At 41.1% G+C, this 71,813-nt stretch overlaps 3 protein-coding genes across 7 annotated transcripts; 1 reads left to right on the top strand and 2 right to left on the bottom strand.

Moving 5' to 3' along the window:
• The first annotated feature begins 328 nt into the window (after positions 1-328).
• Positions 329-33,949, top strand: kdm3b (lysine (K)-specific demethylase 3B). Of its 5 annotated transcripts, none has more exons than XM_081382606.1 (25): positions 329-747; positions 2,088-2,261; positions 2,861-2,974; positions 3,094-3,199; positions 4,000-4,124; positions 4,255-4,323; positions 5,045-5,770; positions 8,079-9,306; positions 12,484-12,691; positions 12,779-12,993; positions 14,112-14,264; positions 14,371-14,475; positions 14,581-14,708; positions 14,807-15,071; positions 15,904-16,151; positions 16,248-16,523; positions 16,613-16,784; positions 17,822-17,912; positions 18,025-18,155; positions 18,245-18,364; positions 19,514-19,537; positions 30,131-30,285; positions 30,432-30,608; positions 32,943-33,077; positions 33,186-33,949. In XM_081382606.1, exons 1-25 carry the CDS (start codon positions 589-591, stop codon positions 33,264-33,266), a joined length of 5,385 nt encoding a protein of 1,794 aa, XP_081238732.1. In that variant the 5' UTR covers positions 329-588; the 3' UTR covers positions 33,267-33,949. The 5 variants fall into 5 exon arrangements, with proteins under 5 accessions (XP_081238732.1, XP_081238733.1, XP_081238734.1 ...); XM_081382607.1 differs by having other exon boundaries at positions 30,146-30,285; XM_081382608.1 differs by having other exon boundaries at positions 16,251-16,523; positions 30,146-30,285.
• An 8,875-nt stretch (positions 33,950-42,824) lies between these two features.
• LOC308700530 (ladderlectin-like) lies at positions 42,825-45,235 on the bottom strand. Its single transcript, XM_081382162.1, has 6 exons — positions 45,167-45,235; positions 44,975-45,047; positions 44,655-44,761; positions 43,821-43,943; positions 43,543-43,654; positions 42,825-43,377 (listed from the first exon to the last, which is right to left on the bottom strand). The coding sequence occupies exons 2-6, from the start codon at positions 45,027-45,029 to the stop codon at positions 43,310-43,312; spliced, it is 465 nt and encodes a 154-aa protein (XP_081238288.1). The 5' UTR covers positions 45,030-45,047; positions 45,167-45,235; the 3' UTR covers positions 42,825-43,309.
• A 20,732-nt stretch (positions 45,236-65,967) lies between these two features.
• LOC308700678 (ladderlectin-like) lies at positions 65,968-68,161 on the bottom strand. Its single transcript, XM_081382408.1, has 6 exons — positions 68,121-68,161; positions 67,930-68,002; positions 67,616-67,722; positions 66,641-66,763; positions 66,360-66,471; positions 65,968-66,181 (listed from the first exon to the last, which is right to left on the bottom strand). Exons 2-6 carry the CDS (start codon positions 67,982-67,984, stop codon positions 66,114-66,116), a joined length of 465 nt encoding a protein of 154 aa, XP_081238534.1. The 5' UTR covers positions 67,985-68,002; positions 68,121-68,161; the 3' UTR covers positions 65,968-66,113.
• Between the last annotated feature and the right edge of the window lie 3,652 nt (positions 68,162-71,813).

The following is a 71,813-nucleotide window of genomic DNA, read 5'->3' on the forward strand; positions in this document are numbered from 1 at the left end:
CTATCATTTGTAAAAGATTTGGTTAGGTTAGGTTTAACATGCCACTGGGAATAGCATTAGTCGTGAAATTTTTTTTTTTACAATTTAAAAAACAAAAAGAAAATGGGGAAAGTGTCAATAATTGTCAATAAGTTGGTCTATAAAGCGGACGCTTCATCTCGTTGCTGCGCGACTTCAAGTCCAAATAAGCGCAGCTGAATTCTCGCGATAATTTGGCGTGACCCTCCCATACAGACCTCCAGAGATGCGCGTTCACTGTGTATGGCGCGTACAGTGTCCAGCAGGGGGCGCTGCTCTATTTCTCGGGTAGCCCGTGAAGCGCAGTCCCGCAGCAGTACGAGGGGTGCGTTTGATCACTGCACAGCTAAATGGCGGATGAGGACAAGGGGCTGAAGCTCGAACAATAACACCTTCTTTCCCAGTAAAGCGCGTTATCAGTCGTCTCAGCTTGCCGATGCAAATCCCGCGCGCACAGGCTGCAGTCATTCATATGTGGCTTTAGTAACTGACGGGTTTAGTTGAGGCACGATAGATCGCGGATTTTAGCGGAGCTCCAGAGGAAGTCGCTCTCTTCATGGTGGTTGTGATATGGGGGATTCGCTCGGTTTGATCGGGAAGCGGCTGCTGCTGCTGCTCAATGACGGGAGCTCCGCGTCTGCCGCGGGCGTCGGGACGGATCCGTCGGCCTGGCTCCGCGGCACCGTAAGGGCGGTCAGTCTGATCGGGCTGGCGAGCCCGGGGGTGGAGGTGAGACCGACACAACAACAACAACACCACCCCGTCAAAACATTAAACAAAACCTGCCCATGCGAATCAACTCTGGTGCATTCGACAGTTAAACAGTGTAACACAATGTGACCTGACTCTAGGTTGCATCTAATTCTGAATTAAGGTAGAGTAGATATGCAGATAGACTTTAAGTGTGTGATGGAGTGCTAGTTAGCTAAGTAGCTAGCTGCATATAAGGGCTGGCTTAAATCCTAGTGAGCCGCCTGTGTTTTTGGGAGTCACTGATGCTGTCTGGTTAGGCAGCTTACTAGCTTACTAGGCCCATTGTGATTTAAAATGCATTCAGCACGATAAATGCATACGCCAAATCGATTAAACATACTCACTATGAATACAAAGGGAAGGGCCATTGTTTATGTCACTCTGCCTTTGTAGTAATAAGGAGAATGAGCTTTTATAAATGGGTTATTTCTGTTTAGAATAAATGGATAAATACTTGGGAAGTATAAGCTATTTATATTCGCACAGGCAAAAACTTTATTTAAAATAAGTTGAGTTTTTTTTTGTTAGTCATTAGTCCTGGATTAAATTTCATTAGATTCAGTTTAATGGTCAGTGTGTGGAGTACAAGTACAGAACCAATGAAAAACATGGTAGAGACACATGCAGGCTTTTTATTTCTTGTGCACTGGTATGATTTAATCCCTAATTTTTTTTGCCATCTGTTATTTACTGGAATCCGGAAGACTAGCTGATGTTACTCTTTTTGCCCTTGAAACGTCTGAATGCTGTTCTAAAATAACTGATTCTCTAGCTGATTTATAAAACGAAACTTGGTTAACATGTGATAAATTCAAGATGTGTCATTTTTATATTTATAACATGATACAGTTAAGCAACATTCAATACTGAATGATTCAGCGTTTTAAACGAATCGGTTGAGTCAACGATTCAATGACCCCTTCATAAACAACTTCCTTATTCTTAAATAAATTGGCCGTTTGAATGAATGACTCAATGGCTCACTCATTAAGACGGTCATACATTTTTGAAAGGAAACTACTTGGTGAGTCTTTTTCACTCACCATAGTTTAATAATAGCCATTTTAATCATATTAACAATGCTGAAATATGAGTTAAAATGAGCATTTTTCTTGTTTGGTGCTGATGAAGGGGTACTGAGCCTTGTGGTACATAGGACAAAACAGTTTGGGAGTTTGGTATGTAATTAACATAATATTCATTCCCAACAGATGGAAATTCAGGTTGAATTCACGTCAGTTCACGTTGAAACTTGTAGAGTGCAGCGTTTTACTTCTGTGTTCTGCAAAGATGCCAACCTCCCATCTTTATTGCAGGTGTTCGTGGAATTTGAGAAGAGCCCTTGGCGGCAGCGCTCATGGGTGCAGGTGTACGGGGACGAGGTGCGTGCGGTTCTCGTGGAGAGTGGCATCGTCTGGGTCAACTGCAGCGACCCTTCCCTCTCCCTTCCCTCGGTTCTAACAGCGGTTGCTTCTCAATGGCCAGCCTTGGTGAGTACAGATGCACACTGGGATTCTGCTCTAAAGCCGGCATGAAATTGAAGTTGCGCTAGTCTTTTCTTCCCTATTGTGACGTATATCCGAGTGAAACGGCTTCTCGAATAAGAACATATGAAGGACGAAACTTGATGTTGTCCATGGGGAATTGATTGGATGGTTGTGGTTTGCTATTGGTGGATCTGATGTGAGTGACAGGTTGTCCCGCCCTCGCGCCAGTAAACACGTCATCAGAGAAGAGAAGAGATGTCGCTGCAAGAGGGAGGGGAAGTTATTCTGATTAAAGATTACGAGGACGGATTAATTTAAATCGCATAATTATGTGCATTTATAATAAATACTGCAATATTCCGTTAAAGAACAAGAATTGTCAATTTTGATTTCACGTTGACCTTCACACAGGTCGAGAGCTGTCTCCATATATTCAGTCATCTTTGCTTTTTGTTGTAGTTATAATTTGATTAGAAAAAGCTTTTGGAAATTGTTTAGATTGGAACTCTTGTAAGAGTGAAGATATGTTTTTTTATTCACTCGTTTGTGCATCCCATACTGGTTTCCTGAACCCACTTGTTGTCTCTTGTCTCAATCTTCAGGTGTTCAAATCGCTGGTTGACCGTGTGGGTTTGGGATCCATGGCTCCTGTCGAGTTCTTTGGACCAAGAACTTTGTCGTTTCTCCCTAATGGGAATTCACTGCACCCGTTTGAGGTTGGTGACCATCATAAGATCAGCATTCTGATCACTTTAAATTTACTAATGCAGAACTTTTGCACTGTAAAAGTTGAAATAGAACTCAATCAAAGAGATTATTTTCTTCATTTCTTCAGACTGAAAAAGATTTTGGACACTCTCTGCTACAAGAGCAGCCAGCGCTTCATGCTGCCATCAGCAGTTGGCACAGTGACTCTGAGCTGCAGGAGATCCTGCGCAAAGGTCAGTTGCATTTACCTATAAATAAACTCTAACTCTATAAACGTGCATGAGTAAACTTACCTGTGCAAAGCCTGAAATGAAGTCAAGTCATGCAATATATAAAGGGTTAGTTCGCCCAAAAATTATAATTCTGTCATGTAATCACCCTCGTGTTGTTCCAAACTCATGAGGCGTCTGTTCATCTTCGAAACACAAGTGAAGATATTTGTAATGAAATCTCTGTCCCTCCTTTGAAAGTCTATTCACCCAAAACTCTGACGCTTCATAACATTCATAAAGAGATTTTTAAAATAAATCCATATGCATCCAGCAATTTAGTCCAAAGTCTTCTGAAGAGACTCGACTGACTCGAATTTCGGCTTTTATTCACATAAAAACATTGATCAGCGAACACAAACAGAAGTTCAACCGTACTTGGTTCTTGCTCATCCATCAACCATGCTTGAGCTTCCGCTTACCAAAATTAAATGCTGTAAATATTGTTTGCTGACCAATGTTTATGTGAATAAAAGCCTAAATTCAATCTGTTCATCCTATAAAGCGATTGAGTCTCTTTAAAAGACTTTGGACTAAACCGCTTGATGCATATGGATTTATTTCATGATCTCTTTCTGAACGTTTTGAAGCGTCAGAGTTTTGGGTGAATGGAATTTCAATGGAGGGACTAAAATCTCCATTTGTGTTTCAAAGAGGAACAAAACAACACGAGGGTCAGTTAAGGATCACAGCATTTTTATTTTAGGGTGATCTATCACTTTAAGCTGATAATATAAGCTTTATTTCTTTTCTGTCTTGTGCAGGATCTTACACTATTCAGGGTCGGAGAGTACAGGTGTACCAGCCGGAGTTTGGGGAGCCCTGGGCGCTGGGACTCGTATCTCAGCATGATCCTGTTTCACACATTATGGAGATTACCATGGACCAGGTAAGTCAGTGCGCTGTCTGTTTAGAAACTAATGGTGTTACCACTGACTGATTCATGGCGTACTGTAGATGCAGATGGAAGCTGATTTTAGTGTGTGGCTTAATGTGTCAATCATGGTTTATCATTGCAGGGTGAGGAGACACAAGTGGTCGATCCTCGGGTTATTCATGTGATGCTTGCTGTGGAACAATCAGATGAGGTATGTTAGAATTCTGTCACTGCTAGTGTCGATTAGAGTGTTACAAAGAAACCGGATTTGTTTTTAGTAATATATTTTTTACTTGCACCAGATAGAATTTATTACATTTTAAATTTGATTTACGAATAAATTATTTAAAAGATTAGCAATAATAGTTGGAAATTATACTTGTTTAGGAGTCTTTGAGAACAGAATTGCATTCAGTTTTTTTATGCATTTACACAATCATTTAAATTCAGAAAAGTTTGGGCTCAGTAAGATCAAAATTGATCAAAAGTGTCAGTAAAACATTTTATATATATATATATATATATATGATTATCTTTATTTCAAATAAATTATGTTTTGACCTATTCCTGAAACAAAATTTCCACAAAATATGAAGCAGCACAACTATTTTCAACATTAATGATTATAAAAAATGTTTCTTGAGAGCATCAAATCATCATATTAGAATGATTTCTGAAGGATCATGTGACACTGAAGAGTGAAGTAATGATGCTTGAAACATGGGAATAAATTACATTTTTAAATATATTAAAAATAAAGGTAGCCTTGGTGAACATGAATTTCTTTCAAAAACATTTAACAAAATCTTACTGACCTTAAACCTTTGAACAGTTATATATATTTAAATGGATATACTCACATATATATATTTATATGAACTTCGTAATTGATCTTGTGCCTGGGTCATTCTACCAAATCGTATCTCTTTTAGAGCCAAGATAGACGCAAGAAGGAGGGTGATGGTGGGAAAGGTGAGGGCAGTCGGCGGCGCCGGACAGCATCTGAAGGAGATGAAGACGTTACTCTCAAACGTTTCAAAGGAGCCGGGGAGGGTGCCTCTGACAGCCAGAATGGGAATGGCTCCAACAAGGACGCTGAGGCTATGGTAACACGTGTAGAGATGCCGGTAGAGGTAGTAGTGGAGAGAAAAGACGGAGGGGGTGGCGTAGGTGGGAGGGTGTCGAGCACCTGTAGTCCAGTAGCTTTCCCAAACCAAGACTCCTCTAACAACACCAATTCCTCTCAGCAGGATCACTCCCACATAAGGAGCACAAGTTTTGTCAAGGAGAATGGCAGTTTTGTCCCAAACCAAGAACGTATATCTTCAGTGTCAGCCGTGCTTCCTGCGTCCACTCCAACACCACCTCCATTGAAGCCTGCCCCATCGCCTTTTTCTAACACTTTTCCTTCTTTGGGGCAAATGCCCAGTTTGGTGCCCGGGGCCCCTGCCCCCAAGTCATCTCCCACACTCCCAGCATCCGAGAGGGAGGAGGGAGGTGTCCTTTCAGGGTATCCTAAAACAGCTGCCCTGGTGTCTCCAGGTCCTGTGACCATTTCGTCACCTTCCCAAGACAATGCTTCAAGTGTGGCTCTCTCTGTTCCTGGAGACGCAAACCTAAAGCCCAGTATGTGGGGATCAACCCCAGAAGCAAGCCAGGTAGGAAATGATCTTCGTTTTTTTCCTTCTGGATCTATTAATTAATTAGAAAATTCATTAAAAGTTAATATTATGAATTAATATACATTTGTAAGAAATACTTTTTATGGTGAAAAATATATTTAAAACATCTTCAGTTTGAAATCAACATATAATTTTAATTGATATAAAAATATAATATAATATAAAATATATATTTTTTGCCATATTTATTAGTGTTATTTCTATATTATTTTATAGTAGTTATAAATATTTTAAATTAGCTTTTGTTTTTTTATATTTTAATAAGTATATGCTTTTGTTATTTTTATTGGTTTTTGTTTAACTATTTTATTTTTGTTTTTCTGTTTAATTTCTTTCAGTTTTAGTAATTTTACTACTTCAACTTCAACTTATTTCAGTTAGTTGCCAAGACATCATTTATAACTTAAATATTTTTTTTTTCCTCATATTAAAGGGATAGTTTACCCAAAACTTAAAATTCAGTCATTAATTACTGACCCTCATTTCGTTCCAAACCCATAAGACTTTTATTCTTCTTTGGAACACAAAGAAGATCTTTTTAATGAAATGGAGGGACAGAAACCTCTTTTCATTAAAAATAACTTAAAGGGGTGGTTGATTGCTATTTCACTTTTTTCATTTTAAATACTGTGTAATGTTGCTGTTGGTGCATGAACAGTATCTGCAAAGTTGCTGCGCTGAAAGTTCAACGTAAGCAGAGATATTGTCTTTTAAAAATCAGGAAGTTTAATGCCTACAAAAACGACTCGAATGGGACTACAACGAGATACTTCCCGGGTTTTATACGTAACTAACCCATACATTTACATCAACCCTCCCTCCGGAACATGTTCTGCTGTCGAAGAGGAGGAGTTATAGTGGAGAGCTGTAGCTGTCAGGTCTTCTGTGTTCAGGCTTCCTACAGACGCTGTAGTTCGTCAACAATGGTTAAAATTTAAGTTTGATTATGTTCCTGACAATTACAATCGTAGTTTAGCTCTCTGTGCTGCGCATTTTACCGAAAACAGCTTCCAGAATCTACACGAGTTCAATGTCGGATTCAACAAGAAACTATTACTCCAACATGAAGCAGTTACAGCTTTAAAACCAGAGGCCACAACCTGCAAGTAAGATTTAATCATTTTAAATGTATTTGCCTGTATAATTTAAGACGTACGTTTTAGTTTTATCAAGGATGTAAAAAAAATGCCAGCGCTGGCTTTAGTATATGACAGATGCGTATAAACATTTTGGACCCGAATTTGTATATGTACAAATTTTGTAAACGTATTTTCCATGTATACTTTATGACGTAATTTTTTGATTTGATCAAGAACGCAAACCAATGCCAAAGCTGTTTGGTTATAGTAGCTAGTTAGTTCGATGTTATTTTGTGTGTATAAGAAACGTGTACAAACTTCAAAAAATTATCGCAACAGCGAACTTCAGCTGCTGTTATCACATGTACACCTAAAGAAAACGACAAACTGAGTAAACTACCGGTAAGTGTTGTGAATAGTTAAACGGTTGTTCATTCTATCAATAAAACAATATCTTTAAAAAACGGTATTACTCAGTCATGTATTCAGTTATATTAAATGTTTAATCAGGGGGAAAGCGTATCTCAAAAGCTAACAAACAGCAGTAGCATTTTCAAGTAACAGCGTATGGGAATTCTTTGAGAAAATAATAATAATTAAAAAAAATTACCATTCAGAAACGTTTAGTAAGAGCCGTGTTTGCGGAGGTTCTGCTTGACTCTCTTCATCACCGCTCTCTGGGTCTGATTCTGGCTCAAACTGATGAGGCAATATTGACACCATTACATTTGACCGGGTCCGGAGCACATGCAACTGTCGCCCGTAAAGGTAATGGGCGTGAAGATTCCGGACGCAGTTTAGCCAATTACAACACACCGGCCGAACTAACCAATCTGAGCTCATTGCCTCTTTCTGAGGGAGTGGTTTCATAGAATCAGGAAGTCAACCGGTCGTTCAAATGACAGAGGAGGAAGCGGCTTACAATAAAGGTGAAATTTATGAAAAATAAGGCGTTTTTTAACAAACGAAACACGAAGACATGTTATATTGCAGCCCATAAACATAATCAAGCTAAGAAAAAAGGCAGTAAACCACCCCTTTAATTTGTGTCCTGAAGATGAACGAAAGTCTTATGGGTTTGGAACGACGTGAGGGTCAGTTTTAGTTAATATCAACACTGGTGTTTTTAACAAGATTTGTCCTTTTCTCTCTGTGGACTCTTATTAGTCTTTGACCGTCACTTATTTGGCTTATTTATATTCCAGACACCCAAGACCCTTGCTCTAGCTGCTGCAGTATTTGGTAAACAGTCAAGTGAGTTTGGAGATGTTCCCACACAGACAAATGGTTCTTCCCAGGAGGACAAGCCTTTTGGCTTTCCCTTTGGAGCTGCGAGGGAACCGCAGAGGCAGAACGCTGATCCCTCACAGAACCTGTTCTTTCAATGCATGTCTCAGAACCAGAGTATCACACAAGGCCAGTCAAAGGCCTTCACATCCTTGTCCGAGTGCCTGAACAAGGAGCCGCCTAGCCTGTTCAAGCCTTCCGCTCCCTCCGAGGGTTTCAGGAAGGCAGTTGTGGCTTCTGCATCCGCTGGACTGTTTGGTTCAGCACCTGCTAGTGGCCTGGCACCACTGAAAGAGCAGCCAAAAGTGCCTGATATCAAGCCTGCAGGCAATGGGCTGATGAACAAGCCATTCGGAGCGGTTGTGGAGGCACACGGAAAACTCCCAGCCACTTTCCCCTCAGCCATTGGTCAAGCTGCGAGCTCTGCGGAGGTGCTGAAACCCTCTTTGGGATTAGGAACCAGTGGACTTGGAAGTGCCAGTGGTGGGATTAGAAATGTTAACAGCTCGAGCCCAGTCAGCGGTTTCGGTTTGCTTGCTGGCAACAAGGTTTCAGAAACTCACGAGAACCTGTTCCTACAGGCGTCGAAGGAGACGAATCCATTTCTCGCTTATGGTGGAGCTGTTTCGCACAGCCCTTTCAGTTCCTTGTCAACTCCAAAGTCGTCATCTGCCCTGTCCGCATCTGCTGTTTCACCTTCAGGCAGCACCAGTGCACTTAGTCAAGATCCTCCTGGTAATGAGGTCAAACCAAATCTGTTCACCATGGCAGAACCTCCTAAGGGAATCTTAACTCCCCAGTTCGCTGCTCCTGCTCTCATGACCACTCCGTCATTCACATCGGTAGCACAGGATGGACAACAAACGCCCAAAGCAAGCAAAGAGGGTTCAGATGTCAGTACGGGAACCCGACTCTCCACTGAAGGCCAAGGTGTCGCCATGCCCTTCGACCAAACCAAGTTTTCCTTGGAGGAACGCGGTCAGTCCACCAAAAGGGATTCAGAGTCCAGTAGCAACAGTGACCTGTCTGATTTGAGCGAGGCGGAGGACAACTCGAGCCAGAAACCTGGGGTTCCTGCAGCCAATGAGGATAAGAATAAGACCCTGCCTGCGCCTAAGAGCCGGCCGCGGAACAAACCCTTTAAAGGTAACATGCTTGACTACTGCATGCTGTGTGATTCATAAATTAGTTCACCCTAAAATTTTAATTCTGCCATCATTGACTCCCCCTCATGTTGTTCCAAACCTGTATGAGTTTCTCTAATCTGTGAAACATGAAGGAAGATACAATAAAAGTCAAGGGCTCCAGTGTTGTTTTGGACCTTAATGACTTTCATTGTATGGACAAAAACAGTTGAAACTTTTCAACTCACTTTTGATTCCTTATGCTTTTTTAAGCATTTTTATGCAATCCGTAGTAGTGGTCGATGTGTATATTGGTCGATATTTGACATTTACTAATTATCGGCATTGGCCAATAAGTCAGTTTCAGTTTGGCTGAGATATGTCAGAAGCAAGATGTTTATTTTGACAGCTCTGAGAACTGATATCAGTGTGTGAGCGTGGGAGCTCCTGTGCGTCTATATTTTTGCATAGAGTGGTGCAGTGATGACATATTTTTGTTGGCTAACCCGTAAGTTAGCATCACCCTGGTTCCTAGGCTTTTGTATTATTGCAGAAAATAAGCTCTGTGACTGACAAAAGTTTATGATTCTTTCTTACACAATTTGTTCATTATGATAATCTTCACAAATTAACACAAATGTTATGAATTATACAGCCTAAAAACTATCGGCAGAAGTAAAAAGCTAAAACTACTCCACCATTGCATGACTTCAACATCGCCATCACCAAGCTTCTGACAACTCTTTATTAAAGAACATTTTCCCAAAGATTGAGTTAGAATAGTTTGATTTAGGGATGTCAATTTTCACAAATTCCCATGATCGATCGTCGTTTAAATTAACGATCAATTAATCGATTAATCGTTAGCCTTAATACTGCGATATGCGTCTACTGCAGTGGCTATGGCCAACAGCATGACAGGGTCTGCAAATGCTAATGTTCCTCACCAAATCAATTAGAATGGTTTTAAATATAAATAAAGGGCTAGGATTGTAAAATGTTTCGATGTGATTGATAATTAAATTCATTATTTAATAATCAAATATAACTACTAACACAACGCGTCACCAACGCCGCCTCATATGCGCTAGAATGTGTGACTGTTGTGGACGCGCTCTTCCTGGAACAACTGCACGCGCTGAATGAATCTGCTATCGTTAAACTGGAGCACTTTGCTAGCACGTTATTTATCTAAAAGAAACGCATCCTATATGAGATTAATCAGATATATTTAAAATAAACATAATATTACAAATTATATCTGCACAAAATGACGCAAATTCATGCACAAGTGAACTTGAACTAAGTTACGTGCCATTCATTCAGAACTACTCATGTTGTGGACGCGCTCTTCCTGGAGCAACTCGACACGGCAACTAAACCCAAATAATTCACAATGTTTTATTACAATATTGTTCTCTTTATAATGTTATGTAATATTACAGTCCCAATAGTCATTATTAGTCGTGCACTGCCGTTTGAGCTGCGCGCGCTGAAGCTGACGCTTTACTACAGAGTTCTTAACCAAATCCATCCAATATGAGATAAATCAGATATAGATAGGCATACACAAAATAAACAGTATTACAACTTACATTTGAACAAAACAAAAGGCTGCGAATGCACACGCAAACTTACATGATGAATTGATGATGGAGGTGTAAAATGGTCCCAAACATAACTCCGGCGCGCTCGCTTTTACATGTTTCGCGGTTGAGCAGCGCGCCGCGCACGCGCATGAAGACCTGCTTAATCGATGATCGATAAGTTCTATCGATTAAATGTATTATCGACAATTAATCGATCGTCGATTAATCGTTGACATCCCTAGTTTGATTATAAGCACATTGAGGCTGTGAAAGCGGACTAGTGCGTAGATGAGTTTACCTGTTCGGCTGATGATGTTTAATGTCACCATAAACTTCTGTAGTCCCGTTTAGCCAATTGTTAGCAGTTTTCAAGTCAAATAAAAGTAAAAAAAAAAAAAAAAATCACAAGCGGCTATTACTGATGCATTTTATGTTGCAGTATGAAACGAGAAAATAACGTCAACTCAACCATCTTTTTTTATCTGGTGAAAGAAATGTATAAATATAGAAAGCCAAAATATTAAATCTCATGATTATATTTTACTGTGTTATTCACTGTTTTGTAGAGTTTTGTAAACCATTTGAATTTGAGTGACAGGCACGCAAACTTGGGAAAAATAATATTAATGGCCAGACTCAGGCACTCATTCTATGCAATTGTGTTAGGAAAAAATCGAGATGCATTTCTAGTTTCAGCATTATTTGTTGTTCAAATATTCCTCTGAAAAAGAAAGAAGTATGCGAAGTGACCCACATTTAGTTTTGGACCTCTGAAAATGTGTACAATTTACTCCTTGAGTTGCATTAAAATCTCCGTATCTCTGGGATTGAGCCATACCAGGCCTTTAAAATTAAGATACCTAAATAAATGTTTGTTAAAAACCAAAATATAAAAGAATATTAAGATATCTTTAATACTTCTTGAGTTACAGGCATGCAAACTTGAGTCAAAAAAGTGCTTTTCCCATTTTTGAACTGTCACTGTAGGCATATAATGCAACAAAGATTGCTAAAGTAAACAGATTTAACTAATAAACCTACCAATCTCTGTGTAAAAAAACAAAATAATGATGCTGCCATCTTTCTAAAGTCATTTTTTACCCCCTGTAATTTGGCACAAAATCTCATGTGAAAATGGTCTTTTTGATCCCCCTCTACAAAATAGTGGATTACTCAGTAAATATACATCATATTTAATATTTTGGCTTGCATCACTATTTTTGTTTGTCTATCTTTCTTTGATTTAAATTTGAGCCTGGGAAGTTTCCGAAATGTAGTTGATTTGACATGGATTGACCCTTGAGCTTGTTTTCACCATGGACCTTATTTCAGGCATTTAACCAAAAACCCATTGACTTCATTATGATAGAACCGTGATATAAACTTGACTGGGTTTTGGCCTACAAAAATGTCATCCCTGCAGAACTATTCATTAGTTTACTGTCTTTGTTTAACAGTTCTGTCCATCGGCCAGCTTGCTTTCTAAGATATCAGCCTCATCGCCATCAAAAAATCCACACCGGTCGGCCGCCAATCAGTAGTTAATTTTGATAGATCAGTCAGCATTCACGGTCACCTGATTTTGAGTCCATGTGTGAACATTTATCTAGTGGGACAGTCCGTGTTGAAGGACCAGAGTAAGGTTCGGCGCTTGAAGCAGTCCGGAGAGTCCTTCCTGCAAGACGGCTCTTGCATTAACGTGGCTCCCCACCTGCACAAATGCCGCGAGTGCCGTCTGGAGCGCTACCGGAAATCCCGCGAGCAGGACTCGGATGATGATGACCCAAACGTGGCCTGCCGATTCTTCCACTTTCGCAGGTGAATAAGATTCAGACAACTTTTGGTATGACTTGCTTAACTCTTGTCTAAGGTATGACTCTGACATCTTGACTTGTGTTGTAACAGGCTGGCTTTCACTAAGAAGGGAATCCTTCGTGTGGAAGGTTTCCTGAGCCCACAGCAGAGTGACAGCATGGCAATGGGGCTGTGGCTGCCCTCCCTCGCGGTACATGAAGGACTTGACCTGGACACGTCCAAATATATTTTAGCAAACGTGGGTGACCAGTTTTGCCAATTGGTCATGTCAGAGAAAGAGGCTATGATGATGGTAGAGCCCCATCGTAAGTAACTGTGTAACTTATAATCTGAATAAATCATAACAAAGTATGACATAAAACCAAACACTATTTCCACATATCTTAAAGGGATTGTTCACCCAAAAATTAAAAAGTTCTGTCATCATTTACTCACCCTCATGTCGTTGCAAACCTGAATGAGTTTCTTTTTTCTGTTAAGCATAAAAGAAGATATTTTGAAAAATGTTGGTTTCTGGTCCCCATTGACTGATTTTTTTTTTTCCTACTATGGAAGTCAATGGGGACCAGAAACTGTTTGATTAGCAACATTCTTCAAAATGTCTCATTTCGTGTTCAACAGAAGAAAGAAACTCATACAGGTTTGGCACAACATGAAGGTGAGTAAATGATGACAAAATTTTCATTATTGGGTGAACTATCCCTTTAACTTCCCTTTAACTAACTCTTCAAATCAGATAAAAAAAAAAAAGTAATATATTTTAGTATAAAAGAAAATAAATTTCAAAACTCCAGTTAGAGTGGAATTTTCTTCGTTTCACACCTTTTTTTTAACCAACGAATGTTCATGAAACTTTAAGATTTTATTAATTTACATGACTTTTCTAGGTCTAGAAATTACACATTTAAAAGTTTGGAAAAAGTGTGGACACGTGAATGAATTGCTTGTTATCTGAGCAATTTAAAAAAATGATGTATCTTCCAACATTGTTGTGATTTTTCAGTCTTCATTCATGGAATATAAGCAGAACAAATTATTCATAAAAAATCTCTTATTACACAATCTACTCAAGTTTTATGAACAAGGCCCAATGTAAAGGGGTTTAGACACTTTTCCATGTGTTGTTTTATCAGCAATAAACTTAATATAATAATAATATTTTTTGTTTATGCAGCACCTTTTAGGACCTCAATCTCACTTATTTTAGTGTGAGCACTTAAGGACTTAATAGTTGAGACTGTTATTAAAATAAAAGCTAGCAATGCAATGCAAAAAAAGTTATTTTAACTAAAATAAAAAGTATAACATTTGTCTTGTTCTAAATGTTAACTAAAATATTAACAAAACTAAAATAAAAAAACAACAAAAACGAAAAGCTATTAAAGACTTGCATTAAATCTGATAATCCTCTGTGATTTTGCAGAAAAAGTGGCATGGAAGCGAGCTGTGAGGGGAGTGAGAGAAATGTGCGATGTGTGTGAAACGACACTGTTCAACATCCACTGGGTGTGTCGCAAATGCGGCTTCGGTGTTTGTCTTGACTGCTACCGGCTACGCAAGAACAGGCCACCTGAAGGTAGACATGCAACAAGAATGACTAGCCAAATGCTCATTTTGTTTGATATCTTGTGTCATGCACATCTATTACAGCATGTCTCTGACTCCTCCTTCCACTCTTTCAGTAGACGACAGTCCTGATGAAGAGGTGTTCTCATGGCTGAAGTGTGCTAAAGGCCAGCCACACGAACCACAGAACCTCATGCCCACTCAAATTATACCTGGCACAGGTTAGTGCATTTTTTCCTATTAAATAGATGTAGATTTAAAATGAAGTGAAATCACGGTAACTTGAGCCATGGGCACATTTATACTTTCTCCTTGTACCCCTTTAGCCTTGTACAGCATAGGTGACATGGTACACTCAGCCAGAGGTAAATGGGGGATCAAAGCGAACTGTCCCTGCATTAGTCGACATAATAAACCCTTGGTGCGGCCCAGTGCTCCAAATGGCCTTTCACAGGCAAGTTTTCTTTTTGATACCTTTAGAAAGAAAAACCATGATATGTTTGTGCAATATTTAGTCTCAATATCTCATCTTTTATCTCTTAATTGGTGCAGTCGAGTACAGCTCACACTTCGGGGAATGGAGCCAGCACCACTTCAGCCACAACCCGTCCCAATGGGGAATCTGCAGCAGGTGTAGTGGTCAAAACAGAACCCGTTGAAGAGGCGGGCAGTGCTGACACAACATCAAGCACGAGTGGGACAAACAGCAGCGCGTCTAGCCCTCCTGCTGCCCCGACACCAGCCGCTAAAGATAGCAAGGCCAGTTCCTCAGCCCTGCACTGGCTGGCTGACCTGGCCACGCAAAAGGAGCCTAAAGGTGAGACAATGTGGAGGTACTTTATAACAGTGGTTCTCAACTGCGGGTAGCACTTTATTTTACAGTCCTACTCACCATGTACATACTATGTACTTATTACAGTAATTATATGTATAATAATATGAAAAAAGATGAAATTAGTACTTATTTAATGCATAACAAAAGATGGAAATGAAAATGTATGAATAATAAAAGAATGCAAAAATGAGGTGAAAAGTCAATGAATACAGAAGGAATTTCAAGCAAGTCATTTTAGTTTTAGTAAATTCATTTTACATTTATTTTAGTTAAAAGCTAAAGTAAGTTTTTAGCTTTCTTTTAAAAATATTTTGTGAGCTAGTTCCCCTTATGTTATTTTTGTAGTCTAATAGTTTTGTTACCATTGTGCAAAACACAAATAAAACTGTTAAATGTTGGTTGTGCGCTGGTTATCAGACACTTCAACATATATAAAAATTATCCATATTGGTAAATCATATGGGTAGATCTGTACTGCCTATTTTGTTTCAAGTAACAGTAAAATACTATAAAGTGTTATTTTTATTTTTTTTAAGTTGATAAGTCTATTCATCTTTCTATCCAAAACTATGCATGATTATATTCTTATCTACATTTTATTCGACTTTAGTACTGTTTTTTCCCCCTTGCTGTCCCCAACTTTTTAAGAATAAATTTGTGACTAAATTTCCACATTATAACATTTGATGGATTGGTTACATACTTTATAAAAGGAATGAATCTCTTGAATTTGCAGCTTCTTGGTGAATCTTTGCAAGGACTCTGTGCAGATACCATTTGCTCAGGCTCTCCCTCTTGCTTTATCATTTTTCAGAGTCTCTGCGTTCCATGATGGGTCGTGACCCTCGCACTCCGTTTGGCCTGGACTCTTTCAGTACCATTCCCAAACCCTCGGGGTCCAACCCCAAGCTCTTCAATAGTCTGCTGCTGGGTGCTGGCCCGTCCCAACCCAAAGCAGAGGGTACTAGCCTCCGAGATCTGCTGAACTATGGCCCTGGAAAGCTCCCGCAAGGTCCCACAGAGGGAGGAGTCCCCTTCCCTTCAGTGTTCTCCACTGCTGGTGTAAGTAACAGTGCTTTAACTTGCATTTATCTTGCATTATTTTTTGAGACTTTTGAGATTTTTATTAACATAGTTTTGTTTTTTTTCCCTCCTTAGCAGGCTGATAAAATGAAGGGAGGTCTTCCTAATTTCCTGGATCATATCATTGCATCAGTAGTAGAGACAAAGAAGGCAGAGGGTCGGCGTGTGTCGGGGTCAGCAGAAGGCAGCGAGTCTGGGACTGTTCCTCGCAGAGAGGGGATGATGGGCCTCAGCGTACTCGACCCCCACACCTCCCACTCCTGGCTGTGTGATGGCCGTTTACTCTGCCTACAGGACCCCAGCAACAGCAACAACTGGAAGATCTTCAGAGAGTGCTGGAAACAAGGACAGGTGAGCAGTGACAGTCAAATGGAAGAACTTTTGTTTCATCAGTTGTGTTCCACTGATGCTAATAACACTTTTTTTATTTTTTTTTTAAGCCTGTGCTGGTCTCGGGCATACACAGGAAGCTGAAGGGTAACTTATGGAAGCCTGAGGCTTTCAGCCAGGAGTTTGGAGACCAGGATGTAGACCTGGTCAACTGTAGGAACTGCGCCATCATATCTGATGTCAAAGTCCGAGACTTTTGGGATGGCTTCCAGGTTATTTCCAGTGAGTACAGACGCTTTAACATCTTTAGACTTGAAAATTCTGAGCAAGATTGGACTGTATGCTCAAATTTGGCTTGTTTTTTTAAATTATTAACAACAGTTTAATTTATTGTTGAATAATTGTTAACATCCCTAACTATGATCCCTAACATCCTTAACTACACTGAACAAAATTATAAACGTAACACTTTTGTTTTTGCCCCCATTTTTCATGAGCTGAACTCAAAGATCTAAGACTTTTTCTATGTTCACAAAAGGCCTATTTCTCTCAAATACTGTTCACAAATTTGTCTTAATCTGTGTTAGTGAGCCATTCTCCTTTGCCGAGATCATCCATCCACCTCACAGGTGTGGCATATCAAGATGCTGATTAGACAGCACGATTATTGCACAGGTGTGCCTTAGGCTGGCCACAATAAAAGGCCGCTCTAAAATGTGCAGTTTTATCACACAGCACAATGCCACAGATGTCGCAAGTTTTGAGGGAGCGTGCAATTGGCATGCTGACTGCAGGAATGTCCACCAGAGCTGTTGCCCGTGAATTGAATGTCAATTTCTCCAAAGGCGCTCGTTGTCCTCATCGGGGTCTCGACCTGACTGCAGGTCGTCGTAACCGACTTGAGTGGGCAAATGCTCACATTTGATGTATGGACCCCCCAATACAGTAAAACTGGTCATTTTTAGATTTTTTTTGTTACCTTTTATCTTACCTTTTATTGTGGCCAGCCTAAGGCACACCTGTGCAATAATCATGCTGTCTAATCAGCATCTTGATATGCCACACCTGTGAGGTGGATGGATGATCTCTGCAAAGGAGAACTGCTCACTAACACATATTTAGACAGATTTGTGAACAATATTTGAGAGAAATAGGCCTTTTGTGTACATAGAAAAAGTCTTAAATCTTTGAGTTCAGCTCATGAAAAATGGGGCAAAAACAAAAGTGTTCCGTTTATAATTTTGTTCAGTGTATTTTGTGGTCACCAGTTAACCATAAATCCACTTTAACCTGGAGGTCTATTATATTCTCTTTTCTAGAACGGTTACAAGGTGGAGATGGCCAACCTATGGTACTAAAACTCAAAGACTGGCCTCCTGGAGAAGATTTCAGAGACATGATGCCCACTCGGTAGGTTTTCTGATGTCATATGTTCTTTGTATCTTCATCTGTGATATATCTAACTAAGAGCAGCCAGTGTGTTTAGCAGTTTTTATGATTTGGCTTATTTATGTTCTTGCAGGTTTGATGATCTCATGGACAACCTTCCTCTGCCAGAGTACACAAAGAGAGACGGCCGTCTCAACCTGGCTTCTCGTCTTCCAAACTTCTTCGTTCGGCCAGATCTGGGCCCTAAAATGTACAATGCCTATGGTAAGGGATCTTCATTAAAAACACTCAAGTACTCAAGAGGATTACATTGGCATTTTGTTAACCTCTTTCCTTCGCCGTGTCTCTCTCAGGTCTGATCTCCACAGAAGACAGGAAGGTTGGCACCACTAACCTGCATCTGGACGTATCCGATGCAGTCAACGTAATGGTGTATGTGGGTGTCCCAGAAGGAGAAAGTGAACAAGAAAAGGGTAAGCATTAAGCTTTTATAACATTTCTATTGCTAATTGTTTCTTTTCACTTATATTGCTAAATAATATTGTAATATTTTAGTTTGTATCTCCCAGATTTGTTGTCTGTTCCTGTACTGTATAAGGATGGGTATTTTGAGTAATTTTGTAATCTATTATTCTTGCCAAAAAACGAAAACCCCTTGTAATTAGCTCAAGGTAAAAAAAAAAAAAATTAAATCAAGTTTTTTATTTATATTTGGTCTTATTTGCAAATGTTATCACCAATAATGGTTTCAAACTTTCAGTGAAATACCAAAAATTTAAAATCCACACCGTGTTCACAAGCTGTTTAATTTCCCTGAAAACACGTCCTGTCCTAAAAGGGTTAGTTTAACTAAAAATGAAAATTGTCATTTGTTTACCACCCTCATGTTGTGCTGAACCCGTTTGACGAAATACGAAAGGAGAGGCAGAATTTGATGTCACTTTCATTGCGACTTTTTCCTCATAAAGTGAATGTTGAATTGGTCATTCCGTCTAACAAATTGTTTTGTGTTCTGTGGAATAAGGAAAGGTTTGGAATGATTATAATAATTACATTTTTAGGTGAACTGTCCATTTAGGCATAAGCTTAGAGAATCTACCCATAGATTAAATATTTAGATAGGAAAAATGGCAATTGAATAGAACAAAATAGACAGTGCCTTGCAAAAGTATTCAGACCCTAACTTTTTGTTACAATATTTTAAATTGGTGAATAATAGTCCCAAGCCTCCCTCAAGAGGTAGTTTCTTAGAGGCCACCATGGCAGACCTTATTAAGAGTAGAAGCTGTATTTAATTTGAAGAACAGTTGAAGGTTGTTTAAAATGTTCGGTGACAACATGCGTCTATGTTTGCAAAAAGGCGTACAGTATCGTTCATGAACAGTACGACATATTGAATGTCTTTCCCTCATAGCTGCATTTTTGTTGGTGTCATTAAATATAGCATCTGCTCTGACCAAGGTCTCTCATGGTAAAATCTGTGCAGATTATGAGCTATTGTAGCACTTTATCATCCTGATCCAAACCACTCACAGGCCAGTGGGCCGGATGCAGGCCTTTAGGACGGCCTGTGCTCTTAGGGTCTTACTACTTTTGACTGTGGCACCATTTCTCATTTACAGAAGCAGACCTCGCTGGATTTAAAGGTCTGTGCATTTTTTTCATTTGTCTCAATTTAGGCATGCCCCTCCCACTTTTCTCGCTCTCTCTTGTTCTACACTCCCATTGCTTTAACCCATCTCTTACTACTCTTTACATTAAATATGGGAATAAGTATGGACAATGCACCTCTCAGTGCACCATTTTGTACTCCATTCAGAATTTCCCAGGACACCAAAACATAGTGACCGTAGTGTTTTTTTTGTTGTTGTTACATTTCACTGTGTTTACGCCCCTTCAGACCACTTGATTGAGCAGCTTTATTTTTTAAAGGGGTCATATAATAAAGAAAACCACAATTTCCTTGGTTCTTTTCAAGTAGGAGTTTTATGTATAATGACGTATTACTTTCAGAAATCTAAATGTTTTTTAAAGGAATAGTTGACCCAAAAATTTAAACTCACTACATTTAAAACCCATGTGCTTCTAGTTCAGTTGTGCAACACAAAAGGAGATTTTTTTTTTCAAAGATTCTTCATCCCACTCTACAACAGTTGTTCACAGTAATATGTAATAGTATAGACCAGTGTTTCCCAACCCTGTTCATGGAGGCACACCAATGCTGCGTCCCAATTAGCCCTGATGCATCTTTAACGGACCGCTCTGCCGCTTAGTCCCGTGCATCCTGTCACCGTTTAAACTGCCCTGTCAATCACTGTCACAGTTAAAATCCTCCACATTTAATTTAATTTTATTTCCCTGTATTTGAGAGAAATACAGCACTTTGATCTGCCAATCGTGGGTCTTTCATGCGGGAGACTCTCCTCTGTTTGCATAATAATGCATTTAAAAGTGAAGGAAAGCTCATTTCTTCTTAACTCACAGCTGTGCTAAAGTCACACTCGCTGCTACTGCACCGTGCGAGCCAGTCTTGAGTTGCGGGCTTGCGGCAGCATGTTCTCTTGTTGTTTCCACCAGCGCAGGGCATCCCATAGTTTCTTTTAATTAATGAATGTCTAAATATATAAAAAGAAGCCTATAACGGGCGCGATGCTCGGCCTGCGTGTGAGCTTTGACGCTAAAAATGCAGGGCTCTAATCCAGATATATTTGAAATACTCATTTCAACATTACGATTTGGGACACACTAATTCTAATTTCAAATACTATTTAGGACAGAGAGCATGTCAATTGGGATGCAACAAAACTACACATTTTCAAACTCTTCCTAATCAAACACACCTGATTCAAATCATCAGCTCATTAGTAGGGAGACATACAAAATGTGCACTGTTGGTATGCCTCCAGGAACAGGCTTTGAAAACGCTAGACATAGTTAAAGACCCAGACACACCAAATGACATCAATGAACATCAAAGGACTGTGACGTCACCTGCGTCTGGGCCAAAAAGTTGAAAACTCTGCAAAGACTACAGCCAATGGCCAACTTGCTAATGTTCTGTGCCTCGGTGAGAGGAAATAACTCTTCATACCAGCAGGTTGCAGGAGTCTGTATTCATTATTCAAAAGAAGAACCAATAATCGGACCGTAAACAAAGCAGCGCTTGCTTACCACTTTCACACCAATCTCGCCCCCTGCAGATGGATTCATTGAAAATCTCAGATGAGATGAGCACTCAGAGCACTGTTTGTGCCCTCTTGACTTTGTTATTCACTTTCGCTTTTCTTGTGCACTGGTTCGCTGAGCTGACCAGCCAATCAGAGTGAACTCTCTCACTAATGACTCTGATTGAACATGCTCAATTGGCTGAAAAGCTGCGGGGTTCGACTAGTGCCAACAGTGCAGAACACACGACAGAAACTAGACCGATAGACACTCACCATGGCCCAACATTGGTCGTCCGTCGGTTTAGTGTGTCACAGGCTTGTGCACTATATTCCAGGTCTTCTGAAGTTGTATGACAGCTCACTGGAGAGGGGTCTGTTCTTAAAGGACAAATCAAGTGAAAAATGAACCTGGGGTTAATTAACACATGGTTACCGAGTCGATCGTTCCCTGCAATGCGTTTTCATGAAAATCGAATGTAAAGAGTTTTATTTATAAAAACAGATTAGCTCATAACACTAGTATATGGGGCAGAGAGTAAGTAAAAGTAAATCGCTAGTTAATACCACTAACAAGGCTCAAAATAGCCTCACACTAACACGGTAACATAATGAGGGTCCTTACATACAAACCGAAGCATTGAGAACTTTGTAAGTGTACAGACAGTTTAATAAGAAGATACTTTATAAAGACAGTACATTACGCATTTACAGGCAGGAGCCATTTTGGAAAACAGTCTCGACTAGTCGAGCCACGAACGCCGTGCGATGTGAGCTGGTCGATAGGAATTACGTTTGTGAAATCTAATGTAGCACGGCGTTCGTGGCTCGACTAGTCGAGACTGTTTTCCAAGATGGCTCCTGCCTGTAAATGCGTAATGTACTGTCTTTATAAAGTATCTTCTTATTAAACTGTCTGTACACTTACAAAGTTCTCAATGCTTCGTTTTGCATGTAGGGACCCTCATTATGCTCCCGTGTTAGTGTGAGGCTATTTTGAGCCTTGTTAGTGGTATTAACTTGCGATTTACTTTTACTTACTCTCTGCCCCATATACTATTGTTATGAGCTAATGTTATGATTTTCATGAAAACGCATCGCAGGGAACGATCGACTCGGTAACCATGTGTTAATTAACCCCAGGTTCATTTTTCACTGGATTTGTCCTTTAAGACGGATTCTGTTAACCGCTGCAACTAGATCAAATGGATCGCTCTTGAGTCGGTTGTCGTCAATGAACTGGTTAATCGGGTTCATACATTTCCAATATCAGACTGACTTGTTTAAAATTGCAGTGTTTCGCGATGACTGAAGGCCCTTGCACACTGAGTGCGAAATTCGCGTCCGAAATTTTCGCACGTTAAAAAATAAATACAACCTCACGTTATGTCAATCACACTTGCACACTGCCTCTGAAACTTTCGTCCGTAAAAAAAAAAAATCGGATCGGGTTCGATTTTCTGCGTTTTTCGCATCCGTAACAAGCTTTTGAATGGTGTTTTTACAGTTTAGAGCCACAGAATGACAGATCGAAAAAACGCATGCGAAAATTTTGGATTCAGTGTGCAAGGACCTTAATATTATGACCCCTTTAATATCTTATTGTTATCTGCTATAGGAAAAAAGCTTTTTTTTTTTCCTTTTTTTTTTTCTCCAGTGGTGGTTGTTAATCCTGTCATTTTTTTTTCTTTCTTTCTTTTAAAAGTTTTAAAAGATATTTGAATTGGAATTTGTTTTTATTCCAGGAATCTGGTCAGATTTTTTCTTTTCTTCTGTAGAATATATTGGGATACTGCAACAGTACATTGTGATTTAGTGCCCCCGCCCCCCTCCACATACAGCCTCTTTGCTCCGTTTGATTGCTTGATCAGTAGGGCTGTCAATAGATTAACATATTTCATCTCAATTAATCTCAACTTTCTTGTAGTTTACAAGTTATCACATTCAGTTCCTTTTTAAGACAAAAAGTCAAAACATGTCGTTATTGTGTTTGGTAGTTCTGCCACACAATGAGGAATGGTAACAATTTTCCCACTCTGTGTGTGTGGTATTATTCTTTTCTAACATGCTCTGAATCCCTGCTCCATTATGTTTGCATAAGTGTTTTGCGTGAGTGAGTAACTGATGGTGATGGAAGTGATTATTGCAATCCCACTGTTGTAATAAGTCCCTAATACCTGACAGTTATCAATGAGGCGGCTTTCACACTGGGCATGTTCGCTGCGGTCCGAGTCAGAGCGTGATTGTTCCGGTCCTGCAACGTTTGTCTGGTTTCACACTCAACTTGATTCTATCGAACCCTGTTGTGTTAACATGCACTGAATGTCTTCACAAACGTGCACGGTGCATGACAGAAAACAGGACGTGGGTCAATAAATTGTGTTTTTTATTAATTTGGTGCTATTATGCGCAGCAGATTGAACGACACTTCACTGCAAACAGACTCTTTTAAAGGGTAACTAAACCCTAAACCAACTTTTTTTAGTTAATGCTCTGTAAGAATGGGGCTTTATTAGTGCTGTTCATTGATTCGAGTAACTTTTTTGACATTTGGGTATAAAGTGTTTTCATGGTGTAAAAACGTCTGAGTGCTGCCCTCTTAAGGTTGAACGGTGGCTACTGCAGTTGAATTTTCCTATTGGATGTTGCGGTGGCAAGTGACGTAAGCGGTGGCAGGTGACGTAAGCAGGTTCCAGCTCACCACGCCCTTGGTACGAGCTCACCACGCCCTTGGTACAAGCTAGCATAGATTTATCTGTATTGTACAGTGGGCAGGAGGGTACGTAGGTGTGTAGTGTTGCTGGTTGCAACAGCACTGCTGGACTGCATAGCTTTCCAGCAGACTTGGAAATTAGGCGCCAGTGTTTGCATGCACTTGGCCTGGAAGACCGTGAGTGTGAAACCTGCATTTTACGCGGGATTGCTTCTCCAACGCAATAGAGGTGGAAATGGGCTTCTCCACACAGCTCGCGCTGAAAAGCGACGCGGTGCCAAACACTGCTCCTCCTGCATGGACTCCACCACCGCAGCGGCGTCTTGATGTGAGTGATCTTATATATAATCACAATTTATGGTTAGGCTAAAGTTAATCCTCTGGGGTTGACAAACGCGTTGGCGCATTTTTCTGGATTTTTTCACATTCAAATTTTTTGCCTATAGAGAGCATGCGCTATTGACATAAACTCGATAAAACTCATCAGATGCATGTACTTTACGTCGTCTTGTGACCCTGTGAGCAAACTCTCCATTTTAGAGAGTCTGACAGCAGGTCTCAGGTGCACGCCCCCCCGCTCACGGTTCGTCCCCTCTATCTCCGCTGGGGTCTGCCCACTTTTCTAGCATTTTTCAAATATTGCCAGTGGGTGGAGTCAGGCTCTGACCAGGGGTTTAGTTACCCTTTAAGGAGACAGTGGATTGCAAGCCATTCATTAATTAATTGCGCTCACTCTGCACAATGACACTGCACTCTCACTCATGCTTGTATCCAAGGGAAATCATCACTACTGTCATCCCTCACATGTTTTGTTGAACTGAAATGCATGTGTGCAGGTTACTTTAATTCCTGAACAAGTGCGCACCCGAGTTGCTTTCACATTCACGTAAATGGCACCACAGTTCGAGTGCAACTAAACTCAGACCACCGCCTTCAGGTAGCCTCGGGTTTGGACCCCGGGTCCGCACGACAGCTTTCACGTTACCAATTTTTCATGCGAACCGTGCTCCGTTTTCAACTAAACTGCCAGTGTGAAGCACCCTTGTGTTGGTACCTGCGACAGTCTTAAACAGCAAGAAAAGAGTAGGGATGTCCCGATCAAGTTTTTTGGGCCCCCTGATCAGATTCGAGTCATTGCATTTTGAGTATCTGCTGATATGAAGTCCTGATCCGATACTTGCACAAACACTTCAAGTACATTTAAAGGTATAGCGGAGGATCTTTCCGAATTTTAGATAAGAACCGCCCTCTCCACTTTTTGAAAAAATGCACATGCGCAACACTCTACCTGCTCCCGAGAGGGAACGCCTATTAACGTGTGCGAGGTTCTCCTCGTGCACGCTCTGTTTACAAGTTGCTGTCGGCATCGCTCATACAAGATTACTTTCCAAAAGAAGATTTGCACTTTTTCTCCAAATAGCATGCCAAACTTTACCTGTCGAGTAGAAACTTCGCGACTGAGGCATCAGTGGGAAGCCCAACCTGTGTTATCAGCGCACGCCATCGTGTGAAACAATCTCCCAAAAACACTCTGATCTTGTTTCTCTCTTCTGAGGCCTTTCTCTTCTTCTCATACAGTTCGTACAAACTTTTTCTCTTGCGACCCTCAGACATTTTCAAAGGACCCGGTGAAACGGCGAGCTTCAATGAATGGCTTAGCTCTAGCTCACCACACATAAACACCTGAAAGTGCGCATGCGCAGAAAGCGAAAACTAAGGGACGAGCCAGGGACGAGCACGTACGACGGCCTTACGTAAACATATCACCAGAATGATTGACACTTAGGTGGACCAATAGTTTACACTACCCACCCGGAAAAAGAAAATCCTCCGCTATACCTTTAAGTACATTTAAATCAATCCAATGTAGATAAACAATTACTAACTACAGTAATTATATTTATAGGCCTGTGTGTGTGTGTCTCTTTCTAGTTTTGGTGATGTCTTTGTTGGGCAGGGAGAGAGAGCATGTTGTCGAAAATAGCAAGTACGCTGTCAGATAAAGTGATGGTGTTAACAGCATAACAAAGAATAAATCGTATGTGTTAACATTAATTTTGACAGCCCTATTGTTAGTATTAAATATTGACTTGCCCGACTAATGCTTAGAGACCCTTTGCAGTATGGCATTAAATGATGGACAAAACAGCGCAAGCGCATGAACAGGGCACAAGTGAACTACAGCAGTGTGAGCACAGTGACAAAGCTTGCACGTAAAATGTAAACCTGCAGAAAGCCCAAACAAAGCCCCAAAAAAGATTGTGCACAGATCAACACAGTGTGAGGAGAAATAACAAAACCGTGAGTCCTGACAGGTCTTTTTTCTTTCTTGTTTTCTCATGATCTCAACTTTTTCTCATTACAGTGAGGAAAATAAGTATTTGAACACCCTGCTATTTTGTTCTCCCACTTAGAAATCATGGAGGGGTCTGAAATTGTCATCGTAGGTGCATGTCCACTGTGAGAGACATAATCAAAAAAAAAAAAATCCAGAAATCACAATGTATGATTTTTTTAACTATTTATTTGTATGATACAGCTGCAAATAAGTATTTGAACACCTGAGAAAATCAATGTTAATATTTGGTACAGTAGCCTTTGTTTGCAATTACAGAGGTCAAACGTTTCCTGTAGTTTTTCACCAGGTTTGCACACACTGCAGGAGGGATTTTGGCCCACTCCTCCACACAGATCTTCTTTAGATCAGTCAGGTTTCTGGGCTTTCGCTGAGAAACACGGAGTTTGAGCTCCCTCCAAAGATTCTCTATTGGGTTTAGGTCTGGAGACTGGCTAGGCCAGGCCAGAACCTTGATATGCTTCTTATAGAGCCACTCCTTGGTTATCCTGGCTGTGTGCTTCGGGTCATTGTCATGTTGGAAGACCCAGCCTCTACCCATCTTCAATGCTCTAACTGAGGGAAGGAGGTTGTTCCCCAAAATCTCGCAATACATGGCCCTGGTCATCCTCTCCTTAAAGGGGAAATGAAGCAGTCAATCAAGTTTACATGATTTACAAGATGGATTTCCACTTTAATCAACAATTATATAAGAAACATGACAAATGTAAACATATAAAAGAAAAAAAAGAAAAAACGTTATATCTTTTGCTGCCAGGGCGCCGCCATTGTGTGCAGTATTCTAAAGTGTGACGTCACGGGGTTGGTTGGCTTTAATAAACCTGGCTGAATGTATTAATATCACGACGTCAAACTGTCTACACCACGGAGTTTTGACCGCGAACAACTAACGTTAGGTAGGCCTACAGTCATTATTAGCTAACAGCTGTAAGCATGAACTAGCTAACACTAAGTGTTTAGCTAACTTTAGTGGAGTTTATTAGTACCAGACAAAAAGACGACGTCTAACGTTAACGTTATGTTAACAAACTGCACATGGAAACATTGTTCGCGATGTCTGCCATCATATTCATGTCTCTTGTCAACAACACCATGTAAGTTAGCATGTATTAATATATGCATTTGAGCCGATACGGCGTGGGAACCGAGCAGTGGTAAGTTACGTTGTTATGTCGAAGAGCCGGTGGTGGTTTTGGGCAAAGAGCGGGTTGGTAAGTTGCAACGCGTGTGGCTGTTGTAATGCGATGCCCACCGTGTCAGAGTCCATCTGCTGTATATAACATATAACGTTAGACTTCATTAGTTGTTCGCGGTCAAAACTCTGTGGTGTAGACAGTTTGACGTCGTGATATTAATACATTCAGCCAGGTTTATTAAAGCCAACCAACCCCGTGACGCCACACTTTAGAATACTGCACACAATGGTGGCGCCCTGGCAGCAAAAGATATAACGGTTTTTCTTTTATTTCTTTTATATGTTTACATTTGTCATGTTTCTTATATAATTGTTGATTATAGTGGAAATCCATCTTGTAAATCATGTAAACTTGATTGACTGCTTCATTTCCCCTTTAATACAGTGCAGTCGCCCTGTCCCATGTGCAGAAAATACCCCCCAAAGCATGATGCTACCACCTCCATGCTTCACAGTAGGGATGGTGTTCTTGGGATGGTACTCATCATCATTCTTCTTCCTCCAAACACGTTTAGTGGAATTATGACCAAAAAGTTCTATTTTGGTCTCATCTGACCACATGACTTTCTCCCATGACTCCTCTGGATCATCCAAATGGTCATTGGCAAACTTAAGACGGGCCTTGACATGTGCTGGTTTAAGCAGGGGAACCTTCCGTGCCATGCATGATTTCAAACCATGACGTCTTAGTGTATTACCAACAGTAACCTTGGAAACGGTGGTCCCAGCTCTTTTCAGGTCATTGACCAGCTCCTCCCATGTAGTTCTGGGCTGATTTCTCACCTTTCTTAGGATCATTGAGACCCCACGAGGTGAGATCTTGCATGGAGCCCCAGTCCGAGGGAGATTGACAGTCATGTTAAGCTTCTTCCATTTTCTAATGATTGCTCCAACAGTGGACCTTTTTTCACCAAGCTGCTTGGCAATTTCCCCGTAGCCCTTTCCAGCCTTTTGGAGGTGTACAATTTTGTCTATTGTGTCTTTGGACAGCTCTTTGGTCTTGTCCATGTTTGTAGTTGGTTTCTTACTGATTGTATGGGGTGGACAGGTGTCTTTATGCAGCTAACGACCTCAAACAGGTGCATCTAATTTAGGATAATAAATGGAGTGGAGGTGGACATTTTAAAGGCAGACTAACAGGTCTTTGAGGGTCAGAATTCTAGCTGATAGACAGGTGTTCAAATACTTATTTGCAGCTGTATCATACAAATTAATAGTTAAAAAATCATATATTGTGATTTCTGGATTTTTTTTTTTTAGATTATGTCTCTCACAGTGGACATGCACCTACGATGACAATTTCAGACCCCTCCATGATTTCCAAGTGGGAGAACTTGCAAAATAGCAGGGTGTTCAAATACTTATTTTCCTCACTGTATATACACATAAAAAGCAGTTTTCTCGCTATGCAATTTTAACTTAAGTTGGTTTGATATTGGACATTCGTTAAACATTCAATATTTTCTTCAGCATTAAACAATGTGTAAACACAAAAAATAGTGACGGTTCATTTTGTATTTCATTCAGATCATGAGCAGTCAGCTGTCATCTGAGCCCAAGCACCAATGGCCCATAACCAAGTAAACACTAATAAATAAATCATTTAATATATTTGTAGAAATTATAATCTACTGTACTGGAGTGCAGAAATGCTACACAGAACAAATGGTCATATTTAAGATGGCATGTTTGAAAAAAACAAATAAATGGAAAATTTTTGTGATGCTGGTGTCAGGTTAAATGAAAATGTGCTGTCTGTATGTTTCTTTTTTCATTAATACCACAGCAGTATATAACTGTCTTTATAGAAATCTTGAAATATTTATTTTCTACAAAAGGCAAATCAAATTGAATCTTAATTTTAAATGGACAGCAATATATTTGTCATGTCTGGCAATTTGAAAAAATGTTTTATTGGGGTCTATAAAAGTTCAAACCCCCCTGTAGTCAATAATTTTATTCCTTATCTCATCTTTGATCACCAAAATGACATTTAAATGTATTTTCCTGGAAAACAATTCTTCATGCCTCATTTAGTTTACGCAGTTCTATGTCTCTGTCTTTGGTTCACTGCAGTTTTAAGGAGAAAGTACTCAGCAATGGTGTTGACTAATGAATTTGCACATGGTTTGTCTTAAAGCATATTAAAAACACCACATATAAACATCATTTAAAAGCTTGATTTTCACCACAGGGGGACTTCAAATTAACATTTAACGATCTATAAGCCTTTCACATTTCTACACTAGTTCATTTGTATTACTGTGGTGTACGGACAGTATAGTTGTATATAATTAGATTAATGCATTTCTATTCAAAGAGATGGAAACTGATAGAAAAACATTAGGCTTAAAAGATTCCTTATCCTGTGGTACATTAATACCCCAACTTTCATTTGAAATAGCTGACTGTTTATAATGTGCTCTTAGCCTCCCCGAGCATCATGCATCAGCTTGTTTGCCTTTATGGAAACCCGCTGCTCCGATGCACAACGAATCTTACAGCTACTAAGACATGTGAACTCAGAAAGCAAACGTATCCCTTTAACATAATACAAGCAGCAGAGTTGAGCAAACTCTAGATTTTTGGATTCGCGATTTCTGCAGGTGTACATTTTACGTGTGAGCTTTGTCACTGTGCTCACGATTCTTTGTTTATGGGCATGCGCTCTTTTGTCCATTTAAAGCCATAGTGTAGACACAAACGAGGCTCTTACAATCAATATGAATAGTACACCTGTAGTTCGCTGTCTTATTGAAAAGATAAAGACTTTAACACAAGTTATGATTGTGTGTTTGTTTACTGATCAAGCTGTTATTACTGCAGAGGTGATGCTGACCATTGAAGAGGGTGATGTGGATGAGATGACTAAGAAAAGAGTCTACGAGATCAAGGAGAAACCTGGAGCTCTCTGGCACATCTACGCCGCTAAAGACGCAGAAAAGATCCGCGAGCTCCTGCGAAAGGTGAAAGAATGATGTTGTTTGTTTGATGTTATTGCTTTAAGTTTTAGTTTACCCAAAAAAGAAGATTGCCCAAACAATGTTCTCTACTTTCTATGTTTTTCATACGGTATGAATGACTGAAGTTAATTTCACCCATTTTATTGCAGGTTGGAGAAGAACAAGGACAAGAGAACCCACCAGACCACGATCCTATCCATGACCAGAGCTGGTACCTGGACCAGACGCTGCGCCGCAGGCTGTTCGAGGAGTATGGAGTCCAGGGCTGGTCCATTGTGCAGTTTTTGGGAGATGCCGTGTTCATCCCAGCTGGTGCGCCACATCAGGTTAGTTACTGAGATCATGTCCACCAGAGTTAAGTTCAAAATCATGCACTTGAAACTAGGGGTGTGCGATATTGACACAATTATATCTCGGTAGTATCAGGGATTTTGTCGATATCGATAATTAGACAATTTGCTGTGTGTGTTTTTGCGCTGGTACGTTAACTGACTCCTGAAGATTTTCATAATCTTTATCAGAAATAAACGTTTTCATTAAGGGCTTATTTGTCACCATTTTTTTTCTAACCTTTATGCATTATGCATAATTAAAATAATAAGAAACATACTACTTCCATGTTGCTTCTGTCACGTGACCTACCAGCGTCAGTTACGTCGCTTCACCGTCAGTGTCCATCAAATGCGCACTTCAGAATCTCGCTGGAAGTAGTAGATCATCCAGGTACTTTTCACCTACTGTTCTCTTTTGGCATACTGTTTTTCGCATACTATATAGTAAGGAAGTATTTGATTTCAGATGCAACGGCAGTCTATATGAATGGATCATTGAATCATTGGTTCGTTCAAAAATGCTGATACTTTCAGGAAAGAAACACCACTGTGATGCACTGAGACGGCTGTGTTGTGATTGGTTTGGAGCTATTTTCATTGGCAAATAGGGTTGGGCGGTATTACGGTAATATCGGATACCGCGGGATCTTAAAATAGCACCGGTATCAGTTTCAATACCGTCATTACCGGCACTTATATAGCCTATAATATATATCTTAATTTTTTCTTAATTTTAATAAATTTTTCATCAACCAAATTGCCTGGATTTAATATAATCATGACATGATGGGCGCTGGCATGCCACGGTCACTTGCATTGAAATCTCATAAATTAACCGAAACTCAAACTGGCGATCGTCAATTTCTTTAAACAAAACAATTCAAAACGAAAAGAAATATAGGGTAGGCTACTCTCTGATTAATCCATGATGTGCATTTTTCTCTATAGCGTTCACAGAGATGCCGATCGTCAATTTCTTTAAACGAAACAATTCAAAACGAAAAGAAAAAAGCCACTCTGATTATTTAATCCATGATGTGCATTTCTCTCTAGGCGCGTTCATACAGAGATGCGATCATCAATTTCAGTAAACGAAACCATACAAAACGAAAAGAAAAGAAATAGACTAGCCTACTCTCTGCAATCCATGATGTGCATTTCTCTCTATCGTTCACTATGGAGATGGCGATCGTCAATTTCTTTAAATGAAACAATTCAAAACGAAAATAAATCTGATTGATTAATGATGTGCATTTCTCTCTATAGGCGCGTTCACTACAGAGATGGTGATCGTCAACTTCCATCTTTGCAGAAAAGTTTTATTAATAAAAATCAATGGACGCGTCACCGGATTACAAAGGCACTTCTTGCTTGTTGCACGCACACAGATATTATGTTGAATAATGGTGGGCTCGGGCTCATAATAACAGTTAATGCCGTCGGCCGGACTCAGACACAACGTGCACGGCTTGATTTTATTTTTTTTTATTTTTTTTTATTTGGCATTCAGTTTCTGAATGGTGTAGGCACAAGCCAACAGTTTGGTGATGCCGTCTGAGCCCATTATGTCATAATTTTTAATTAGTCACGGTAATACCGTATACCCCGGTACAATAGGGAGGAGGTTTGACGGTATCAAAATTCCAATACCGCCCAAGCCTATTGGCAAAACAGAGCAAAAAGACTATATTTTACATGTGACAATAACAATTTTAACTTACAGATTTTCTAAAACGGTTCAATAAACAAGATCACATTTACAATCATGCTGACATTCAGCACGCGATATTGCTGTACAATATCATATAGAAATACAAGACAAACTCGTATGGAATTGTGTGGTCATTCTAGCTGAATTCTACTAGGCGACTTCATAAAGGGAAAGCGAAATCATTCAAGGCCTGTTGTTGTTTGTTTTTAACAAAGTGAATGAATTATGTCTGCTTCCACATGATTAAAACAACAATTCTAAATCGGATAGATCTGGTCCTTGATTATGATTGGTTGAGCCGTGTTCGAAGCAGTTGTAAACAGCTTTATAAACACAGACCTGTGACCGCATTACAACAGTATTACTGAGTCAATGCATCGGTGTTGTATTTGTCAAACCTAGCCAGGTATGTGGAATAACCGAAAACAGTTACTCCATACCTGTCCTGTGCTTCGTGTCGTGCCTAAAAAACTCCCCTTAGCGGTTCTAAATTCACTGTGAACCACTGCTTCACAGGGCTTATTGCTTTATTACGATAATATCGTAGACGATGCATATGACTCACCCCTACTTGACACATAAATACTCATTTAATCTCCTCATCTTGGTTTTGCCAGGTGCACAATCTGTACAGCTGTATCAAGGTTGCAGAGGACTTTGTTTCTCCTGAACACGTGAAGCACTGTTTTAGACTGACGCAAGAGTTCCGGCATCTTTCCAACACTCACACGAACCACGAGGACAAGCTACAGGTATTTCTATACCTGTCCTTCCAAACCTGACGTGACTTTCTTCTGTGGAGCACAAAATCAATTTTTCAGCGTTTATGCCTGATCATGCTGTGTTTGTGTTGTTCACAGGTGAAGAACATCATCTACCATGCTGTGAAGGATGCTGTGGGAACACTAAAAGCCCATGAGCCCAAGATAGGCCGCTCTTAGTTGGAGAGATTTGGGTTTGGATGAGGCCAGTGCGCTCGCAAAACAAGCTGTTTATAATGGAACGTCTCTCAGCGTTTTGGTAGGATGAAGATGCTGCTTCATCAGTGTTACAAAAGCATTGTTTAGTTTTACAATCCTTTTCTCTGTATTTAAAAAGTCTGTTTTTTGCTCCGCGTTTAAAGTTTGTTGGACTGTTCAGAGAGCTAGTGATTATAAGCTGACGAATCTTTTAAAAGGCCTTCAACAAGGTTTTTCTATGACTTCTGTGAAAAGTGAGCACTGGGTTTCCTTCTTAGAGAACATTCTGTGCTCTTCAATGAAGGAGAGCTTTTAGTTAAGATGGGGGTCAACAGAAATTAAAATGATTAAAAGATTCCCACCACCTTGTCCAGGAGAGGTGGAGATGAACATGGAAGGGAACTAGACCAAAGTTTTTTAGTTTTGAGTTTTTTTTTTTGTTTTTGTTTTTTGTTGATGAAAACATGTCCTTTTGCTTTTTTGTAATATGCCATTTAGGTAATATTTCACTGACAACAGGAGTTAGACTGGCGTTGAGGAACAGTCATTCAAGAATCAACAATTCCAGTTCTGCAGAACTACTGCTCATTAATATGTACCAATATATATATTGATCTTAGCAGTGTGTATGATTTTTTTTTTCACAATAAAGATTTACAAGAAAGGATTTGGCCCTGTTGTTTGGAAATGACACAACAAATTTCTTAGCTATCTATTTGTTAAATGCTTACTATTTTATTTTATAAGACATTTTGTGGTTCATGGATGGCACTGCAATAAACTAAAGCTTTTGAAATATTGTTGGTTTACCTTGAGATTTTCTTGATGCACGAGGGAAACTTTAGCTGTAATCAGTGTTTAACAAATATCTTTTGACTTGTGCTTCAGTAAAGTTTTGTAGGAAGAATCTGAAAATTGTGCATTTAAATCATAAACACAACTAGAAGTGTACAACATTGCCAGAAGTGTGTGTGACTGACAAGCTGGACAACTGAGTCACTGAAATTACTGAACATTTTGTTGACCAAACGACCAAAGGAGACAGTCATTTTTCTCTTTTAATATATAGCATAGTATTAATTTAAAGATGCACTTAAAGACTAATTCTATTAATTCTGTTACGCACTTTTATTGCAAAATGTAGAGGACATTTTATGCGCTTTATCATATAGAGCGATACCGGGTATGCTAATACAATGCTAAATCATAAATCAGATATATGTAGAATAACATTATGATGTCCAGCAATTGATTTAAATAGTACATTGGGTTTAATTTGTTGTTTAATGAGCTCCAAAATAGTTTGTTATAGTTTATCAGACACAAAAACGAAGCGTTTTTGCTCACCCTCAAAATGTGACATGTTATGTTGGAATTCTGTGCACTCCCCTTATGGTCCGGGTCAAATTGACCCGCATTGGATTCAATACAATTCCTCAAAAATCACACTATGAAAAACAACAAAGATTCAGGTTCAAACTGTAAACTTTTAATATCAGCATTTGTCAAATATTCCAAAAAATATATATCTGAAGATATGATTTAATGAAAATGTTTTTTAACCATTTTTTAAAACTATTTAAAATTTGAATATACGTTATATTTATATATATTTGCATATACATTTTTTCAACTTTTTTTTTTTTTTTTTTGCTTAGAACATCATAACTGAACAATTAATCAATTAATCTGAGCTCATTTTTCCTGCTTATGTCGAAGTCTCAAGATATTTCAGATATCTTGAATATATAAATGAGAGCTTATTTTACTATTTGTGTCTGTCAAATATTTTCATTTGTAATTTGCAATTAATTCTGAACACCATGATTTAGCTTTTTCAAGTGTGTTTGGTTTGGGTTAGAGCACTTTTAGATACACTTACACTTTAGAACTGGAGTTAATGCCCTGACATACATAAAATAAATGTTTTTATTTTGTGTCTGTACAGTTCCTTTTGAATAGCAGCCTATGATGGACATCACAGACGTAATAGTAATTTTGTTTGTATTTGTCAAAAAAAAAAACACACCAGTATGTTGAAACTTTGCATGCATGTTCATGATGATAAATGAGAAAAAGTCACAAAATATCAAGAAAAAAATAAAAGGTTTAATGTTATTTCAGGTAGCTTGAAAAAATAAATGATAGATAATTTTTACCATCTGTGGCTGACAAAATGTTTTTCTGCATTGAAATAAGTGTGGAAAACTAAATTTTTTAGCTTCATAAGGTAGTAAAAAAAATAAAATAACAAATTATAACCAAGAAATGTTATTATTTTGGGTCCGTACAGTTGCCTTAGAGCGTTAAAATATGCGGGTCAAATTGACCCGCGAACATCACGAAAGGAACAGTAATTTTGTTTGTATATGTCAAAAATCACCAGCATGTTGAAACTTTGCATGCATGTTCATGATGATAAATGAGAAAAAGTCACAAAATATCAAGAAAAAAAACATAGGTTAACCAGTATTTCCAACAACTAGAAAATCTAAACAGGTCAAATTGACCCGCAACATAACACAAGGGTTACATGCAATATAAAAATATCTGTGGGGTATTTTGAGCTAAAACTTACACACTCTGGGGACATCAAAGACATATTTTACATCTTGTGAAAAGGGCATTATACCACCCCTTTAAGACAGAAATGTCTTATTATTGCTGTTAACACAACTCTTGCAAATAAATACACATTTTATTTTTATATATAAAGTTGTTTTTCAAATGTGCATTATATATATGTGTGTGTGTGTGAGTGAAGGCCTATTTCTCTCTGCTCTCAACTTTAAAACTTGCAACAACATGAAAAAAAATTGTGAAATATCTGAGTTAAAGGGATACTTCACCTCTGGGAAGATGAATGTGTATTTAAAATAGGTCATTTAAGTAGAACATTTACATTTATTTATTTAGCTGACGCTTTTATCCAAAGCGACTTACAATTGCTATATATGTCAGAGGTCGCACGCCTCTGGAGCAACTAGGGGTTAAGTGTCTTGCTCAGGGACACATTGGTGTCTCACAGTGGATTCGAACCCGGGTCTCTCACACCAAAGGCACGTGTCTTATCCATTGCGCCACCACCACCCCCAAGTAGAAGAAATGTGAAGAAATTTTTGAATTTGGAGCTTTCTAGACTGAGAAAAGCCAGAAAATGTATTTTTGGCTTATGTGGATGAAAGACAACAACTCCCAGAATGCACTTGCTTCGCTGCCTTAGGAGGCCACGCCTACCGGTAAGAGTGCGCAGTTGAAAACAACAAGGCTAGCCTAGTACGTGATGAGTTTGCCAGGGATTTAGAGATGCCCAAAATGTCCGGGATTCGGCTTTTGCGTTCTACAGTCACCATTCATTCATCATGTTTACTGTGGCGAGCAGGACGAGGCTGACGGCCGCGGGAGAACGGCGCGAGGCCTGTGGCGTCATTACTGAGACGCGCCGGGTCTTGCATCTCTCACAGAGGAGCGGGAATTTTCTTAGCAATGGTAAAACGCACATCAACCGATCACTTGTTTAGCGTTCATGTAAACACTACATTCAGATTCACCAATCGGAATGAATTCAGTTAGATTGAAACAAAAGGTGTGCATGTAAACAATGAATGGCGACCGCAGAACGCAAAAGCTGAATCCTGTACATTTTAACCGATCTCGCCCGCCAGACAAGTCTGGGAAAAGGAGGATGGTGACCCCTACTTACTCAGCTTTCTCCTACTATTCAGCTTTCTCCACTTAACAAGAGCCTGCTAGCTTAGCTTCCAAAGAAAGACGGCTGACACTGTGTACATTCTGTGAGTGAGATCCCACCCTCTATGGGCGGGCTGAAAACATGCGGAACAACGCCATCTACTGGCTGTAGTCTTTAGCCTCTGGCCAGAAATTCCTCCAATGACGCAAAATGACGATTTTTGCGTCATCGGAGGATTTTTTCAAGACAAAAAAATACATAAATCTCATGTCTCAGGGGGATATGAGGGTGGAAAGCACGGTAATGCGAAAATACTACAGGTTTTCTACTAATACAAAGCTTAATGCTAAATCCTGAAGTATCCCTTTAAGTGCTCATGTTATTAACCCACGCTTTAACTTTCAGGGTTGTGACAAAGAGATACTGTGACGCTTGGTTTTGGGTTCCCTTTCGAGAGCGGTAACTTCTACATTGCGTCAGCTGATGCTGCGGGAACTCCTCCCTTCTCGACTTTTGTTGAAATCTTATAGGCTAACGGCAGTTGGGCATTATAATATGACGCGGGCATATGTGTCAGAATCTCTTTCTTCACGCTGTCATTGTTGAAATTGCACCTGAGGACTAATGACCTTTTCTTCCTCTTATCCAATGGCTAACCTTTGCAGGATTTGTGCGGGCCCCATCGACCCGCCCCACACCTACAAGTTCTACGCCGCCTGCCTGTGCCCGGCCCACGCCAACGCGGCATTCTTGGGCCCTGTCCCAAATGGCACACTTCATATGCACTTTCGGTCTTGTGGACTTACAATGGCTGCCGTGTGTGCATGTCTGTTAAGTCCGTGAGACCGTAGGGTGTCCCATTTGTCTTTTTAGGCCTCAGAAGGGTGTCCACGAGCGCCCCCTGCCGAGCCTGCACTGAAGCGGACTCCGCAGCAGACTTCTTCCCGACAGTCAAAGCGGCATTACGTCACGAAAGTGCGGACTCGCAGGAAGACCAAGAGTACTTAGGGTGCCAATTGGGACAGGGCCTTGGACTCCACGTGCGTGCACTGCGCCAACCTGCCGGTGCGCACTTGAGAACCAGGAAGAGTTTTTGCTCATACTATTACGGGGTCGAGGCCCACTGCCACCAGGGAGCTGCTAGGGGGCCCTCCCCCACCCAGAAACGACGGTGACGACGAGGCCTGGGGTCATAGTCCCTCCGGCCTCTTTGGTGACGCCGTGGAGTCAGTTACAGAGCGTTTCTCTGAGGTGCAGAAGCTTGAAGACTATGAGTCATGAATGTTGCCCAGTCGTTCGTTCCAGCCCAGCCCGGTCGTTCTCCGCATCATCCAAAAGGAGGGGAGAGTTCTTTGGAGGCGCTACCCCCAAACGCTGTGTTCTGCATCAAGTGCCCTATGTTCCTACAGGCGACATTTGCAATGTTTGTGTGAATGGATATGTGACATACCCGGGTATGTTTAAGGGTAAGTAAGCGAATAACTTTTGGTTCCAAAACGGAGGTTTGGAATTACAGTGTTTGTGTGATAGAAATCATTAAAGATACCATTAATATAAATCATATATAGCTGAATAGGAGTTTATGAGTTATGACTAGGCTGCTATATGAATAAACAGACACACATTAGGCATAATTGTCAGATATTATTTCATTAGTAAATGGTCAGTTATGCGTTTAACCTTCAGCAAAAAAGTAATTTGTACCTAATAAAATGTTTATTTGCTGCACCGAAGGTCTTGGATTTTGCAGGCTATATGAACCAACCATAATCTACTTGTTATTGTGTAAGCCTACACCAGAAAGTAGTTATGTTCAATTCAACAAATAGTCCATGTAATATGTGCAATGTGAAATGTTCACTTTTTCATAAAAGCATTAAACTTGGTACACTTGTACAGTTTGGTGCCCTGAACATTTTCAGAAATGAAGCCATCGCAAAAACGCCTCGTTGCGGCTCTCCGTTGCGGAGATCATATCTGCTGAACCAAACATGATAACATGTAAAATGTGATGTCTACCAATTTGTTCTGATGGTCAAGGTTTACAACAAAATCATATACAACATCATAAACTGTTCAGGAGAATAGTTAATGGTTAATTCAGTGGCGTGAGAAGGCAATCACAGTATCTGAGCACCTAGGCTAGACTTTAAAATATCATATTTGTTGCATGCATATTGTGTAGAGTTTAAAAGGCTTAATACATTTGTTCATTAACCCTGACAATACAGTGACTGTAAAGAGTAGAATATTCAATATGACCTAGCAACATAGCTTAAAAAGAATGTGTCAAACACAAATATTTACTTTAAAAAAAACTATTTTGTTGTTGTTTTGGTTGAACCTATTCTTTACCGTCTCCTTCACAGTCTCCTCCACATTGACACAGCAGTGGATGCTTAAGGACGTTTTTTTTTTTTTTTTTTTGCATTTGCATTTGCAATGCCCTCGGCAGCCTTTCTTGCAGCCACAACTTCAGAGTTCAAGGATGGACTGGCTTGTCTGTGAAAGAGTTGACCATAATGGTCTCCAATCGCTTGGGTCCATCCAACCCCGGTCTGTTGGAGATGGCATATTTTGTGCCACCTCAAGTGCTTGTCCCCAACAGTGTCCTCCTTGGTACACTGCTCTTTTGAGGTGCTGCACCAGTGCGTCCTTAATTCCTCTTCCTTTCTTTATGAACAACTCAAGATGAGCTTGATCAATGTTGAGTTGGCTGCTGGTGTGATCGTAGAAGAGAAGCTCCACACTGTTGCCATGTCATCTGGATTCCAGGTATCCCATGCTGTTTTCCTGCCCCTGGTTGCAAATGCAGATACTGTGTCACAGCCAGTGAAGGTATCAAACACAGGAAGGGCCTTTGACTTGTCAGGACCCAGAGACTTGGCAATCTCATGGGCAGGTATGAATCTAAAGTTCTTGCCAGTCCAAAATGCCACGCGCAACTCCTCATCGTCCAGCTCTGACACATTTGCAATGGCTAGGAGGCCCAACATCTGTGTCCACAGTGCGCAGGGTAATCTTTTGAAATCCTTTTTTGGCAGCATCCGCCACATGGAGTAGCATCAACCGCAAGTTGAACCAACTTTGAACCAGCACCAGTTCCGAACCAGTTCTTTTTTGGTGGAAAAGGGGTAATCGATATTATGTATGAAGTTCTTGCTGGAAAAGTCATTGAAAGTTTTAGCTACGCCTTGTTTCAGCATGTTGATGACCGCTGACCCATCTAGTATTTGGACCTCACTGTCTGGGGCACTGTTTCGTGAGGCACCAGGGCTCCAGACGTCGACTAAAACGGTCGCATTTGCAACCAAAAATATTAATTTGCGAGTGATATTTTTGCTGAGATCTCCACTGGCAACAAGATAAATTTACATGTTATGATTAAAAATTCCGTGCCTTTTATACCTGCATGTTTTGTGATGAGTAGATCATCAAATCTTTTGTTGTGTTGACGATAATAAAATGTGACAGCACGCAGAAAAGTTACAGTGGAAAAAGACCTCACTCAGTTCGAGCGCCAAAATATGCACAGGGACAGCGAGGATCAGCTTTCCGCGTCAGAAACGCATGTCAAAGGCTTTTTCAAAGCCCTCATCTCTATCAACAACGCTGACGGCTGTGCCAGCATGAGAAAGATAGAAAACAACGGAGACGTGTCAATGAATGAACATGCAAGTACTGTAAAAGTGCAGGAAGGCAGTGTCTATTTCGTGTACACAACGTGGATAAACTACAACAGGTAAATATGTCAGCTGTGTGGACGTGAAATAAGTAAGGGTTAATGCCCGACGATGTGTCCTTGTCAGGTATTAATGGACGACGGCGAGGCGTGAACGCGCCTCGGACGGTTGCCTCCGCCGAAGTCCATTAATACCTGACAATGGACACCTCGAAGGGCATTAACCCGCTTATGCCATGGTCACTTGCCAAATAACACATTTTTCAAACATTAGTTTATATTTTAATTAGTTTTACAATCGAAATCTAAAGTTTTTACAAACAATAACTTGGTTTCCCTGGTTACGCCTGAGGGTTTATTTACTAGGTGTCCTCTATCACTTTTTAATGGACACCCTGCAGCCAATCAGAATCGAGTATTCACCCAGACCATGGTATAATTGTTAACAATTCTCGTTTTTAAGTGATACTGATTTGGATTCTTATTCTCAATCTTTTAATCTTTGCTGTTTTCTGTTATTGCCTGAACTTCACGTTATTTGTAGCGCATCTTCTCATTTTGTTTTAGTCTCCTACAACAGGTTTACATGAATCAAAGGTCAAAAAACACTTTAATTTTCTCATAATATTCATTGCACATCCCCACATTTTTCAATGATTCCCAAATGACTCATCAGATTAATCAGTCTCTCTTAAATCCCTCGTTTCCATGAGCTTACTCTGCTCTGATCGGCCAGATGGCTCAGTCTGTGGTGATTGGTCTACTGCGTACAGAGTGTGTCGGAAGCTAAATGCCCATTGCCATAGCTGAATTATAGCTCCGTCCGGAGGCTTCCTAAAGCTCAGCGGTTGTACACACTGTAAAGACCATAGAGATGACGTCCATTTTACCATATCAGTCCGAGCGCAAGTCCGATGATGATACATTGGAGGAACGAGTTATTCAACCCGAACCTCCATTGCAAGGACAACGTGAGCAGGACGTTTCTCAGTGATACGCTGCTCAGTTATGGAACATTATGAGATGTTGCAGCTGTAATTCCTCACCATCAAAATGAACAAGTGTATGTCCATCAACAAACCCATGTTTATATTTCTAATTTATTGCAGTGCATATGCAGGAACTGTATCAATAACGGTGCCCAGCACTAATGTGAATCTTGCTCCATCTTTACTCAAAGGAGTAAGAACGACAGACAATCTGCATTAATAGACACAGTTTTAAGTAATTGTGATACCTAATCACGACTGATTAGCAGAAGCATTTCAGTAGGACAGTAATAACGTGAGTTAGCCGGTTAGCCAGAAACTTACACAATATAAATCACAAAACTACGTATTTTGAACATCTGGTAGAAAATATATACATCAATAATTATAGGTTGTGATTCTGAAGAGCAAGCTGGTCCAAATAAACTTGGTACTGACCCATATTTCAAGAGCAAGCGTTTTGCAAATCCCGTGTTGAAATCAGTAAAGTGAAGTTTGAGGGCTGGTCAAGTTGTTCGTGGGCGGACAACATACAACATAGGCGGGAATTATGCAAATGTTTTTTCTAGTGACATACTGTAGAACCGTAAAGCAGTAGGATTCGAAATACAAACAACTTTAGTCGGTTCAGAGTCGATTCTTTCTTTTGGGAGACAATAACTTTATTTATCGTGCACTTCCGACTTTACAACTTTGCAGAATGTTTGCATGAAAGGGAATATTTAAAAAGCCAATGGCCCCTTAATTGATTTTTTTTTGTCTGGAGCCCTAGGCACTGCTTATACTGTTTTCTAGGCAACTTAACAGATCAGCCTTGTTTCCAGAGCGTAGTCCACCATGAGAGAGTGATGGAAGGTAGGCCTGATTTTCGTGTTTGACGAAGTTTTCTAGGTTCCCATCACGGGTCTGACAGGTGATGTAGAGTGTGGAAAACAGTCATTTTTCAGTGAGTTTTGTCTTGGACTGTCCTCTTATTGGAGCTGTTTTAATAAGAGAGCTTGTTCCTTTTCAAAGGGGTGGTGATGGGTTTCGTGCCCTGCATCTCTGTAACAGAGTTTGTACTGCTCTTGGCCCATCCTCTCTGCAACCCGAACAGCTTGATCTGCTAATTCTCTTGAGTCCAGCTTCAGAAGGTTGTTGCTGTCCTCTGGGAAGGGGTTTCCATTTCCTCAATCACATCAACCAATTTTTGGCCTATTCATGATGTCTTTTTTCATAGACAGTGTACCAAGATTCATGCTTTTATGACAAGGTTTTGGACTTGAGCCAGAATACCATGTGAATATCATGGTGAAGTCCAGCATCATAATGCATTTTTTAAAAGACCAAAAACAAAGAGCCCTGGATGAAATCCAAATTTGCTTACAAACCAATGAAGGAAACAAATGTCTTCTAGTGGGTCAATGAAGCTGCTGTGCGCGCTTAAACCCCTTCCCTGATATCATTAAACACAAGTCTACCAACCATATCCTCAAACCTTGCGATGCAATATAGATTTGATTGCCCACAATGCACATGCTTTAATTCAATGCTTTTATTAATTTGAGGAGTGTTTCAGAGAAAATATTGAGATTGAATTTCAGAACAACATTTGTGATAAGATCAGAAAGAGTGAGTGTAGTACAAGCAAAGTAAATGCAGAGCAGGATGACCAATTATGATCTCACGCGTCCAAAACACAAATATAGTTCATTGAGGTTGAACAGGGTGCATCGTTCCAGCAACGGTTAGCTGTAGGGTGGAATAATGAAATCAGTTACTCTTGATCATTATAGGGGTAATCAGTGGTGTTCAATTTAAGGCAATTGGTGAAATCCAAATGGGTCATTTAATGTTACCGTATGATATGAAATTATAGGATTGCAAATTAGTAAAAAAACAAAAAAGCGCACTCACAGGTCCAGTTGATCTCCAAACAGTTCTCAGGAACACCAGCATTGTTAGGTTCTCCAGAGCACCAGTGGGTATAGTTATACACAGTTCCATCACTCCAAAACCACTCTCCGTCCTAAGAGAAGAGAATGAATACAAAAAGTGCACTACTGTAGTCAGACTTAAGCCAATTAAGTTCAGCTTTGAAGTCCAACCATCTTCATTAGAAACTTTGCCTTTGATTAAAACAGAAATTTCAGTTTAGACAAATAGGTTTATTTAGGGCACACAATTTAACTTACTTGTTCACCATCATGAGCACCAACCCAACTTCTTGTGGAAGACGGCAACAGACTCAGCAGGAAATCATTCTCTGGTTGATCATGCACAGATGCGAGATTCGCACCAAGAGTTTGACAGTTTCTCTAAAGAGACAGATTTGTCATTACAAAATCTAATCTTTTTAGCAGAAAGCATAAATGGACTTTAAACATTTTAGTCACTTGCAAACAAAGAAACATTCCCACTTATATTAAGAGTATTTAATCTGTACTAATATTTAAATTAAATAAGCTTACTGAATCAAATGATTTTTACATTGTACTACTAATTTGTTTAAATGAAAGCAATTAATACAGCTGTAATTAGATCCAGGATAACTTTGTTGACCCAGTGTTAACCCACCCTTAAACCTAACCATACCATCAAACCGGTCCATAACCTTATCCAAATCCCACCTCAATAGCAGCAAAAGTGTTTTAGATTAACACAAATACACTGTACCAAACTATTTAGATATAGTTAAAGACACCTAATAAAAAGTGTTGTCCAAATACCTTTGTTGTACAATCAACCCGGTCACACTAAATGAGTCTCTATAGCCTAGCACGCATTGTTTATCGTGCAACTTATACGCCAAAATGAGTTTACGTGCATATGATACGCATGGGTAGGTTTAGTAGCCTAGTGTAGGGTACGTGCATGGGTAGGATTAGTCGTGTTGGGAGCTTGTGTATTACACGCAGTAAAGTGCATATCAAATCATATGCATGTAAATACTCATTTTTGCGTATAAATTGCACGATAAACAATGCGTGCAATAGAAACGCATGTTCATGAGATCAGGCTGACATTACCTCTGCTGTGGTCCATTGAACCGATTGAGAGAAGTACTTGTAGCACTGGAGTCCAAAATCTTTCCATCCACCTGGACATCTTCCTAAATCAAAAGTGTATCCAGTACCTAAAGTTTAAGATTTTGTAATATTTATAGCAAAAAAAAAATTTATTTTATGTAGCTTATTTCAAGTTTGTGTGATTATATGCCAACAAATGTGTACTTTGACACTGAAAATCCTTCATTAATCATACTAATATCAGTAAATTGAATCTTGTTCGTTCCCAAAACGGATTTAAACTAGCAAGGGTTTTTACAATTAAATGTTTTGGTTACCACCTGCATTCCCCATGGAGATCACAAAAAGCAGCAGAAGACTTCTCAGCATTGCCATGATGAACCTGAAATGAACCTAAAAATGAATAAGCAGGTAAAGTTATGTCTGCACTCAAAGCTACACACTGTGGAATCTCAGTGTATTTTAAAGACAAAGCAAATGTTTTTCAGTAGGCTTTTGTTCCAAAAACTCACCTTGCTTTTCAGACTGTTGTTTTCAGAATCTAAGAGAAAGTGTTTGTTAAGTTCCAGAAAGAGTCCTGCTTTTATAGCCTACATTACTAATTGGGCCTCATTTATCAATCTAAAGTAGATCCGAGCGCAGAAATCATCTTACTACAGGGTTCAGGTGTGATTCATGAAACATTCCAACACAGCCAATCCCATCGTACGAACGATCGGACGTTGATAAATGTGGCGGCTGAAAACAATCGTCATTTGAATATCATGGCCCTAAAAATTCACGGTTTAGAAACCGTAACTTCCTCATTATCTTCACCTGGGATGTTCCCATGACAACGCAGCAGACAGTGTTGCCAGATTAGAAATGTCGAAGTATGGTACCAAAACCTCAAAATTATCGTTTTTGTGTAGCCTACACGAACCAAATGCATAAAATATAGCTATTTCCCAACAATTTTATTTTTCAAATAATTATGACCACCGCTAGCGTAGCTAGCGAAAGCGGTCATATAGGGATTGTCAAAGTTTTTTTTTTTTTTTTTTTTTTGTCACCTTACTGAATTTTTCGTCAACGATACCAGGGACACCGAAGCACCGGGGAACATGAAATTTGGTGGGCATGTAGCCCCACTAGACTTCTACGGAAAAATTTCGTTTGGTCCCCGGGGGCCACTCCCCCCCCCGCGCTGGCCCCCCCCAAAACCAAAAAAATGCAGTTTTTCCTAAATAACTACCTGAACCGTGGCACTGAGGATGAAGAAATTTTTATGGTATGTTGGTCTACTAGACTTTTACGGAAAAATTTCGTTTGGTCCCCGGGGGCCACTCCCCCCCCCCCGCGCTGGGGCCCCCGTAAATTTTTCGTCAACGATACCAGGGACACCGAAGCACCGGGGAACATGAAATTTGGTGGGCATGTAGCCCCACTACACTTCTACGGAAAAAATTCGTTTGGTCCCCGGGGGCCACTCCCCCCCCGCGCTGGGCCCCCCCAAACTCAAAAAATGCAGTTTTTCCTAAATAACTACCTGAACCGTGGCACCGAGGATGAAGAAATTTTTATGGTATGTTGCTCCTAAGGGCCCACATCAACCTAGCCCATAATCACTCATTTGTGATTTGCGTGATTTCCCCTCCCATAAAAAATTAAAATGCAATATTATTCTGCTTTAATAGCCCCTATCTTCAGTGGAGATGTTCAGAACTGCACCATATTTCATGTGTATGATTAACTTGACATCCTCTGGGGGTATCCTCTGCTAAGTTTCATAGAATTTCATCCATGGGGGGGTATAAAATAAATTCATTTATGTGCACATTTAGTGACTGTACACTCATCGGCCTGTAGATGGTGCTGTTGAGCGAAGGGTTGCTGGTTTAGGATGATACTGTCACACACACACATGCAGGAATACAAACAAACGCAAGCATGCACACACACTGACATCCACACAGACACACACCCATACACACACATACAAATCCACATGCACAGACACACACACACAAACACACACGCGCACACATGTACGCACACATACATACACGCACAGACACACACACAGACACACACATACACAACACACACACACACACACACACACACACACACACACACACACACACACACACACACACACAGACAGACATGCACATGCTACTACTTTTTTTAGGTATATACATAAACACGCAATACAGCCAAATTACTCCACGTCATTTATTTTTGTGGAAAGCCAGTGCAGGCCTGAGCAGCGGTCATATTTTGTATGCCGAACTGAACGGTCTTCTTCGGCAAAACTGTAGTAGTGTTTGGTCGTGCAGTCCAACGTGCGGTCGACACCGTGTGGTGCCTGTGTGTGTGTGTGTGTGTGTGTGTGTATACATGCTTGCGTGCAGGCAGGCGAGCCTGCGAAATGATTCGGGGTCAGAGAGAGAAGCGTTAGGATGTGTGTTTGGAGGACGAACGACTGAAAACTCTGAAATTATCGTACATTATGGGATTTTTTTCATTATTGATCGTACAGAGGTCAAAATGATCGTACAAATACGATAATTATCGTACATCTGGCAACACTGGTGTCCATCAGCTGTTCTTAAAGGGGTGGTTGATTAGGATTTCAATTTTTTAACTTTAGTTAATGTGTAATGTTGCTGTTTGAGCATAAACAACATCTGCAAAGTTACAACGCTCAAAGTTCAAAGCAAAGGGAGATATTTTCTTTTAAAGAAATTGCTTTTTAAGGATTCCTCCAGGGTTAGTGACATCACAAACCCTAAAATGTACATAAACCCTGCCCCTGGGAATGCGATTTATAGATTATCATGACAGAATATGCTAATGACTAGAAGATAACTACACATAAGCTACATAAATTCATCAACTAACCATTCAGAAATGTCCTGTTGCATTCTACATGATGTTACTTCTTCTTGAGACTCTCCATCATTGTCTCACACCGGTTTGAACATAAAAGGCTAAAAGTTTTCGAAATTTTCAGTGCATGTCTGTGGCCCCGATCACACCTGACGCGTTTTTTGCTGTGAGAGGCGCCTTTTTTCAATTGGTTTCCTATGGCAGCCTTTTATGTTTTCGAACCTGCAAAGCACGCTAGGTGTGATCAGGGCCTGTGTGAGGTAAAAGGACACTTTGAAGCTTTGCCAGGAGCAGCAGCTCATTTGCATTTAAAGGGACAGACATATTTTACATCTTGTGAAAAGGGCATTATACCACCCTTTTAAGACAGAAATGTCTTATTGCTGTTAACACAACTGTTGCAAATATATATACATTTTATTTTTATATATAAAAAAGTTTTTCAAATATACATTATATATATGTGTGTGTGTGTGTGTGTGTGTGTGAGTGAAGGCCTATTTCTATCTGCTCTCAACTTTAAAGGGTTAGTTCACCCAAAAACAAACAGTTCTCACACATGCGTCCTGGCGCTCCCGTGAACTCTCGTCAGAGGCCCACATTGAAGAACACTAATAGTTGGATAAAGTCGTTATTTTTGTTGTTTTTCTGCACAAAAAGTATTGTCGTCGCGTGATAAATGTAATGTAGAGCCACTGTAGTCACTTGGACTATTTTAACGATGTTTTTAATAACTTTTCTGGGCCGAGGAGTTTCGGTCCCTCTGAAAGCCTAGGGAGGAGTGATGCAGCCGTCAGATTTCATCAAAAATATCTTAATTTGTGTTCCGAAGATGAACGAAAGACTTACATGGTTGGAACAACATGAGGGTGAGTAATTACTGACAGCATTTTCATTTTTGGGTGAACTAACCCTTTAAAACTTGCAACAACATGAAGAAAATATGTGAAATATCTGGCACATGTACATGATGGAGTTAAGTGCTCATGTTATTAACCCACGCTTTAACTTTCAGGGTTGTGACAAAGAGATACTGTGACGCTTGGTTTTGGGTTCCCTTTCGAGAGTGGTAACTTCTACATTGCGTCAGCTGATGCTGCGGGAACTCCTCCCTTCTCCACTTTTGTTGATATCTTATAGGCTAACGGCAGCTTGGAACAGCTGGCCAATTGTTGTGAAGTATGCAAATACTGACAGGCTTGCGGGCATTATAAAATGCATGGTGTGACAATTGCGTCAGAATCTCTTTCTTCACGCTCTCATTGTTGAAATTGCACCTGAGGACTAGTTACCTTTTCTTCTTCGCATCCAATGGCTAACCTTTGCAGAATTTGTGCGGGCCCCATCGACCCGCCCCACACCTACGAGAACTACGCCACCTGCCTGGGCCTGGCCCCGGCCAACGTGGCCTTCTTGGACTCCACGTGCGTGCACTGCGTCAACCTGCTGGTGCGCACTTGACAACCAGGAAGGTTTTTGCTGATACTATTACGGGGTCGTGGCCCACTGCCACCAGGGAGCCGCTAGTGGGCCCTCCCCCACCCAGAAACGACGGTGACGACGAGGCCTGGGGTCATATTCCTGTGCCGTCGCCACGTTCCACCGGTCCTTTTCGCAGACGTGAAATGCTTCAGACGAGTCAAAATACCAAAATGAATCATATTCCTCGGTATGTCCAGTCGGGCCGCTGCCAGGCTTCTTCGAGGAGGAGGACTCCGTTCTTCCACGACTTCCACGACCATGAGCACGTGGTTAAGTTGTGGCCTGTACCCCAATCGGCACGTGTCCACGCTGCCACCCAGGCCATCTTCTCCCACGTGGACGAGGCGGAAGCCCAAGGCTCTGTGCACATGCCCCCCTTCGAGGAGCCCGTCGCCGTGCATCTGTGTCCGTCCTTTCATCTCTGGGCGCGGATCTCAGCTTGCAGTCCAAGCCGTGCAATTTCAGGGCTCATCTGGCTGAAAAAAAGAAAGGCTCCAATCACTCCCTCCGGCCTCTTTGGTGATGTCGTGGAGTCTCTGTTTCTCTGAGGCGCAGAAGCTTGAAGACTATGAGTCACGAATGTTGCCCAGTCGTTCGTTCCAACCCAGCCCGGTCGTTCTCCGGATCATCCAAATGGAGGGGAGAGTTCTTTGGAGGCCCTACCCCAAACGCTGTGTTCTGCATCAAGTCCCCTATGTTCCTACAGGCGACATTTGCAATGTTTGTGTGAATGGATATGTGACATATCCGGGTGTGTTTAAGGGTAAGTAAGCGAATAACCTCAACTTTTGGTTCCAAAACGGAGGTTTGGAATTACAGTGTTTGTGGGATAGAGATCATTAAAGATACCATTAATATAAATCATATATAGCTGGATAGGAGTTTATGAGTTATGACTAGGCTGCTATATGAATAAACACAGACACACATTAGGCATAATTGTCAGATATTAATTCATTAGTAAATGGTCAGTTATGCGTTTAACCGTCAGCAAAAAAGTAATTTGTACCTAATAAAATGTTTATTTAAAAAAAAAATATTATTAATACAGGGGTCCAAGCTGCACCGAAGGTCTTGGATTTTGCAGGCTATATGAACCAACCATAATCTACTTGTTATTGTGTAAGCCTACACCAGAAAGTAGTTATGTTCATTTCAACAAATAGTCCATGTAATATGTGCAAAATTTGAGGTGAAATGTTCACTTTTTCATGAAAGCTTTGAACTTGGTACACTTGTACAGTTTGGTGCCCTGAACATTTTCAGAAATGGAGCCATCGCAAAAACGCCTCGTTGCGGCTCTCCGTTGCGGAGATCATATCTGCTGAACCAAACATGATAACATGTAAAATGTGATGTCTACCAATTTGTTCTGATGGTCAAGGATTACAACGAAACCATATACAACATCATAAACTATTCAGGAGAATAGTTAATGGTTAATTCAGTGACGCGAGAAGCCAATCACAGTATCTGAGAACCTAGGCTAGACTTTAAAATATCATGTTTGTTGCATGCATGTTGTGTAGAGTTTAAAATCTTAATACATTTGTTCATTAACCCTGACAATACAGTGACTGTAAAGAGTAGAATATTCAATATGACCTAGCAACATAGCTTAAAAAGAATGTGTCAAACACAAATATTTACTTTAGAAAAAACTATTTTGTTGTTGTTTTGGTTGAACCTATTCTTTACTGTCTCCTTCACAGTCTCCTCCACATTGACACAGCTGTGGATGCTTAAGGACGCTTTTTTTTTGCATTTGCATTTGCATTTGCAATGCCCTCGGCAGCCTTTCTTGCAGCCACAACTTCAGAATTCAAGGATGGACTGGCTTGTCTGTGAAAGAGTTGACCATAATGGTCTCCAATCGCTTGGGTCCATCCAACCCCGGTCTGTTGGAGATGGCATATTTTGTGCCACCTCAAGTGCTTGTCCCCAACAGTGTCCTCCTTTGTACACTGCTCTTTTGAGGTGCTGCACCAGTGCGTCCTTAGTTCCTCTTCCTTTCTTCAGGGTTCCCACGGGTCATGGAATTTCTGGAATGTCATGGAATTTTTAAAGGTCTATTCCAGACATTGAAAGTCAGGGAATTTTATATAGTTTTTGTCCAAATCGTGGAAAATCAGGGAATTTAGTTTGTTGCTTTAAATTTTAGTTTCCATTTATCAAAATGTAATTTTTCTAAACCGAATTTTTTTATCGCGCTGTTTCACACATCTTTCTACGGAGCCCCTGAGGGGACCTTTGCAAAAAAATAATAATACGGACTTTTCGCGTGCACACGCGTTACAATTTCCGGTTTGGTTATAGTGTCATTACTACAAATGTGGGAAAAGGGATGAGATGAGAGTGTGCTTGGAGCATGCCTCCAGAGATTTGTCTTCTTATAGGGAGGTTGTTTGTGGACTGTGCTTTACTGTAAGAAAAAAAGCATGAATATCACATAAATGAATATCAGGTCCCACATCATTGATTACATAATCCAAGAGTAGCCTATTTCTTTTCGTTTTGAATTGTTTCGTTTAAAGACATTCCAAGCTATCTTCAGATGTATTTCTCATGTATGTGAGGCATACACAGAGTTTCGGTTAATTTATGATGAGATGTGCTCCAATTCACGTGCAATGCAAGTGACCGCGGCGCGCCTCCATGATTATGTTGTCGGCTATATATTTGCTTCTCATTTATTAAATACATGCCTAAAATTAAGATACAATTTATACAAAACAAATTTACTTTAAAGAAAGGCTTTCTACAAAACAAAACAGCTCGGTGCTCCGCAAAACAGCAGCCTGTTTTGCCGTTCATTTTAGGTCATGGAAATTCATCTTTTTAGTCAGTGAAAGTCAGGGAAAAGTCAGGGAATTTGACATTTGGTTTAGAGTGGGAACCCTGTTTCTTTATGAACAACTCAAGATGAGCTTGATCAATGTTGAGTTGGCTGCTGGTGTGATCGTAAAGGAGAATTGTGAAGCTCCACACTGTTGCCATGTCATCTGGATTCCAGGTATCCCATGCTGTTTTCCTGCCCCTGGTTGCAAATGCAGATACTGTGTCACAGCCAGTGAAGGTATCAAACACAGGAAGGGCCTTTGACTTGTCAGGACCCAGAGACTTGGCAATCTCATGGGCAGGTATGAATCTAAAGTTCTTGCCAGTCCAAAATGCCACGCGCAACTCCTCATCGTCCAGCTCTGACACATTTGCAATGGCTAGGACGCCCAAAATCTGTGTCCACAGTGCGCAGGGTAAACTTTTTAAATCCTTTTTTGGTTGATTGGTCTACTGCGTATAGCTTGTGTCGGAAGCTAAATGCCCATTGCCATAGCTGAATTATAGCTCCGCCCGGAGGCTTCCTAAAGCTCAGCGATTGTACACACTGTAAAGACCGAGATGACGTCCATTTTACCATATCAGTCCGAGCGCAAGTCCGATGATGATACATTGGAGGAACGAGTTATTCAACCCGAACCTTCATTGCAAGGACAACTTGAGCAGGACGTTTCTCAGTGATACGCTGCTCAGTTATGGAACATTATGAGATGTTGCAGCTGTAATTCCTCACCATCAAAATTAACAAGTGTATGTCCATCAACAAACCCATGTTTATATTTTAATTTATTGCAGTGCATATGCAGGAACAGTATCAATAACAGTGTAAGTAAGTAAAATTCAAAGTTTATTTCTAAAGACGTCACTAGAACCGTTTCTTGACTAACCTCCGCCCACAGGAATACACAAAAAAGGAATAAACGTTTGTCGCCATGTCGTCAAGACGCTGTTATTTTCATCCTGAGTCAAATCACCTTTGTTTTGACTCGCCCTGATCGAGTTCACAGCCATAGATGAGAATATCTCCTCGTTGTAGGTGTTGTGTGGCTGGATGTATTAATCCACATAGCTCTCTCTATTTACTCCCGAAATCTGAGGCAGCCAAGACGAGGTGGAATTATTTTGTTTTTAAAGAAAATGCTCCCTCAACTCTACCGAAATTCGTTTATGTACTTGCGCACTTCTTATAACTTAATGTGGGTAACACTTTATAATAACGTTCAGTTGTAAGTCATTAATAAGTGTTTAGTTAATGATGAACTAATCATTTGCAAAACATTCATAAATGATTAGTAAGTGATATACTACCATTTTATGTATGTTTTGTAAATTTCGTTACAAGTCATTTACAAGTGATTAGTAAATGATTAACTAATCATTTATGAAACATTACTATGCGTTCATAAATGATTAATAAGTAATATGTTAATTATTTTATGTATGTTTTGTAGATTCAGTTATAAATCATTTACAATTGATTAGTTAATGATTAACTAATCATTTACAAATCACGACTATGCGTTTCATAAATGTTTAATAAATGATGTTAATTTTTTTTGTGTTTTGCTCACATCAGGTGCACAGTGGTTAAAGACACCATGTGTTTCAGAGAAGACAGCTGTCTATACCCTCACCAGTCAGCACTTACACTGCAGTGCACAATACAGAGCTCAACACCTGTTATAGATGTGTAAACGCATGAATAAATCATTTACAACACTTTCTGCATCCCCTAATCTAAAGTGTAAACTATTCATCACTTGTAAATGTGACACTTACCTGTTATAAATGATCTATTCAAGGCATTTACAACACTTTCAGCACTCTCTAATTGCTACATACATACAAAAAAATAACATTATTTATTAATCATTTATGAACGCATAGACATGTTTCGTAAATAATTAGTTAATCATTTACTAATCACTTGTAAATGACTTTGTAACAGAATTTACAAAACATACATAAAATGTTAGTATATTACTTGCTAATCATTTATGAATGTTTTGTAAATGATTAACTCATCATTAACTAACCACTTATAGATGACTTACAACTGAACATTATTGTAACGATCACCAGCTGGAGTGCCCTTGAGAGCCACCAGAGGGCACTCCACACTAGACTCTCCTAATCACTCACAAACTACATTTCCCATAACTCACTGCCTGGACTCATCACTCATCACTGATCACATTCACCTGTACCTCATTCACTGATTGCATTCACCTGTCTCATCCTCCTGTTAGCCTGTCTATTTATACCATGTTCATTCATTCACTCACCGCGAAGTCATGTATGTGTAGCACTGCATCTCTGAGCATTTCCTTGTTGTCATTGTTATTCCTGGTTCTTGTTCTCTGCCCGTGTCCTGGTTTTCCTGTCTCTGCCTCACCCTCTGGATTTGTCTGTTTGTTGGATTGCCTGCCTGTGTATGACCTTTGCCTGGATTTTGATTACGATTCTGAATAACACTTTAAATAAACTGCATTTGGATCCTCAACCTTCGTGTCTCGGAGCAGTACGTAACAGAAGACTTCGCCAACATGGATCCAGCAGTTTGTCTCTTCAACCTCCACCAAGGTAACCGTCCAATTGAGGATTTTGTCAAGGAATTTTGTAAGCTTAGCCATGGGGTTAACTTTAATGATGCTGTCTTAAAGGACATTTTTCACCATGGACTTAATGACATTCTTAATTACCTCATGCCTGACAATACCCCTCACTGGACTCTAGTACAATATATAGACCTTGCCCTTTTGCTGAGCAGCTCATCATTTACTGTGGGCTTTACGGATGTGGAGCCCTGCAAGCTCACAGTAATACCTAAGCCAGAGCTTCACGTCAGTCCTGCCGAGCCAGAGCTTCACGTCAGTCCAGCCGAGCCCGCACTTCACGCCAGATCTGCCGAAGCCAAGGCAGTATGCGTCGTGCCCGCCGCCCCTGAGACAGCAAGCGACATGCCCACCGATCCAGAGCCCTTTTCACCGCTGGTCCCGTCCAGCACAGAGCCTTCTTCACCGCTGGTTCCGTCCAGTTCAGAGCCCTCTTCGCCGCTGGTCCTGCCCAGCTCAAAGCCCTCTTCGCCGCTGGTCCTGCCCAGCTCAAAACCCTCTTCGCCGCTGGTCCTACCCAGCTCAAAGCCCTCTTCGCCGCTGGTCCTGCCCAGCTCAAAGCCCTCTTCGCCGCTGGTCCTGCCCAGCTCAAAGCCCTCTTCGCCGCTGGTCCTGCCCAGCTCAAAGCCCTCTTCGCCGCTGGTCCTGCCCAGCTCAAAGCCCTCTTCGCCGCTGGTCCTGCCCAGCTCAAAGCCCTCTTCGCCGCTGGTCCTACCCAGCTCAAAGCCCTCTTCGCCGCTGGTCCTGCCCAGCTCAAAGCCCTCTTCGCCGCTGGTTCCGTCCAGTTCAGAGCCCTCTTCATTGCTGGTCCTACCCAGCTCAAAGCCCTCGCTGCTGGTCACATCTGCCGATCCAGAGACTGTTCACGTCACTTCTGCCGATCCAGAGACTGTTCACGTCACTTTTGCCGATCCAGAGACTGTTCACGTAACGTCTGCCCATCAGGAGTCTCGTCCTACTGAGCCTGAATCTGTTCCTCTTCTCTCCTCGCCTGTGTCTTCGGACAAGATGGCCGACTCCACGCCTGTGTCTTCGGACAAGATGGCCGACTCCACGCCTGTGTCTTCGGACAAAATGGCCGACTCCACGCCTGTGTCTTCGGACAAGATGGCCGACTCCACGCCTGTGTCTTCGGACAAGATGGCCGACTCCACGCCTGTGTCTTCGGACAAGATGGCCGACTCCACGCCTGTGTCTTCGGACAAGATGGCCGACTACACGCCTGTGTCTTCGGACAAGATGGCCGACTACATGCCTGTGTCTTCGGACAAGATGGCCAACTACACGCCTGTGTCTTCGGACAAGATGGCCACCGCCGCTGAACAAGTGTCTCCGGACAAGATGGTCGCCGCCACCGAGCAAGTGTCTCGGGACAAGATGGTCTCCGCCGAGCCAGTGTCCTCAGCAGAGTTACCCTCAGCAGAGATGGCCGCCGACATGCCTTTCCCTGAGCCGGTGTCTGTTCCAGTTCCTGAGCCGGAGCCAGTGTCTGTGTCTGTTCAAGTTCCTGAGCCGGAGCCAGTGTCTGTGTCTGTTCCAGTTCCTGAGCCGGAGCCAGTGTCTGTGTCTGTGTCTGTTCCTGAACCTGAGTCGGTGGTTCCAGTGCCAGTTCCGGTGGTACCAGTTCCAGTGCCTGAGCAGTTGGTGCCAGTTCCAGTTCCTGAGCCGTTGGTGTCTGTTCCAGTTTCACCGCCGTGGCCGCCCGAGGGGTCTTCATCGCCGTGGCCGCCCGAGGGGTCTTCACCGCCGTGGCCGCCCGAGGGGTCTTCACCGCCGTGGCCGCCCGAGGGGTCTTCACCGCCGTGGCCGCCCGAGGGGTCTTCACCGCCGTGGCCGCCCGAGGGGTCTTCACCGCCGTGGCCGCCCCAGAGGTCTCCACCGCCGTGGCTGCCCGAGGGAAAGTCTCCGCTCTGGTCGCCCAACGGACTGTTGTCTCTGCCTTGGTCGTCCGATGGACTGTTGACTCCGCCCTGGTCGCCCGAAGGTTCGTCTCCTCCCTGGCCGCCTGAAGGGTTGTCTCCCCCCTGGTCGCCTGCACAGCCTGCTCCACCCTGGTCGCCTGCACAGCCTGATCCGCCCTGGCCTCCCATCCTGCTGCAGTCTCCAGGTCCTCTGCCGCTCCACGGGCCTGGCCCTCCATCCCGCCCCCGGGTCCGCCTCCGCTCCACCTCCCTCCTGGACAATCTTAGGAGCGTCTGGAATCCGCTCCTTAGAGGGGGAGCTATGTAACGATCACCAGCTGGAGTGCCCTTGAGAGCCACCAGAGGGCACTCCACACTAGACTCTCCTAATCACTCACAAACTACATTTCCCATAACTCACTGCCTGGACTCATCACTCATCACTGATCACATTCACCTGTACCTCATTCACTGATTGCATTCACCTGTCTCATCCTCCTGTTAGCCTGTCTATTTATACCATGTTCATTCATTCACTCACCGCGAAGTCTTGTATGTGTAGCACTGCATCTCTGAGCATTTCCTTGTTGTCATTGTTATTCCTGGTTCTTGATCTCTGCCCGTGTCCTGGTTTTCCTGTCTCTGCCTCACCCTCTGGATTTGTCTGTTTGTTGGATTGCCTGCCTGTGTATGACCTTTGCCTGGATTTTGATTACGATTCTGAATAACACTTTAAATAAACTGCATTTGGATCCTCAACCTTCGTGTCTTGGAGCAGTACGTAACAATTATTATAAAGTGTTACCCTTTATTAAACTCATCAGTATATGTTTGATCATCATTCGGACCTGGTCCGAAACAGCAGACTTGTAGGCTATTAATAATGGATACATACAAGCAGATGACAAATACGTTATAACCGTAATTAAACTACTAAACTATACCTGTTCCATCTACAGCACTCTAATTCTGTAGGCATTATTGTCCGACTCGAAATGAACACCGTTACTGAGAGTTTCTGATATTATCATCATTTCCGTGAGATGAAATTGTCCTGAGAGTCTGAGGCTCTGCCCCCGTGCCGTGCAGCAGCAGCTCATTTGCATTAAAAGGGCACACACTAAAACAGCGCATTTTTCTGAGCCCCAAAAAATGACAATTTAAACATTCTGTAAAAAATTATGTGTTGGGTATTTTGAGCTAAAACTTCACATACACACTCTGGGGACATCAGAGACTCATTTTACATCTTGTGAAAAGGGGCATAATACGGGACCTTTAAAACAACCCATAATATGACCAAGTGGCAAAATGTACAGTAAAAACAAAATAGGGCCCAAAACTGACCCTTGTGCCACTCTGCAAGACAAATTGGTCACATCTGACTGTACATTGTTTATAGCAACATTAAAGGTTCTGTCATGAATATAGGAAGAGAACCACTGGAGGACAGATCCAGATAGTCCCATCTCATTATGAAGCCAGTTGATCAGTATACTGTGATCTACCGTGTCAAAAGCAGAAGTCAAATCGAGAAGTACAAGTACAGTGTAGCGGCCAGTGTCCGCTGCCATCATCACATCACTAGAGACTTTGATAAGAGCTGTTTCAGTGGAGTGCAATTTTCGAAAACCAGACTGAAAAATATCAAACAAGTTGTGCTGCTCCATAAAGGAGGTCAGCTGGCATGTCACTACTTTTTCCAAAATTTTTTAAATAAATGGAAGTTTTGATATGGGCCTATAGTTATTAGGTTCTGAAGGGTCAAGATTGGGCTTTTTAAGGATCGGGTTTACCACAGCGTGTTTGAAGTAGCTGGGGACTGAGCCAGATGCAAGTGACAGGTTAATTATTTTTACCACACAGGGGCCAACAATATCAAACATTTTCAACAACAGGGGTGTTGGGACAATGTCAGCGGGGCTTGAAGACGGTTTCATATTTCCTATTAAGGTCTTCACATCCTGTAGGCTGACAGGAGTGAAGGACAACCAAGACAACACCATTGAGAATTCAGTAGAACACACATTGATTAGGGGAACTTTAACACTGGCCCTAATGTCTTGTACTTTGTTCACAAAAAACGACAAAAAGTTGTCACAATCCTCATGTGTGTACACAGGCACAAGAGGAGCTGAAGGAGCAGTTAGATTTTCGATGGTGTCAAACAAGACTTTAGGATTTTTCTTATTACCTGACATAAGATTGGAAAAATAAGCCGAGCGAGCCTGCTTTATCAATTCATTCAGATCCAGTATCATATCTTTTAAATGGAGTCTGTGTACCTCTAATTTAGTTGTTTTCCACAGTAGCTCTGTCTTACGACATTTTCTCCTAAAACTACAAATGTTATCATTCATCCATGGGAGGGCTTTTTTATGTGACCCTGAAATGTTTTTAATAGGTGCTACCATATCCAAAACCAGCAGACAGTGGTTGTTGAAACTTTGCACAAATGAATCAACATCCTCACAACCAACAAAGGAGCGAGAGTCAAAGGAGGCAGAGAAATCACTAAATGTTGTCTCACTAATGATGCGTTTTTGTGTTACAACATTGCAGACAGTAGGCATCATGATAAGTGACAAATTAAAAGATATACAACAATGGTCACTAATTTGAAATTCCTCCACACTCAGTTTATCAATGGTTAGGCCACAAGAGAAGACCAAATCTAACGTGTGACCTTTTTTATGCGTAGGGCCAGAAACGTGCTGTACAAAATTAAACGAGTCCATGGTAGTCAACAATTCAGCTGCAATCAAACAAGTGGGATCGTCAATATGCAGATTAAAGTCCCCAAGGACTAAACCGCGATCTAGTTTTATGATAGACGTTAAAAACTCAGAGAAATCATCAAGAAATGTGCGTGCAGGACCAGGAGGTCGGTAAACTAAAACACAGTAATAGGGGTGTGTTTTCCCAACCTTTCCCAACAGACCGCGTCCCGATCTGACTCGCAGACCGGAACCGGCCTCAGGCACCCCTCACTCTTGGGAGCTCTGGATCCGTTCGGCCCAGGAGAAAATCCACGGGATCGCCACTTTCTCCTCCAGACTTGAACCCCAGCCCTGGATCCCCGCTTCCTTCTCCTGCCGCGGCGCCGGGTAAGCAGCAGGTATTCCGACGATGGCGCTTGGCACTCCAGTTTTGGAGGGAAAAACTCATAACATCTGTCCCAGGTAATACACAAGTCCTGCATATGTGCCTTAATGCGGAACAACGCGGCCCGATCATATTGTATGATTGCAGAGACATAGCTGGTAGTTGATAGGGTTGACACAAGTAATATTACAAGGAGGATTACAAATGTACGTGAGAGCAGAGAAGTGACAGACGCATCGCCAAACACAAGCGCCATCGTGCCACGTCATGAGACTGAGTGGTGCCCAGCACTAAATCTAAATTCAGTACTGAATCTTGCTCCATCTTTACTCAAAGGAGTAAGAACGACAGACAATCTGCATTAATAGACAGTTTTAGGTAACTGTGATACCTAATCACGACTGATTAGCAGAAGCATTTCAGTAAGACAGGAATAACGTGAGTTAGCCGGTTAGCCAGAAACTTACACAATATAAAACACAAAACTACGTATTTTGAACATCAGGTAGAAAATATATACATCAATAATTATTCATACTTACAGGTTGTGATTCTGAATCTGGTCTGGTGAATCTGGCAAGCTGGTCCAAATAAAATTGGTACTGACCCATATTTCATATTTTTAATAAGTGAATTGATGAATGCATCAGTTGATAGATCATCAAGTAACTCTATGTGCACTGCACGAGAGCACAAGCATGTGAACAACAGTCCATAACGTTTCAGCTCTTTTCGGCCTTCTTTGATACAAAATGGACCAAAACAATCCATCCCACACTTCGGGTCTTTAGGGTCTTTGTTTTCTCACAGTCACTTGTCTTTAGTGCATAAAGCGACGTTACTGGATTGCACGCTATCTTGGCCTCTCTTGTGACGAAGTCGACAAAGTTGCTGAATGTTGGAAATGACCCGGTTTGTTCTTGTGTCTCATTTACTTTTCTATTCCAGCTTGCTGTTAACCAATCAGGAAGCTTGCTGAGCATTTTCTGGTTTTCACTGCAGTCGTTGAGAACTTCAAGATTTTTAATCTGGAACATTGCTGCTTCACAGCCTCTGAGAAAGTCTGAGAACTCTTGTAGTTCAGCACAGTCCTTTGGTCATATCCTTGGCCATGATGTGAGCTTATCCCTGAAGGCTTTGGTGATTACAAATTAACTTCCATACCTTTCCTCCAGAATGTCCCATGCTGCAAGATACGCTGTGTCCGTCCCCAACAGAAAATAGCCCTCAATTGCTTTCCTTGCTGGCCCACCAACATACTTGCGGAGGTAGTAGAGCTTTTCATTTACTGGGATGTTCTTCCTGTCTATGAGGGTTTGAAAAGACATTTTCCGATCTTTGTATTTGAATGGGTCTCCAATGAAGACTGAAGGTTCTGGTACTGGTAAACGGCTTATGTTGATTGACTCTGCTAACGCTCTGGCTAATGCGGTAGTGCTATCTTCTTGTGTAACATTGATTGCATGTTGCCGGCTTGTGGCCTCTCGTGACACTGTGGTGTTGTTGCGGGTTAGCAGTGGGTTGTGCAAGATGAAATTCAGGCAAACTAACCAGGTAAGGTGCAGCTTTCTTTGTCTTGGACTTACTGTGTAGAAGGTCTGATATTTCTTCATCTGAAGTTGATTCTTGTTCATAGACTTTCAGACGTGCTTTGGCAGCTTTCATTTTCTTGACGGTTTCTAAGCGTTCTATCTGCCTGCACTTTTCTTCTAATGTCTTTTGTTTTTCAGCATTTTCTGCTTCTTGTTGTGCAAGTCTTTTTCTGTTTTCAGCTTCAAGATTTTTAAGCTCCCTTTGCTCACGCTCCATTATTGCATCACTTTCAAGGTTGCTTCTGTTGCTGACAGTTCTGCTGCTGCCTCTTGTTTCTTCGCAGATGACTTACTCGAATGACTTGAACGTGTGATTGCACTACCCGCACGTTTGGACCTGTGAGATGCTGCTGATTGGAACACCGAGCCAGCCTCACTCCAGTGAATTGACCTTTTAGCTGGGTATTTACCACTTTCCTCTTCTTTAAGAATTTCTTATGCTTGTTCTATTATCCTTACAGAAACAGCATGACATGTGTCTACTCTGCGACGGGTATCACTGTCAGGAGTGTCGTAACTGCGCAACTCGTGATAGGTTTGCTTTACTTCTCCTGAAGCATTTTGGACCCTTACGATGTGATCCTGTAAGCTTGCAGTGCTAGGTGCATCGAGTGCTCTCTTAGCTTGTTTGGCAATCACTTTCCATTTGTCATAATTGGTCTTAAAGCGAGACTGAAGCTTATTCATTCTTTCTTTATGTAGAGCTTGGCCCTTTTCAGTAAGCTTTCTGGTTCTTTGGCTTTTTCTCAAAGCATCTTCTTCAGCTGCTTGACTTGTATTTGCCTCTTGCTGTGGACTTGAGTCTACAATTTCTTCATCAGGGCTTGCTTGCTCCTGCAACTTCACAGCTTCGCTTCCTTGGACTTCAGGCTCAGACATTTCACTACTTGAGCTAATGTATGTATTGACTTAAGGTCAGATTACTTGTGAGTTTGTAAGGTTACCTAAATTATTGTAATGAACTATGGGATATAATACTCTTTAACTGTAAATATGAACTCTGTTAGAATTAACTTAAAATGTGTTATAAACACCTAAATGCAAATTATGAACTGTTCTCACCTTGTATGAAATAAAGAAATGGCCTTCAATGTCAAAGAAAACCAATATGACTTGCCCTTTAAAAATTCCTTAGTGCACCTTTAACTTAGCAAATAACTTGTGATTAGTTTATAATAATCACCTTACAAAGAAATAAACATACACTTAAACTTGAATTGCAAACATATAGGCTTCAACCCCTTTTAGCACTTTAGAGTCCCTTTAAAGTTAGCAGGATTAAACTACTTCTTAACATTTAACTTGTTTAAATGTGTTACTTCTTTGTAGCTTGACCCCACGACACTTCTGGACTCCAATTGTCACTTGTCAGGTTTTCCGTGCACGCAGTCCATGTAGTCTTTGATGCTCGTGTGCGTAGTTAACGATGTAACGAGCTGCTCGTTAATGGCTCCGTTGCAACAGGCACCTTCTCCTCCAGCACGAAGCAGGCTGAGTTCTGACTGTTACTCCCCTCGAGTTTAACAAAGGCTCAAGTCGTTCCTGGGTTTTAACGGGCATTTATTTGGTGACATAATCTTCAAACATGTCTTTACATGTTCCTTTATATTGCCGTCAGAACTGGTATAAATAAAGTACAGAAAAAACATAAATTAACAGTAAATTGTAGACATACTTTGCAGACAATACTAAACGAAATCCCATAGAAATAAAGTAATAAAGCATACATTTATGTCATGTAAAATAATATCGCAATTGGCTTGTTACAAACAAAGTATCGTATAATACAAATAAACGACAAAGAAAGAAAATATACCTCATTGGCCGCATGATCCCGAGAGGGTAAACTTAGATGAGGAATACATCTTCAAACTTCACATACACAACTTATATGGAAACTTTTAAATCTTCTTGGGGCTTTTAGACAGCAGGCTCGCAAACCGAAGCACATTTCTCTCTCTCTGCTCTAAGCGAGTGCACCCATTTAGCATCCCCATAACAACAAATAATAATTTCCATGTGGAACAAAAAATAAGTTCCCCCTTTTTTCACAAGGTTTTTAACAAAAGGAAAATAAACATAAAATTATTATGTATTGACCATGATACATTATCATATGATTTTTAACCCTTTGTATTTTAACTGTGAACCATATTGAACTGAAATATATGTATGTTTCCTTTGATGGCAGCTACAGTGACGCTTGGTTTTGGGTTCCCTTTCGAGAGCGGTAACTTCTACATTGCGTCAGCTGATGCTGCGGGAACTCCTCCCTTCTCGACTTTTGTTGATATCTTATAGGCTAACGGCAGCTTGGAACAGCTGGCCAATTGTTGTGAAGTATGCAAATACTGACAGGCTTGCGGGCATTATAAAATGCATGGTGTGACAATTGCGTCAGAATCTCTTTCTTCACGCTGTCATTGTTGAAATTGCACCTGAGGACTAGTTACCTTTTCTTCTTCGCATCCAATGGCTAACCTTTGCAGAATTTGTGCAAACCCCACACCTACGAGTTCTACGCCACCTGCCTGGGCCCGGCCCCGGCCAACGTGGCCTTCTTGGACTCCACGTGCGTGCACTGCGTCAACCTGCCGGTGCGCACTTGACAACCAGGAAGGGTTTTTGCTCATACTATTACGGGGTCGAGGCCCACTGCCACCAGGGAGCCGCTAGTGGGCCCTCCCCCACCCAGAAACGACGGTGACGACGAGGCCTGGGGTCATAGTCCTGTGCCGTCGCCACGTTCCACCGGTCCTTTTCGCGGACGCGCTGGACTCGACGTGAAATGCTTCAGACGAGTCAAAATACCAAAATTAATCGTATTCTTAGATATGTCCAGTCGGGCCGCTGCCAGGCTGCTTCGAGGAGGAGGACTCCGTTCTTCCACGACTTCCATGAGCATGTGGTTAAGTTGTGGCCTGCACCCGAATCGGCGCGTGTCCACGCTGCCACCCAGGCCATCTTCTCCCACGTGGACGAGGCGGAAGCCCACGGCTCTGTGCGCATGCCCCCCTTCGAAGAGCCCGTCGCCGTGCATCTTTGCCCGTCCTTTCATCTCTGGGCGCGGATCTCAGCTTGCAGTCCAACTCTTAAATCCCTCGTTTCCATGAGCTTACTCTGCTCTGATTGGCCAGATGGCTCAGTCTGTGGTGATTGGTCTACTGCGTACAGCGTGTGTCGGAAGCTAAATGCCCATTGCCATAGCTGAATTATAGCTCCGTCCGGAGGCTTCCTAAAGCTCAGCGGTTGTACACACTGTAAAGACCATAGAGATGACGTCCATTTTACCATATCAGTCCGAGCGCAAGTCCGATGATGATACATTGGAGGAACGAGTTATTCAACCCGAACCTCCATTGCAAGGACAACTTGAGCAGGACGTTTCTCAGTGATACGCTGCTCAGTTATGGAACATTATGAGATGTTGCAGCTGTAATTCCTCACCATCAAAATTAACAAGTGTATGTCCATCAACAAACCCATGTTTATATTTCTAATTTATTGCAGTGCATATGCAGGAACTGTATCAATAACGGTGCCCAGCACTAATGTGAATCTTGCTCCATCTTTACTCAAAGGAGTAAGAACGACAGACAATCTGCATTAATAGACACAGTTTTAAGTAATTGTGATACCTAATCACGACTGATTAGCAGAAGCATTTCAGTAAGACAGTAATAACGTGAGTTAGCCGGTTAGCCAGAAACTTACACAATATAAATCACAAAACTACGTATTTTGAACATCTGGTAGAAAATATATACATCAATAATTATAGGTTGTGATTCTGAAGAGCAAGCTGGTCCAAATAAATTGGTACTGACCCATATTTCAAGAGCAAGCATTTTGCAAATCCCGTGTTGAAATCAGTAAAGTGAAGTTTGAAGGCTGGTCAAGTTGTTCGTGGGCGAACAACATACAACATAGGTGGGAATTATGCAAATGTTTTTTCTAGTGATGTACTGTAGAACCGTAAAGCAGTAGGATTCGAAATACAAACAACTTTAGTCGGTTCAGAGTCGATTTTTTCTTTTGGGAGACAATAACTTTATTTATCGTGCACTTCCGACTTTACAACTTTGCAGAATGTTTGCATGAAAGGGAATATTTAAAAAGCCAATGGCCCCTTAATTGATTTTTTTTTGTCTGGAGCCCTAGGCACTGCTTATACTGTTTTCTAGGCAACTTAACAGATCAGCCTTGTTTCCAGAGCGTAGTCCACCATGAGAGAGTGATGGAAGGTAGGCCTGATTTTCGAGTCTGAAGAAGTTTTCTAGGTTCCCATCACGGGTCTGACAGGTGATGTAGAGTGTGGAAAACAGTCATTTTTCAGTGAGTTATGTCTTGGACTGTCCTCTTATTGGAGCTGTTTTAATAAGAGAGAGCTTGTTCCTTTTCAAAGGGGTGGTGATGGGTTTCGTGCCCTGCATCTCTGTAACAGAGTTTGTACTGCTCTTGGCCCATCCTCTCTGCAACCCGAACAGCTTGATCTGCTAATTCTCATGAGTCCAGCTTCAGAAGGTTGTTGCTGTCCTCTGGGAAGGGGTTTCCATTTCCTCAATCACGTCAACCAATTTTTGGCCTATTCATGATGTCTGTTTTCAGAGACAGTGTACCAAGATTCATGCTTTTATGACAAGGTTTTGGACTTGAGCCAGAATACCATGTGAATATCATGGTGAAGTCCAGCATCATAATGCATTTTTTAAAAGACCAAAAACAAAGAGCCCTGGATGAAATCCAAATTTGCTTACAAACCAATGAAGGAAACAATGTCTTCTAGTGTGTCAATGAAGCTGCTGTGCGCGCTTAAACCCCTTCCCTGATATCATTAAACACCAGTCTACCAACCATATCCTCAACCTTGCGATGCAATATAGATTTGATTGCCCACAATGCACATGCTTTAATTCAATGCTTTTATTAATTTGAGGAGTGTTTCAGAGAAAATATTGAGATTGAATTTCAGAACAACATTTGTGATAAGATCAGAAAGAGTGAGTGTAGTACAAGCAAAGTAAATGCAGAGCAGGATGACCAATTATGATCTCACGCGTCCAAAACACAAATATAGTTTATTGAGGTTGAACAGGGTGCATCGTTCCAGCAACGGTTAGCTGTAGGGTGGAATAATGAAATCAGTTACTCTTGATCATTATAGGGGTAATCAGTGGTGTTCAATTTAAGGCAATTGGTGAAATCCAAATGGGTCATTTAATGTTACCGTATGATATGAAATTATAGGATTGCAAAAAAAAAAAAAAAAAAAAAAAAAAAAAAAAAAAGCGCACTCACAGGTCCAGTTGATCTCCAAACAGTTCTCAGGAACACCAGCATTGTTAGGTTCTCCAGAGCACCAGTGGGTATAGTTATACACAGTTCCATCACTCCAAAACCACTCTCCGTCCTAATAAGTGAAGAGAATGAATACAAAAAGTGCACTACTGTAGTCAGACTTAAGCCAATTAAGTTCAGCTTTGAAGTCAAACCATCTTCATTAGAAACTTTGTCTTTGATTAAAACAGAAATTTCAGTTTAGACAAATAGGTTTATTTAGGGCACACAATTTAACTTACTTGTTCACCATCATGAGCACCAACCCAACTTCTTGTGGAAGACGGCAACAGACTCAGCAGGAAATCATTCTCTGGTTGATCATGCACAGATGCGAGATTCGCACCAAGAGTTTGACAGTTTCTCTAAAGAGACAGATTTGTCATTACAAAATCTAATCTTTTTAGCAGAAAGCATAAATGGACTTTAAACATTTTAGTCACTTGCAAACAAAGAAACATTCCCACTTATATTAAGAGTATTTAATCTGTACTAATATTTAAATTAAATAAGCTTACTGAATCAAATGATTTTTACATTGTACTACTAATTTGTTTAAATGAAAGCAATTAATACAGCTGTAATTAGATCCAGGATAACTTTGTTGACCCAGTGTTAACCCACCCTTAAACCTAACCATACCATCAAACCGGTCCCTAACCTTATCCAAATCCCACCTCAATAGCAGCAAAAGTGTTTTAGATTAACACAAATACACTGTACCAAACTATTTAGATATAGTTAAAGACACCTAATAAAAAGTGTTGTCCAAATACCTTTGTTGTACAATCAACCCGGTCACACTAAATGAGTCTCTATAGCCTAGCACGCATTGTTTATCGTGCAACTTATACGCCAAAATGAGTTTACGTGCATATGATACGCATGGGTAGGTTTAGTAGCCTAGTGTAGGGTACGTGCATATGATACGCATGGGTAGGTTTAGTAGCCTAGTGTAGGGTACGTGCATATGATACGCATGGGTAGGTTTAGTAGCCTAGTGTAGGGTACGTGCATATGATACGCATGGGTAGGTTTAGTAGCCTAGTGTAGGGTACGTGCATGGGTAGGATTAGTCGTGTTGGGAGCTTGTGTATTACACGCAGTAAAGTGCATATCAAATCATATGCATGTAAATACTCATTTTTGCGTATAAATTGCACGATAAACAATGCGTGCAATAGAAACGCATGTTCATGAGATCAGGCTGACATTACCTCTGCTGTGGTCCATTGAACCGATTGAGAGAAGTACTTGTAGCACTGGAGTCCAAAATCTTTCCATCCACCTGGACATCTTCCTAAATCAAAAGTGTATCCAGTACCTAAAGTTTAAGACTTTGTAATATTTATAGCAAAAAAATTTTTTATTTTATGTAGCTTATTTCAAGTTTGTGTGATTATATGCCAACAAATGTGTACTTTGAAAATCCTTCATTAATCATACTAATATCAGTAAATTGAATCTTGTTCGTTCCCAAAACGGATTTAAACTAGCAAGGGTTTTTACAATTAAATGTTTTGGTTACCACCTGCATTCCCCATGGAGATCACAAAAAGCAGCAGAAGACTTCTCAGCATTGCCATGATGAACCTGAAATGAACCTGAAATGAATAAGCAGGTAAAGTTATGTCTGCACTCAAAGCTGCACACTGTGGAATCTCAGTGTATTTTAAAGACAAAGCAAATGTTTTTCAGTAGGCTTTTGTTCCAAAAACTCACCTTGCTTTTCAGACTGTTGTTTTCAGAATCTAAGAGAAAGTGTTTGTTAAGTTCCAGAAAGAGTCCTGCTTTTATAGCCTACATTACTAATTGGGCCTCATTTATCAATCTAAAGTAGATCCGAGCGCAGAAATCATCTTAGACAGGGTTCAGGTGTGATTCATGAAACATTCCAATACAGCCAATCCCATCGTACGAACGATCGGACGTTGATAAATGTGGCGGCTGAAAACAATCGTCATTTGAATATCATGGCCCTAAAAATTCACGGTTTAGAAACCGTAACTTCCTCATTATCTTCACCTGGGATGTTCCCATGACAACGCAGCAGACAGTGTTGCCAGATTAGAAATGTCGAAGTATGGTCCCAAAACCTCAAAATTATAGTTTTTGTGTACACGAACCAAATGCATAAAATATAGCTATTTCCCAAAAATTTTATTTTTTCAAATAATTATGACCACCGCTAGCGTAGCTAGCGAAAGCGGTCATATAGGGATTGTCAAAGTTTTTTTACTGAATTTTTCGTCAACGATACCAGGGACACCGAAGCACCGGGGAACATGAAATTTGGTGGGCATGTAGCCCCACTAGACTTCTACGGAAAAATTTCGTTTGGTCCCCGGGGGCCACTCCCCCCCCGCGCTGGCCCCCCCCAAAACCAAAAAAATGCAGTTTTTCCTAAATAACTACCTGAACCGTGGCACTGAGGATGAAGAAATTTTTATGGTATGTTGGTCTACTAGACTTTTACGGAAAAATTTCGTTTGGTCCCCGGGGGCCACTCCCCCCCCCCCCCCCCCCCGCGCTGGGGCCCCCGTAAATTTTTCGTCAACGATACCAGGGACACCGAAGCACCGGGGAACATGAAATTTGGTGGGCATGTAGCCCCACTACACTTCTACGGAAAAAATTCGTTTGGTCCCCGGGGGCCACTCCCCCCCCGCGCTGGGCCCCCCAAACTCAAAAAATGCAGTTTTTCCTAAATAACTACCTGAACCGTGGCACCGAGGATGAAGAAATTTTTATGGTATGTTGGTCTACTAGACTTTTCCGGAAAAATTTTGTTTGGTCCCCGGGGGACACTTCCCCCCCTGCGCTGGGGCCCCCGTAAATTTTTCGTCAACGATACCAGGGACACCGAAACACCGGGGAACATGAAATTTGGTGGGCATGTAGCCCCACTAGACTTCTACGGAAAAATTTCGTTTGGTCCCCGGGGGCCACTCCCCCCCCCCCGCGCTGGGCCCCCCCCCAAACCCCAAAAAGTGCAGTTTTTCCTAAATAACTACCTGAACCGTGGCACCGAGGATGAAGAAATTTTTATGGTATGTTGCTCCTAAGGGCCCACATCAACCTAGCCCATAATCACTCATTTGTGATTTGCGTGATTTCCCCTCCCATAAAAAATTAAAATGCAATATTATTCTGCTTTAATCGCCCCTATCTTCAGTGGAGATGTTCAGAACTGCACCATATTTCATGTGTATGATTAACTTGACATCCTCTGGGGGTATCCTCTGCTAAGTTTCATAGAATTTCATCCATGGGGGGGTATAAAATAAATTCATTTATGTGCACATTTAGTGACTGTACACTCATCGGCCTGTAGATGGTGCTGTTGAGCGAAGGGTTGCTGGTTTAGGATGATACTGTCACACACACACATGCAGGAATACAAACAAACGCAAGCATGCACACACACTGACATCCACACAGACACACACCCATACACACACATACAAATCCACATGCACAGACACACACACACAAACACACACGCGCACACATGTACGCACACATACATACACGCACAGACACACACACAGACACACACATACACAAACACACACACACACACACACACACACACACACACACACACACACACACAGACAGACATGCACATACTACTACTTTTTTTAGGTATATACATAAACACGCAATACAGCCAAATTACTCCACGTCATTTATTTTTGTGGAAAGCCAGTGCAGGCCTGAGCAGCGGTCATATTTTGTATGCCGAACTGAACGGTCTTCTTCGGCAAAACTGTAGTAGTGTTTGGTCGTGCAGTCCAACGTGCGGTCGACACCGTGTGGTGCCTGTGTGTGTGTGTGTGTGTGTGTAAACATGCTTGCGTGCAGGCAGGCGAGCCTGCGAAATGATTCGGGGTCAGAGAGAGAAGCGTTAGGATGTGTGTTTGGAGGACGAACGACTGAAAACTCTGAAATTATCGTACATTATGGGATTTTTTTTCATTATTGATCGTACAGAGGTCAAAATGATCGTACAAATACGATAATTATCGTACATCTGGCAACACTGGTGTCCATCAGCTGTTCTTAAAGGGGTGGTTGATTAGGATTTCAATTTTTTAACTTTAGTTAATGTGTAATGTTGCTGTTTGAGCATAAACAACATCTGCAAAGTTACAACGCTCAAAGTTCAAAGCAAAGGGAGATATTTTCTTTTAAAGAAATTGCTTTTTAAGGATTCCTCCAGGGTTAGTGACATCACAAACCCTAAAATGTACATAAACCCTGCCCCTGGGAATGCGATTTATAGATTATCATGACAGAATATGCTAATGACTAGAAGATAACTACACATAAGCTACATAAATTCATCAACTAACCATTCAGAAATGTCCTGTTGCATTCTACATGATGTTACTTCTTCTTGAGACTCTCCATCATTGTCTCACACCGGTTTGAACATAAAAGGCTAAAAGTTTTCGAAATTTTCAGTGCATGTCTGTGGCCCCGATCACACCTGACGCGTTTTTTGCTGTGAGAGGCGCCTTTTTTCAATTGGCTTCCTATGGCAGCCTTTTATGTTTTCGAACCTGCAAAGCACGCTAGGTGTGATCAGGGCCTGTGTGAGGTAAAAGGACACTTTGAAGCTTTGCCAGGAGCAGCAGCTCATTTGCATTTAAAGGGACAGACATATTTTACATCTTGTGAAAAGGGCATTATACCACCCTTTTAAGACAGAAATGTCTTATTGCTGTTAACACAACTGTTGCAAATAAATATACATTTTATTTTTATATATAAAAAAGTTTTTCAAATATACATTATATATATGTGTGTGTGTGTGTGTGTGAGTGAGTGAAGGCCTATTTCTATCTGCTCTCAACTTTAAAGGGTTAGTTCACCCAAAAACAAACAAAAACAAACAGTTCTCGCACATGCGTCCTGGCGCTCCCGTGAACTCTCGTCAGAGGCCCACATTGAAGAACACTAATAGTTGGATAAAGTCGTTATTTTTGTTGTTTTTCTGCACAAAAAGTATTGTCGTCGCGTGTTAAATGTAATGTAGAGCCACTGTAGTCACTTGGACTATTTTAACGATGTTTTTAATAACTTTTCTGGGCCGAGGAGTTTCGGTCCCTCTGAAAGCCTAGGGAGGAGTGATGCAGCCGTCAGATTTCATCAAAAATATCTTAATTTGTGTTCCGAAGATGAACGAAAGACTTACATGGTTGGAACAACATGAGGGTGAGTAATTACTGACAGCATTTTCATTTTTGGGTGAACTAACCCTTTAAAACTTGCAACAACATGAAGAAAATATGTGAAATATCTGGCACATGTACATGATGGAGTTAAGTGCTCATGTTATTAACCCACGCTTTAACTTTCAGGGTTGTGACAAAGAGATACTGTGACGCTTGGTTTTGGGTTCCCTTT

This window comes from Scardinius erythrophthalmus (assembly GCF_964197995.2).
Source record: "Scardinius erythrophthalmus genome assembly, chromosome: 13".
Classification (NCBI taxonomy): domain Eukaryota; kingdom Metazoa; phylum Chordata; class Actinopteri; order Cypriniformes; family Leuciscidae; genus Scardinius; species Scardinius erythrophthalmus.

What these genes read in the sequence shown, in the direction of transcription:
- kdm3b (XM_081382606.1), top strand. Translation starts at nt 589, where the DNA reads ATGGGGGATTCGCTCGGTTTGATCGGGAAGCGGCTGCTGCTGCTGCTC. An exon ending in GCGGAACAAACCCTTTAAAG is followed by an intron (nt 9,307 to 12,483) that starts GTAACATGCTTG and finishes ACATTTATCTAG; the next exon opens with TGGGACAGTCCGTGTTGAAG. An exon ending in AGTGCTGGAAACAAGGACAG is followed by an intron (nt 16,524 to 16,612) that starts GTGAGCAGTGAC and finishes TTTTTTTTTAAG; the next exon opens with CCTGTGCTGGTCTCGGGCAT.
- LOC308700530 (XM_081382162.1), bottom strand. Translation starts at nt 45,029, where the DNA reads ATGGCAATGCTGAGAAGTCTTCTGCTGCTTTTTGTGATCTCCATGGGG. An exon ending in GATCTCCATGGGGAATGCAG is followed by an intron (nt 44,762 to 44,974) that starts GTGGTAACCAAA and finishes CTTAAACTTTAG; the next exon opens with GTACTGGATACACTTTTGAT. An exon ending in TTTGGAGATCAACTGGACCT is followed by an intron (nt 43,378 to 43,542) that starts GTGAGTGCGCTT and finishes TCCACCCTACAG; the next exon opens with CTAACCGTTGCTGGAACGAT.
- LOC308700678 (XM_081382408.1), bottom strand. Translation starts at nt 67,984, where the DNA reads ATGGCAATGCTGAGAAGTCTTCTGCTGCTTTTTGTGATCTCCATGGGG. An exon ending in TTCAATGGACCACAGCAGAG is followed by an intron (nt 66,764 to 67,615) that starts GTAATGTCAGCC and finishes CTGTCTCTTTAG; the next exon opens with AGAAACTGTCAAACTCTTGG. An exon ending in TTTGGAGATCAACTGGACCT is followed by an intron (nt 66,182 to 66,359) that starts GTGAGTGCGCTT and finishes TCCACCCTACAG; the next exon opens with CTAACCGTTGCTGGAACGAT.